This window comes from Gadus chalcogrammus, chromosome 4 (assembly GCF_026213295.1).
Source record: "Gadus chalcogrammus isolate NIFS_2021 chromosome 4, NIFS_Gcha_1.0, whole genome shotgun sequence".
NCBI classification, from domain to species: domain Eukaryota; kingdom Metazoa; phylum Chordata; class Actinopteri; order Gadiformes; family Gadidae; genus Gadus; species Gadus chalcogrammus.
The window spans coordinates 27,043,282-27,114,764 of NC_079415.1; the positions used below are offsets into that span (position 1 = coordinate 27,043,282).

Consider the following 71,483-nt stretch of genomic DNA (forward strand, 5'->3'; position numbering starts at 1 on the left):
GCATGCCATCAGGGCCGACGCCGGGCCTCGGAGGACCACGGTGCCCCAGGGCGGACGCGTGCATCTGGGTCATCATCTCCTGACCGGGTTGATGCTGAGGATGAGGGTGAGGCCGAGGGCCCAGCTGGCCCCCAGGAGCCCCGTCCTTTTTCTGGCTGTGCAGCAGCGTGGGCGCCCCGGGGCCACGCAGTCCCTGCTGAACCTGGAGGTGCTGCGGAGGTCCGCGGGAGACCCCCATGTTGGGGCCGTCGCCGCAGTGCAGCAGGTTGGCTCCCGGGGGCCCCTCGGCGTGAAGGCCGGGCCCCGGCCCAGCACCAGCCATGAGGTGAGAACCCTGGTGGCTCATGGACTGGAGGAGCTGAGCCATGGAGGTGCTGGGCGGCAGGCCGACTGCACGATCCCCCTGCCGAAGTGGATCCACGGGGCCACAGGGAGCTGGGACCCGAGGACCCCCCGGGCCGGGTTTGCTAAGCATGCTGTAGGCCATGCCGTTGCCGCCTTCGTGGTTGGCGGCTGACGGCTGCTTGCGTTTCCTCAGGGGGTCCCGCTGCTGGGCCATCAGCTTGTCCCGGAGCGCCGCCCGGCCGCTCTGGGCCTCGGGCGCGCTAAGGGGCGTGGCGGCGTGCGGCGGGAGCATGTGGTTTAAAGTGCCGTGTCCCTCCATGCCTCGAGGGCTGCTCCGGAAGCCGAGTGGCCGGCTGCCGGCTTCGGTCACTTCCCCGCCGCCTCCGCCACCGCCCGGAACCGTGTTCCCCGAGCCGGCGCCGCCGCAGAAGGCCGCGGGCCCGTGGTCCGCGGCGGCGTGCTGGTTTTGATATGCTAGCTGTGCTTTGGCTGCGGCGGACAGGAGGCTGCTGGCTGGGAAGGAGGCAGCTTTCTGTTGGTTGAGGATCTGGTTCAAGGGCATGCCCAGGAGACCTGGGGGGCCCTTCTGGGAAGCACTTTGGGTGGACAGTGATGAAGGGGAGGACGACGGGGGGGAGAACATGGGGTGACCGCGCTGAGGTGCTCCCACGGAGCCGGCCATGCCAGACGGCATCTGGGAGTCGATGTACTGGTGGAGCCGGTCGGCTTTGTTGGAGGAGGGGCTAGAAGGCATGGCCGGCAGAGGGGAGCACATGGCCGACCGGGGGGAGCTCGGTACCTTCACACTCCCGGGGTGGGCCTGGTGCCCCGAGGGGATGGCAAAGTTCCCGTGGTCCAGGGAGGTGGACGGGGGCCGAGAACGGTGGGGGGAGGCCTCCACTCGGCCGGACATGTGGACCGGGGAGGTGACGGGGGCCGGGGACATGGAGGGGGCGGGGCCGGCCTGGTGGGACCTCTGGACATGGCCCGTGTGGCCTGCGGGTCCAGTCTTGCCCATGGGTACGGGCAAGTTACTCGCCAAGGGGACGATGGCGGGCGGGGGGGCGTTTACATTCATCATCGGTACCTGAGAGTGGAGGCCGGGCGGGAAGCCAGAGGGGTTCGGGGAACCGGGGGAGGGGCAGAGGCCGACGGGTTTGCTGGGGATGGGGTCCAGGATGCCCAGTGGGTCTTTCTCAGAGGAGGTCATGAGCCTCGGCTGGAGGGCACAGGCGGGAGGTGGTGGTGCTTGCAGAGGGGCGCCCGGGGGAGGGGCGGGCTGCGGTCTGTGGTGGAACACCGCGCGGGGGACGTCCGTCCCGTGGCGGACGTTACCCGTCCGCGGCATGCTCACGACGGGGCTTTTGGCGGCGGCCGTGGGGGAGAGCGTCGCCCTAGTCCTCCCCGTCATCGCACAAGCCGACTGGCCGAGCGGGGAGCCGTGGCGCCGCATGCTGGCCGGGGACGGCGGCGTCCTGCCGTTCCCGTGGACGGAGACGGCCCCGGGGAAACCACACTGGGTGGTGCGGTAGCCCCCCGGTACGCCGTCAGGGCTCCCTAGGGTCTCTGTGGTGGGGGAGTGCGGCCCGTCCCCGTACAGCTTGGAGCTGGAGGGAGGTGGGCTCAGCATACCCCCGTATCCGACCATGTAGGGGGACTTTGGTCCCGCGTCCGCGCTCCCCAGTCTGTGTGGCCTCGGGTAGCCGGGATACAGCTCTCCTGGGTGGGCTGCGGCCACCTCGTGGGCCTGGTACTGCCTCAGTGGCTGGTGCTGGTGGCCAGCTGCGAGCAGCATCTTGAAAGGGCTCTCGCAGTCGGGTAGGGCGTGGTGGGGCAGGCCAACGTGGGGTATAGTTCTTATTGCTCGTTGGGTGGTGGAATGTGGGGGGATGGTGGCCGGTGCCCCTTTAGGTAAAACATAACGTACATGTGAGTTTATGACAAAAAATGCAATCTTACACAAAACGTGTAACTCATTATTCGTTGGCACAAACTAATCGACAATTAGACACAAAAGGTTTTATCCTTTCTAATGTATAGTGACTAAGAAAGGAAGGTATTGGAGAAAGAGGGGAAGAACCACGGGAAGGAATCTAACCCTGGTCGCTGCGGTAGGGACTGGGCCTTAATGGTAAGGCTGCACGATTATGGCTAAAATTATTATCAAGATAATTTTGATCAATATTGATATCACGATTATTCATTTGATTGACAAATATTTGTATTGAACGGTCAGGTAAACATAACACTGCTATAACATCCGTGATCCATTCTGCTACATACATGCTAATGTATAAATCTTTGCATACATAACACCAGCTTAAATCAACAGGGAACAGATAAGACAATGTTCAAATTGTAAAAGATTTGTTAAACTTGTAAATAAGGTGTTTGTGATGTGACCTCCTCGAAGCAAAATAAAAATTATTTCACTTTATTCATTGTACCCATATGATGAGATGAGTTTAAGTAAAACTCTAGATTTTGACCTAAATGGAATTGTGCCTAGAATTGTCACTAAAATAAATATGCCATCACAGAATGCAACAGAATCAGAACAATGCATCGCAGGACTATGCTTCACATTACTAACGGTGTTTATTGGAAACATATCTTAGGCTAAATGGAATGTGATTGCATTGGTGATTCTGGTGTGTCTTTGTGAGCTAGATGGATACGGTATCAAGCTGTACAGGCTCACTTTTATGGACGTCTGAATTGACGTGGGACTTCTTACTTGTGTTAGAAGCCGATGCAATACTTCTAGCCTTCATGTATTCGTCATACTCTGCTCTCCTGGACCGATTTGGCACATGAGTACCAATGCTTAGACCTTGGCTGGGGGGGGGGGTAAGGGGGTGGTTGCGTAACGATACGGCGGCCGTGACGGTGCTAACGTACCCGTGACGAGCGCCGGGTGGGTCTCGATGCTCCGATGCAGAGCGGCCACCGCCAGCAGCTTCCTCTTGTGGATGCACAGCTTGGTGACGTCCTCGTCTGACCGCACGTCCTCCGCGGTCCGCTGCTTGACCAGTGCCCCAGGGTCAAAGCTGAACACCTGGGGGGTGGGGGGAGGGGAGACATTCAGGTTGTTACCTCGATGTAGGAGGATGAGGTCTCTGACCATGGAAGCAAAGGGTGTGTTCTTTTCTCATTACAATATGTAATTGGCGGTATAGCAATAAATAGGGTGTCACCTGGCTCTTACTCAAAACAGAATAGATACTGCCATGTTTCAGAGAAAAAAATGTTTTTAATGTTTTTTACCCTCCATAATGATGTCTCTCCAATAAACAGCAAACAGAGCATTAACAGCGTGAGGTTTGAGGTCCTCGTGATGTTTACTTCTAAACTAAACCTATAGCAACCAAATACAACCATGGCCAGAGGGCTCCACCTTTGAAGCCCGAAGGGTCCATTTGGCCACCAGAAGGACCCACCTTGTGGAGGACGAGTGGGCATTCCAGGCCACACTTGCAGGTGCCATCCGTCAGCAGGTAGGCTTTTACGTGGTCGTAGCTGGCAAGCACGGAGCCGCTAGGACTGGAAGGGAGAAGCAAACAGGAAGGGATGGAGAAAAGCTTTGGGACTGGGGGGGGTACAGTGAACATTGACCTTTGTTGTTGTATAATGCGAGATATATATATATATCCCTGATCAGGTAACAAATTAGCTCTAAATAGTTGACTCTTGCCAACCTATTAACTACTTTAGACCTACATCATTATGCATTCAGAAGTAAAAAGGGATTGGCCAACCAGAAAGAACTAATTCACAGAAATGTTGGTTGAAACTCCAGAAAGAGGGGTTTCTCAACAACAAACCCCTAGCTTTATGACAGAACTTATGTTTAATATCTTTCTTCCCTTTAAAAATGTGAGCTAATGTTTGGGTTCTTAACATACACTACAAGTTAAATTATTAACACTATTAAATCCACATTTATTAAATCCCAAGATGAACTTGGCCTCCTCAAAGGGCTCTCCAACGACCGAACCACTGTCCCTTCCAATCCACAGAAGAAGATTGGTGCCCTTACCTTATGTAGATCACTCCTTTGCTGGGCTCCGCCCTGCGCTGCCAGCCAATAGGGACCTGGACCGGGACCGCGTGGCGCTGGGGTCCCGCCTCAAAGTCCTTTCCGCCATTCATTTCTCCGCCGCTTTGACGCACCGACGCCTCACGGGTACATATATACACATATACATATATATGTATATATACATATATATTATATCCATATATACACATATATACATATATATGTATATATATCACACGCCGACCGCAGCCATGGCAACACGAGTCATGTTCGATCTTCAATGCCGTGGTGATGGAGTTTGTGGTGGGAGCAGCCCTTCAGCGTGAAGATGTGTATGTGCCTGCGCAGCTGAGGCTATGATTCAGGGATGACAGTCGACCAGGGGGGGGGAGCGGGGAGGTGGGGGTTGAGGGAGGGAAGGGGGAGGGCGTTCAGGGTGAGACTGGGCTCACGACGAGACCCTACCCCTTGAGCTGCAACGCGGCATGTCCTCTCAATGACACGGGCCGTGCTTTTAGAGCGGCTGCAAAGGAAGTGACGCGGACGATGCCATCCGTTTGGTCAGGATGACTGAGGCCTGCGGGGTTAACACCCCTATTTTAACGTTTGCTCCAAATGTCCATCAAGAGGGTCTTTTTATAACCCAGAGGGTGTTAAACAACCGCAATTCGGCCTCAGATTGGTAGAATGGTGCTGTTGGATAAGGGTCCTCTTCTCCTCAACATGTTGGTTCCCAAAGACGGCCCGGTTGTGGTTTCCCCATGGTTCCTAAGGGGGGAAATGAAGTAACGCACAACGGAGAGTCAAAGGTCACACTTTCCACCTCCTGCAAGTGTGCGCGTCGGATGATCTGTGATAGCCCGCGATGCATCGCGTGCCTATTAGTATGCATCAACGCGAGTGCTACACAGGAGCACACACATAAACACATAGAAACCGAGCCGGCTGCCTTGAACTGCGTGTGAACTTGTGAACCAATGGCCGCCACCACACATCATCACAGTGGATGTCTGTGCGCATGCATGCGTGTCATCCGCAACGTGATGCAGACAGATTGCCCGCTACTATAAATGTTGCATGAGAAATATATATTTCTTTTTATGCTGTGCCGTGCGCACAGTGATTAGGCAGTCAATCCCCTCAGCGCCTGACAGTAGGGGAGATGCAGGGCGGTCGTCCTCTTCTCCTCAGCTGCTCCGGTGATGCTGACTCATTACCCACCCGAGAGGAGCTGGGGAGATGGGCAGGGTCAGTCACAGTACACCCACCGCAGGAGAGAACCGACGCAGCCCCACCGCTCACAAATTACATGGGACGACTGTGGGCAGTGTTCATCCTAATGCCACAGATTCTTCTTAGCATAACAACAGAGACTGTAAAATAAGGCCCAGCACTTTGAACTATGAGAAAAGGTTGAAAGTCATCAGCACTGCCACTGTTGACAGACTTGTTTACACTTACACTTTTCCTTACTAAAAATCCCCTTTGGAAAGCTTCACCAACAAATTTGTTAAGGAAACAGTAGGTCTAAATACGACCCTCGCAGTTTCTGGTTTCCAGGCCAGGCCCTTTCCCATCTTCACCCAGAAGATCTGCTATAACAATGTAGGACTGTTGGATCCCAGATTAGACCACCACTGTTTTGCCCCTTCGCCACCAAACAGTTCAACATTTACATTTAAAACAGCTATCAACATACACACAGTATATTTGTCGGACAATTTTTTACCCTTTTATATTGTAACGTGCAAAATCTTGACCAATTTCAGGACCTTGGACATTTGTTAGATATTATAGTTTTTAGTCTTTCAATTGTTCCAGAAATGTTAACCACTGTTAATAACATAACAACTAGTAGTTAGCTGCACAAAACAGAGAATGCTGCCCAGTTTATGAACTGAGAATCACCACTGCTTCTTGAAATTACAACATTAAATAATTATTACGCTGACATCGAAAAAATATCAACTTTGACAGGTCCGATTTTAATGTCAACTTCTGCAAATGGAAAGGAACCAACGTAATAGCCTATTCAGCGCCAATAGTCAAATAACTTCCATGCTTGGTTTAACAAGCCTATGGCAATTGCTTCAATCAATCAATCCGATTAGCCTTAGGTAATGTAGAGCTAATTAAAACACTTTAACATGAATCTACATTGGGTGATTGCCATATTTAGAAAACCAAGTTTCTTTCTTGCATAAAACTGGCCTACATCTATTTTAAAACTACAAAACACATGCATTAAGCGGCCAACTTGCAAAAGATCTTAAAATGCGAAGCAGTAAGCCAGCAAAAGGAGTCGGACATTGCATTGATTGCAAGACTTTTGGGCCCTCACTTATGGTGTTTACCCGACTGAAAATGACATCTGTCACACAGATTTTAAAGTTCACATCCATCTATGACAGCATGTCAGCAAGCCAATTATGTTGACACAACAAAGTACTGACTGATCAGAATGACCAACGATACACCACTGGTTACTATGTTGCACATGACATGTGCCCCAACACCAAGTGTTGCTTTATAAACGTGGGTTTTGGATCAATGAATGATAAGAAAAAAAACATGTTTGACTCAAGTACAAGGTGCATGAAACAGGACATGTTATGTGCGTGGGTCATGATAAAACAGGTACGGTGTCAACGTGCACAATCCGTGCACTTGTATTCAGTAGTGATTCATCTGAGAGCGCCTTCAAGGAGCATCCAAACTAGCTGCAGGGCAAGCGCGTCCAGAGTTAGCCTGTTAGCCGCGGAGCTAACAAGCTAACCACCGAGAAGGGGAAGGTCTTGGCGTCGCTAATCTTTCGTATTTTTTTAGTCCGTAAACCGACGTCAACGAACGGGGGACCTGCCGTCTCAACACACAAGATAGCCGCGTGCTACCAGAGGCCAATAAATAACTAATTGGACTCCTCAGCATCAGATGGGTCTGAAGCCGAGGGGCAGGCCAGGGCCAGGCTGAGTAAGCAACGTTAGCCTAGCTGACTGTGGTAGCCTAGCTAGAGGTTAGCCTAGCGGGCTAACAGCAAACAACTCCTAGCAACGCAAACCGTTGCGTTCCGGAGCGCGAGCAGAGACGCTCACTCAGCTACTGTTAGTCGCTATGGTCGAACGGTGACAAAATGATCGTTTTCTTAGCACTCACCTCCCCGATAATGAACGGTTATTTCGTTATTTTAAAAAATAAAACATCCATAAGTGTATTTTTGACCTTTGAGAAATAAGAATAGGAACCTTACCCATTAGTTCACAGCCTCTGCTGGCTCTCATAGACTGGGATATTGAAGATGATGGAGTTGCACCGCGCATGCGTGGCAAGGGCACAGATGGGTCACGGTTAGATGGGATCTGACCATGATTCCCACTGAATTCTACTGGTGAAGTATACTTCACCAGTATACCCCCCCCCCCCCCCCCCCCCCCCCCCCCAGCCACTCCACCAGACACACACACACACACACACACACACACACACACACACACACACACACACACACACACACACACACACACACACACACACACACACACACACACACACACACGATGAAGTTACCTGTTTGGTATTTTCATTATGTTCATGTATCTTATGAGTTGAGTGTAGTAATATGATCTAGCCACAATAATTTAAGGAATCAATCACATTCAACATGAGATACTTATAATACTTATACTAAATAATAATACGAATACCACGTGATAGGTCAGCTGTATAGAAAGTTGATAAATTACTGCAGTCGTGGAATTGTTAAAGGTTGCATAGGTGATTTGCTTTTTTGGCCATTTTTGCAAAATTACTTGAAATCCTTATCATAACCCGCTTACAGCCACTGAGTTAGAAGTACTGACATGAAAATTAAACTTGTCAATCATCTGTGGAACGTGCAGGGCTCGAAAAACTCCAGCCAATCATATCCATTGCCACCGAGTTTCATTGGACAGTAAGTACGTCAATCAAACGGTCGTACTGCACTCCCCCTCCCCCCCGCGCCCCGCGCGCGACCCCTTCGTGCAGTACTCGTGACCCAGAGCTCGTGACCCAGAGCAAGCTCCTGTTTGTTGTTATCCTGCGGTATCTACTGGAACTAGTTAATCCACATTTGGACCTAGCAGTAGAAGACAATTTCCATGGCAGACAAGACGCCACAATCCCCACCACCACCACCACCACCAGCAAAGAGAAGGAAAACTCTTTTTCAGAGAGTAATTGATAATAAAAACGCTGAAAGAGAAAAACTGAAATCAAGAATAATCCTAGGCGCTGCTTTTGAACGTTGGCGGCAACTGAAGGACGAGAAGGGTCTAAAAACCGATGCTTGTGTGGCGGTTGACCTAGTTTCAAAGTTTATACCGTTTATACTCGGTAATACCGGTGTTGAGACGAGTGTAGCCTATTACTCGGTGTGAAAATGTCCACACCGCGGCAACCCTAGTGAAAACCAGGACTTCCAATACAATTATATGAAACAAACATACATTTTCTAAAAATAGTATTGATTTATGTGACCGTTTAATGTTTATAACATCTGGTGCAACCATAGCCGCGAGAACGTATTCTCAGCAGGGGGTGCTGTGAAAAAAAAACCCGGCCTGCACTAGACTCGCAACTCGCCACATTGATAAAAAAGATATATAGCAGCGCAGCTCAATTACACCAGTGCATGCGCGCACAGTTGAAAATCGATCGTTGTGTTCACTTCCTTCACACCATGGTTCACATCCAGCTGCTCACAGAACAAGTTTAGCGCACCACCGCTACCCTCACACTTTTTCATATAACCTTTTTTCAGCACTAGGACATATGAGCATTAAATAAATGCTGCGTCTCAACATGCCTTGGACAGCAGCGAGGATGACTCGCTTTGCCACGGGCCGAAACAGTTCGTAGCGACCACAGCCAGAGCGAACACAGCGGGGCAGAGGAGTGTCAGGAAGTCTTTGGTGTACACATCAGTACGGCCTATTTGCACTACTGTTTAGTGGCAATGCAGTGTTTTATTCTATGCCTTTTTATTTTCGTATATTATTTCAATTAATACAATTTATTTATTCATGAAATCAAGATCTGGGCTTCAAATCTTTTTTCCAAATATAGGTCGTATTACAATGGGGTTTGTGTTTATATTCGGACCAATACGGTACAGCGGATGCTCACATGACGTTAAGCATTTCCTGGTGCATAATGTGACGCTTCAGAACCTAAAATCCCGTTTCTCCCCGTTGATACGACAACACATAACCGGCGTTTTCAGAAATCTCCACTTTGGTTTTTAGAAATGATCGTTTTCTGTGATAAGACAGGGCCTCGGACAGGGGGTGTTGCAGCACCCCCAAAACCCCTACTTCCCGCGGTACTGGGTGCAATTTACAGCTGAATGTAGTGCCATGTTGTTAAACGAAAACCTACGCTAGCCTGGCTCGCTCTCGCGCATCTCTGTTCGCGCTCGTGCATGATTGCGCGTCCAAGTACTTGGAATGGGTGGAGTCAGAGTCAGCGTTGAAGGGGAGGGGGTAGGACCATTTGAGTTGTGTATTTTCAAAATCTGCTGGCGTTTCGCAAATCGCGTACCCAACCTTTAAGAAAGCATAACAAACAGCTGGTCCATGAAGGAAGAGGTATCCGTCCACTTATTTCTTCCTACAAACTATGTTTTAAAGATAACCAGGATGCTTTGTGTTAGAAGCATGTCTGTCACAGTCGATTTTCTATTTTTTGATCTCAAATAGAAAAATAATTCTTGAAATAGGCAACAAAGTAAGTCTACAACCAAATATTTCGGACATCAAAATCAGGATAATCTCCACACACACACACCCACACACACGTACACACGCGCACACACACACACACACACACACACACACACACACACACACACACACACACACGTCTCACACACACACACACACACACACACACTGTTTTATCATCAAGATGACGGACCGGCATCAAGTGACATTCTTGACCTTGTGCTCAAGCTCTACTATATGGGACATTGAATAAAATGGTTTGTAATCGTTAGCCTTCCTACTGTCTTGGTCATGTTTTCTCTTTCAAGGTGTGCTGCAGTTAAATCCCCACCTTACTGGAACTGTTGATTTACAGAACTGAAGTGACAGTAATTACTGTAATGGAGGTTTGTAGTCAGAGTATACATGAATATATGCATATATTTCTGATTCAATTTATAATATATAGTCTCACAATTATACGTTCTTACAATTATTACTATGCTATAATATGAGGTGGCTGAGGAGAGAGGTCAATAGATCCTCCGGCCAGAGGGGGGCATGAGAGAGATCAGAGGAGGAACGTCCGAGGTCCGACCACTGGGGGCTCGGAACCATCTCGGAACCATGGCTCGTACCCGCATCACGTGAAGCCTGCCCAGAGGGCTCGCGAGCAGTCCGCGATCTCAACAAAACTCCTCTGCTTGCTCGGGACCCAGCCCGGAAGTCGTCACTTTGGCAACAGGAAGTAGCTGTGTTATTCCCGCGAAGATTGAGAGCGCTCGTCAAAGTTTACAGCGTTGTGCAGGTCGGTACTCATCAGTTCGATTTGTGTTTGATTGGACACTGGTCTAATTTGATAGCCTTATACTTTAGATACAATTCGTTTGAAGTAGTGGCTCATCTATTCCATCCAGCTTGCTTCAAATGCTATATGTTTGAGACTGAAGTCTGCTGGTGACGTTAACATGGCCTGTCAGGACCCTTCTCACAAGCACATGAGTGACAGCTGAGTTTATCCTCCGCCGATGACCCCGTGAGAAGGGTCTATTGGTGTTACATTAGGTTTATTGGTGGTAAAATAGTTATATTGGTGGTGCACTACTTGAGGTATGTTGGTGGTACAATAGATCTATTGGTATTACATAAGGGCTATTGGTGGTACATTAGGTATATTGGTGTCACATTAGGCCTATTGCTGGACTGGTACATTAGGTCTATTGGTGTCACATTAGGCCTATTGCTGGACTGGTACATTAGGTCTATTGGTGTCACATTAGGGCTATTGCTGGACTGGTACATTAGGTCTATTGGTGGTACAATATATCTATTGGTACTACATAAATGCAATTGGTGGTGCAATAGATCTATTGGTGGTACATTAGGTCTATTGGTGTTAGATTAGGTTTATTGGTGGTACATTGATCGATTGGTTTTACATTAGGCCTATTGCTGGTCTATTGGTGGTACAATCGATCTATTCGTACTACATTAGGTCTATTGGTGGTACAGTAGATCTATTGGTACTACAGTAGGTATATTGCAGGTGGTACATTAGGTCTATTGGTGGAACATTAGGTATATTGGTACTACATTTTGTATGTTGCTGGTGCATTAGTTATCTTATTTGCTTCACTAATCATTCTATGTGACACATGCCCTGTATAGGTTACTGTCAACATGAGTAAACGGAAACTCAAAGATTCTCCAATGCCAATAGGAGAATGCATTTCTCAGGTTTGTTTTTCTAATTTTATAACATTTTGTTATGTTTGTTTACTGCTCCCTCTATGCATCGATGTGGTTGTTTTACGTGTGCTTCATATAGGATTTGATAAACTAAAAGCATGATGTGCATAGTCTTATTGATTATTCATGAAATTCTTGCACCCACATTTTGGTGATTTCTTAGAGAGGTAGGCTACTACTTTTCATGTTATATTTAATTGATTCAAATGTTACCTCAGACTTTTCAACACAATCAACTGCAATTGCTGCACATGCTGTGAAGGACGAATGAACACATGTAACATTAGTGCATCATTCTACAATTTAAGAGTTTATGAGGTTTAAGTGTTGGGTAATATGACTGTATTAATGCTGTTCTACTGTTCATTCATCTACAGGTGCAGACTCTGCTAAGAGAACGACTCTGCCACCAGCAGCTGCCACAGAGGCCAGAGGGAGTCGATTCCCAACACAAGTAGGCAGGATTTATATGGGTAACGAATACTAGCTTCTTAAAGGTAGCATATTATACCACCAGGTGTGAGTGTGTTTAGCCGTTACAAGCCGTTTTGAAAATCTGCCTCTTTTGACATCAAAAGTGGACGTGTCCACCTAGATTTACCCTGGATAGATGATTCTACCTGCCTACCCAGTGGACTGTAGCAAACGTTGCCCACCTATCAGTCACACATCTAAGTGCCCATGCCCACCTATGATTTCAGAAGAGGCCGATTTTCACAATAGGCTTGTAACTGCTAACCACTTTCACACCTACTGGTATAATAATTCCCCTTTAAGGGAGAGGGTAAATGGTGAAACATACCATACAGACCAAAACAAGAACAAATCTTACGCCCCAGATCGGATGTGTCAAAGGTGAACAAACTGGCTGTAGCGTTGTTGTCGGAGAAGCCAGTATTTCGACTTTGCATGTTTCCTTAGTCTCTTAAGGTTTAGTAAATGTGTTGCATATAGCTCATTTTAACCAAGGTAAAGTGCTTATTGATAGAATTGCATGGTGTGTAATGTAGTCTTAACCATCTGTTTCATTGCAGGCACCTAATGGAGCTGCTGAAGCGAACAGCTGTGCATGGAGAGAGCAACTCTGTGCTCATCATTGGCCCAAGGGGAACAGGGAAGACCCAGGTAATGAAACGACAGTAAACCTATGTTACATTACAGCTTCACATCCGGTGGCCCAAAGCAATGGCTTGGCCAATAGATCATACCAAACTGCCAGGGAATAAGACCACATTTAAAATAAGCTAATTGTGGTCCATGTCTCCAAACGCACTAGTCAATCAGTTAGATCCTTGCCAGCAGCCAAGATGGCGGTGTTGACACATTGTCTTCAAGCTCTGATGTATCCCTGTCCTGTGTAGCTGCTCCGATGTGTGCTGGCCGAGCTTCTGGCTGAGGAGGACGTCGATAAGACCCTCCTGCAGGTTCACCTCAACGGTAGGCAGTCCTCCACACTTCTGATGAGCAGGGCCCTAGCCAAGGCATAGGGGCAAGGGGGCCCTGAACCCTCCCCCCGAGTGTCCTCTGATTGGCATCCTCTTTATGATCTCACTGACCCTCGTTGGATTCCTTATTGTTGATGATATACAATCAGTATTGTGTATAATGTGATGATCATGATCCTGATGACCATGTTGAGAAAACAATCCTCATCAGGGGTCCCAATCCAAACTCTGTCAACACAAACATGCCCCCTTTTTTTTTTTAAATGTATTAATATTATTGACATTTTCAGAAAATTTATTTATTGTACTTTATCATACTTTATTTTATATAAAATAAAATAATGCTTCTAAAAAACTAGAGGCTTGTCTAATTTAAACTATACACCACTGTATTATTTTGCCTTCTTTATGTAACTTTATATTGGGACCCATGCTGTTATTTGGAACCTCTTCTGTTGTGTTTTGATTTATTTCTTTGAATCCTGAGCGTTAAAAGCCTGCTTTCCTTGCAGGTCTCTTGCAGACAGACGACAGAATAGCACTGAAGGAAATCACGAGACAGTTGAGCCTGGAGAACGTAGTTGGGGACCAAGTGTTTGTAGGTACCACAGTGCTTGTTAAGCACTCTCAAAGCAGCAGTAGGCAACGTTCAAGTCAAGTAAAAATTATTCAAATACTCGTCCAATTCCAGAAGCTATCTGTGCCGCCAATTTTTCTACAAAAAATACTAAGTCAATGAGTGTTTTATAACTGTGTAGTAGCCTGTCAAAAATATTCAAACCAACCGGCCGAATAATAACCAATCAGGACTAGTTTTTTAGCTACCAATCAGGAGAATTCTCTACAAAGTCAGTCCTGATTGTCTTTCTCTGCTCAGCAATGCTGATGTGCGTTGTGCGCGGCACAATTAGACATAATTTGGCGGTACCTTTTTTACTTTTCTGTCTTTAAAATACATCTAAGTTAGTGGTACTTCTGACTGCTTCTCTACGGTACTGTAGATTAGATATAAGTGTCTTCTCTTCACAAAAGAGATGCCCTGATTGGTCAGAAGTCAGTATTTCTCTAACAAAAAACTTTGTTGCTCTCTATCCTGTTTGATTTCAGGGCAGTTTTGCAGAAAATTTGGCGTTTCTACTAGAGGCCCTTAAAAAAGGTATGTTTCTTTGTGACATAATTGTGACAACTTTTTTAGCACCTGGCCCCTATTCACCAGTACAGACATTTTTGCCACACAGGAACACAAGGGCATATTGAGTGAGAAAGTTGTTTCCAATGAGTTGGTATATCCTGTGAATCAACCTGCATATTTTATTGGAGGGGGCTTTGTGGATCTGCTTTTGACCTCTTATAGTTGTATTATGTTCGATAGGTCGGTCGGCCAATCGGGGGAGCAGCTTTAAATGGCCAAAATGAACAAAATAACAGCAATATTTAAATAGCTGATAAGTAAGAGCTACAATATTGGTGTTAGCAATAAAACCTGTAGGCCAAAACTAACTTATTTTCCTTCAATACACTTCAAACCTACAACAGCTAATCCCCTCGTTTAAGACTGGGACAGAGGGCAATTGGCTGAAGGAGATTCTCTTTCTGTTGCTGGTTTCCTGCTGTAACCATACCACCGTTAATCCCCCCCCTCTCCACCTCCTCACATCAGGGGACCGCAGCAGCAGCCGTCCGGTGCTGTTCATCCTGGATGAGTTCGACTTGTTCGCCCATCACAAGAACCAGACACTGCTCTACAACCTGCTGGACGTGTCCCAGTCCGCCCAGACCCCCGTGGCTGTGGTGGGGCTCACCTGCAGACTGGTATGCTCTTATTGTGGAGGAGGAGGATGCATGGTGTGAGTGTGTGTGTGTGTGTGTGTGTGTGGATTTGACAGGTAGGACGACAGCGAAATATACTGTCATGATTTAGTTTAACAGTTGTCTGTCGCAGGCGATGAGATGTAAGGGAACATTCTAATGAAATATCAATCAGTGACTGAAACATTAGTTAAAAATGCATGAAAACATGTTTGGCTTGGCAATTGTTACCAAATGTCAGAGGAATACCTAAGCGCTAGGAGACAGTCAGCAGAAAAGTTGTAGCAGACGCTACAACTTGGAAGATATCGATAGGGGAAACATGTTTGTTTGAACAAGTAATATTTGTGATAATCATAAAATGCAACCGTCTAATACAGCTGTGATTGACAGGCAAGATGGATTACCCTAACAATCGGGGAAGAGTTGCCCTGATTAATCATAAATAGGCCGGGAGCGGTCTAAAATGTGATAGTCTCATACAGAGGCAGGGGGCAACTGGAAGAGACGTCCTCACAGCATTTCACTCAGTAATAGATGACTGATGGCCAACGGCCAAATGTAACAAATTTCACTCAATCAAAAGCTCTTAAAAGTTCTACCTACATCACAATTTGAATAATCTTCCAAGTCATTACAACTCTTATGTATTGTTTCTGTTTCTTCTGACAAATGTACTTACTGTAAGCCCCTTTCGATAAAAGCGTCTGCTAAATGGCCTAAACGTAAAGGCTTGGTTATGGTTGTACGTCAACGCAATGCAAAGGGGTTTATGGACCCATTACATCCTTGCAGACCCTACTTGCGTCCATCGCAAGGGCCTGAGTCCGCCTCCCAAAAGTTTTAACCTTGAGTCGAGGCGATACAGCAGCAAGGGCTGTGATTGGTCCGCTGACCAGACATAGAACCAGACACAGAACCAAAACAGGTTCATGACTGCGTCAATGCAACTGCGTGGTCATTGGTGCGTCGATGTCCAACCATAAGTAAGCCTTAAGTCTTTGACAGAAAAACAATCTTCCATTCATTCAGTAATTTATCAGTCTCCTTTCCCTCCGTGGCCTCAAGGATGTGCTGGAGCTGCTGGAGAAGAGGGTGAAGTCTCGCTTCTCCCACCGGCAGATCCACCTGCTCCCCAGCCTGAGCTTCAGCCAGTACCTGCAGGCAGTGCAGGCCCAGCTCCACCTGCCTGACTCCACCTTCCCCGACACCACCTTCTGCTACGACTGGAACGCCAGCCTAAAGGTCGCCTGCCCGCTTCTTCATACAGCGCTCCGCGACAGTTTCCGTCGCGGAGCCAAGACGATTTGAGCCAAAGGATAGATTGTAGAGTTGTAAGGGTTTTGTGAGAAGGTTTAGAACAGGAGGGAAGGTTTATAACAGGAGGGAAGAGAAGTTGAAGGAACTCAAAGAATTCCGAAATATATTGATGACTTGCACGCAGAAAATATAAAAAAATTAAAAAACAAGTTTTAAAGTCACTTAGCGAGAGATTCTTGCACCTGTTGGAGCTGTAGAAACAGACAACTGGGCACGGTTTAGTTTTTTGTAACGACATAAAAGTCCTGCCATTTGGAGTTGGGACGCCAATGCATGTATAGTTGTTCTTCAGTATAAGCAGGATTGTTAAGTGAGTGCATCTTTACTCACCCAAAGGTCTTCTTTGGTTTGTAGGCTTTGTGTGAGGACAAGTCCGTGGAGGCGGTTCTACTGAGACACTTCAACTCTACCAAGGACTTCCGCTCCCTGCATCGGCTCCTGGTACGAACACAGCGCTTTCATCTGAAATCCAGAAAGTGGTGTTCACTTAAAGGATGCAAATGGTCTTAAAAGGGAAGTTCAGGGATTTAACACATTCAGGCTCCCGCTGGGTTATTGGGAAAGAGCTTTTAAACGAATTACAACTTTACGATATAATACGTTATTACCTTATTGTAATTATCCCCTTATTATAATAGGTGCATTATTAGTAGTATGTTGACTACAAAATTAACTTCCTACTGTGTTAATAGGTGAACTGGCGCTTTAAGCTGTGCTTGTCTGTCTGTCTATTTCTTTGTCTATTTCTCTTTTGCTATCTAGCTGTCTACCTCTTTCCTCTCTTCGTCTCTAAATTCTCGGCATGGAAGAAAAAAAAAACTTTTTTGTGTTTCCTAATCATTACATAACAGTTAACAAAAATAATATCAATAACACAGAATAATGAACAAACAAATGTCTACATTACACACACACACACACACACACACACACACACACACACACACACACACACACACACACACACACACACACACACACACTGTAACTGGACTTTCCAATAGTTCAAAGCAATGATTGACCATATGGATGAATCGTTCAAATGTTTCAATTTAATGCAATAGAATATGAGATGTCTAAAACAACTCCAAAACACTCAACGGTTGCTTACAGGTGCAGAGAAAGGGATGCAACTCATGACAAACAACTAAATATTCATTGTATTCTATTTTTGCTCACTACTCCGCTCTGCCTCTAGATGGCGAGCCTATGTCGTGTGAGTGTGAACAACCCCACCATCAAGCCGGCTGACCTCCTGGACGCTAGTAGGCTTCTCTCTGCCGACGCCATGACCAACATTCTCCACGGTAACCAATAACACCCAGCGACAGGATCGTAACACACACATGGATAGAAAGGTGTCAAGAAATGCATGCTCCCAAGACGGCTTTGATCGAATATTAGATAGTCTTCTCATTTTTTTACCAGTTAGTGTGGGCGCAAGGCAAATGCATTGTTTGCCTTGATATCGTTTTTCTGTGTCTGTATGGGTTATAAAAGTGTTCAATATAAAGCATACTGCCTGGGCGGGGTAGATATGAAAAAAGTATTTTGAATCTTTTGAGTCCAAAAAAATGTTGATGAATTTGTTCTTATTTGAGGGATTAATTACTAACTATTTCTAAAAAAAAGGCGTTGCCAAAAGTATATGCCACTTAGTTGGTTTAATTCCATCAACAAGTCTACTTCTGAGAAGGCCCAGGGCCTCAGAACCTGGTAGCAACATCGAGGACCTCCCTTAGGGAGTCAATCATCAAAGCACGGCACATTTAAATGAATGCTTAGCTAATGGCTGAACATGTAGAAAATGATATGTTTCAGATATATCTTTCATTTTTTTTAACGACTGATGAACGGCCTTCTGGGTCGTCTGTCTCCAGGCCTCTCCATCTTGGAGCTGTGTTTGGTCATCGCCATGAAGCACCTGAATGACATCTATGACGGGGAACCCTTCAACCTCCAGATGGTCTACAACGGTACGCAGCACCACATCAACAGGACCACATCCTGGAGCCTTGCTAATTATTACACTATAATTGATTCATAGGTGTTCTTATTCATGTAGGTTAATTAAGTTGACCAGTGAATGAATAAATCAAATAAATAAATAACGGTCGACTGCCTCGCGGAAGTTGACGAAACAGCAGATTGAAGTCGTTCTGTACACACCAGAAGACAAACGTGTGTGTGTGTGTGTGTGTGTGTGTGTGTGTGTGTGTGTGTGTGTGTGTGTGTGTGTGTGTGTGTGTGTGTGTGTGTGTGTGTGTGTGTGTGTGTGTGTGTGTGTGTGTGTGTGTGTGTGTGTGTGCGTGTGCCTCTGCATTGAGTCGTGTCCGATACGAACGGCTGACTCACACGTGCGTTTGACGTTTGTTTTCTCTCCTCAGAGTTTAAGAGGTTTCTGCAGAGGAAGTCTAATTCCCTGTACAACTTTGAGCTGCCTGTAGTCATGAAGGTCAGTGCTTGAGAAAACCTTTAAAATATTTTGCTCATAATACTTATATTTTCCCAATATATTTCTGATTGATGGTAATCACTTATTTGTAGGACATTGTGGCATATTTTGAGAATCGAAAGAATGCTATTGGAAATAAATATTAGAAATAATATTATAGTTTGACACCATCGATTCACTATTACTGCATTTCCTCTTGCAGATGAAAGCTTAAAAAATTGTCAATTCGTTGAACAAATGCGTTGGTTAAACGCATCTTTATGAAACATACGTTCTAAAAAGGGTCCTGGTTCAATCCCCAAACCAGTAACATTCTCTGACCCCTGCCCCAGGCCTTCGAGCACCTGCAGCAGCTGGAGGTGGTGCGTCCCGTGGACGCGGCGGCGGCGGCGGCCGCGCGGGCCCAGCGAGAGTACCAACTGGTGAGGCTCATGCTGGACCACAGCCAGATCATGGAGGCGCTGCAGAAGTACCCCCAGTGCCCCACCGATGTCAAGCAGTGGGCCGCCTCCGCCTTCGGCTAGGACCGGGGGAGAGAGGGGAGGAGAGTACTGCACCTGGGCCTTCCTAGGAGAGTTTGTTCTGGAGGCGGTTTGGCTCTTTGTGTGACGGTGCGTCACCTCAGCCAAACACTGAGACAATTGTACCAGCACGTAGAACGTTTCTACCAAGGAAAACCACGGGTAAAGCTGGTGAGATGAGTTACTGATCAGGCTGTTGGTTGGTAAAACCTTCAGAGTAGGTCTTTTGTGGGGTTATTGTGACACCGGTCCATGGAATACATTGTGGGTTGTAACTATTTTTTTTTTTACTACTTTTCCAAATAAATGCATAAAAGAGCTTGTGTCTATTGTACACTGTGAGGGTCCCAGAATATCACCATCTAGTGGGTGACTTGATAGGAGTTAGATTGTAATGATACTGTTATTAGTTGATACCAGCTATCTTCATTTTTTCTTTCATTCCTCCTCCCTCCCCCCCTCCTCCTCCTCCTCTTCCTCCAAGGGGGAGAATAGGATCAATGTATGTCAACCTAGATTTGCTCAAAAGCAGCAACACTACGTTTGAGCAACTCATTTGTGTACTCATTTCTTACACAGTGACGCCATTTGCTTATCTTATAGGCCTACGTGTCATTTCTGTGCAGAGTGCATCTGACATTAAGGGTTTTATTAAGTTGAATAAAGACCAAAACCTGTCCAAACAAGGAATGTTGAATGTGTGTCCAAACAAATGTCCTCTCATTTAAATAAAGCTGATTCTAGTGCTTTAGTTACTGGACTGGTGGGTTCCATCATATCGGGGGGCTTTATTTCTCTGAGCTTGTGCGTGTGTTTCTAAGACCAACTCTGACAACCAGGGGGAGCACTAAAACTGGAAACGACGCAAACTTGAATATGATCCATAGGCTTAGCGGCCATATACAATGTTCAGATATGCCCAAAATGTCCCCCCCAATAAATCGCTGGGAAAAGGGATATAGCAATTCAATATTTCTATGGGTAGAACACTTAGGTTTTCCCTGAAGTACACTCCGTTCCCTGAACGCATCTCTGCACACAGTGCGCGCCGCACACCCTAAATAACTCAATCCGATTCTATCTACAGCTCTTACAGCCAATGAGAATATGGCTGTTCGGGCTAGCTAGCCAATGGGATGGATCCATGATTTGATTCGTCCCCGCACGTGCGGCTCGGTGACGGTGACTTGTGTCACTCGATTGCATTGGTCATCAACTGTCTTTTTTACATGACCATGGAATCAAAAACATCAACAACAGCAAATTAGTGGCATGTTACGATCGAAAACACAGGTAAGTTATGAAGCTTTTGATAGTGTCTATCAAATTTCGTGGGTTTTTGTCGCTTCTCTAGCGAGCAGCATCATTAGCTATGTGTTACCTATGTAATAAGCCAACTAGATGAGGGTGGTAAAGTTGGTTATATATTGGACGTTGGATATTCGACACATTCGAAAAATCTATTTAGCACTGGCTTTGATGTACGAATTTGTGTCTATCCAACTTAGATGTGTTATTACAAGGCCTGTCTATGTAGAGCAAAAAATGTTATACAAAAAAAACATATTTAGTTTTGAGCAAACTAAATATAACGCTTTGTGTTATGTGCCCTACACATAACACAAAGCGTATACTCTAAAAAAAAAACACCCTTTGATCTTATACAATTTTAAAATGTTAAATGCTATAAATCTATTATGCGGCTTGACCTTTTGACCTACACATGTCAAAACACTTGTGATGAACTCAGCTTACTGTCCTACACATAACACAAAGCTTAATTTCTCACAAATAAAAAAACTGTTTGATTTTATATATTTTTTTAATGTAAAGAAAATGCTTTCAAATCTATTATGCGGCTTTTCCTTTTCACCTACCCATGTCAAAAGACATCTGATGAAATCAGCTAACTGCCCTACACATAAAACAAAGCTTATTTTTTCCAAAAAAACACCTTTTGATTTTATACTATTTTTTTAATGTTAAAAAAAGGCTATACATTTATTATGCGGCTTGACCTTTTGACCTACCCATATCACAACACATCTGATGTAATCAACTAAGTGCCCCACACATAACACAAAGCTTATTTTTTCCAAAAACCCACCTTTTGATTTTATACTATTTATTTTATGTTAAAAACAACTATAAATCTATTATGTGGCTTGACCTTTTGACCTACCCATATCAAAACACATCTGGTGAACTCAGCTAACTGCTCCACACGTAAAACAAAGCTTATTTTCTCAAATAACCCACCATTTGATTTTCTAAATATTTTTTACTCTCATAAACTGCTATAAATCTATTATGCGGCTTGACCTTTTGACCTACCTTGTCTGTTCCTTTTGGGAACATGTTTGATAAACATGTGCTTGTTTCACATAATCTTACTACTATAATAGCAGGCCTGTCGCACCAGTTACTCAAGTTGGTCAGTGATTACACCTTAGTTGATTACACCAGATGTGTTTTGATATGGGTAGATCAAAAGGTCAAGCTGCATCATAGATTTATAGCCTTTTTTAACATTAAAAAAATAGTATAAAAACAAAAGATGGGTTTTTGGAAAAAATAAGCTTTGTGTTATGTGTGGGGCAGTTAGCTGGGTTCACCAGATGTGTTTTGATATGGTTAGGTCAAAAGCTCAAGCCGAATAATAGATTTATAGCATTTTCTGAGTAAAAAATATTTATAAAATCAAAGGGTAGGTGTTCTGAGAAAATAAGCTTTGTGTTATGTGTAGGGCAGTTAGCTGAGTTCACCCTCTGTGTTTTGAAAAGGGTAAGTAAAAAATGTGAGGCCACATAATAGTTTTAAAGCATTTATCAACATTAAAAGTTGATAAATGCATAAAATCGAACTCATCAAAACAAAGTTGGTGAACTCAGCTAACTGCCCTACACATAACACAAAGCTTATTCAAAAAAAAAAAAAACGTTCCTCTTATACAATTTTTAAATGTTAAATGCTATAAATCTATTATGCGGCTTGACCTTTTGACCTACAAATGTCAAAACAATTGTGATGAACTCAGCTTTCTGTCCTACGCATAAAACAAAGTTTAATTTCTCAAAAAAAACACCTTTTGATTTTATACTATTTTTTTAATGTAAAGAAAATGCTTTAAATGCTTCAAATCTATTATGCGGCTTGACCTTTTGACCTACCCATATCAAAACACATCTGGTGAACTCAGCTAACTGCCCCACACATAACACAAAGCTTATTTTTTCCAAAAACCCACCTTTTGATTTTATACTATTTTTTTAATGTTAAAAAAGGCTATAACTGTATTATGCGGCTTTACCTTTTGACCTACCCATATCAAAACACATCTGGTGTAATCAACTAACTGCCCCACACATAACACAAAGCTTATTTTCTCAGAACACCTACCCTTTGATTTTATAAAAAAAAAATACTCTCAGAAAATGCTATAAATCTATTATGCGGCTTGACCTTTTGACCTACCCATATCAAACACATCTGGTGAACTCAGCTAACTGCCCCACACATAACACAAAGCTTATTTTTAAAAAAAAAACACCTTTTGACTTTATACAATTTTTTTAATGTTAAAAAAGGCCATAAATCTATTATGCGGCTTGACCTTTTGACCTACCCATATCAAAACACATCTGGTGTAATCAACTAACTGCCCCACACATAACACAAAGTCTCAGAAAACCTACCCTTTGATTTTATAAATATTCTTTACTCTCAGAAAATGCTATAAATCTATTATGCGGCTTGACCTTTTGACCTACCCATATCAAAACATATCTGGTGAACCCATCTAACTGCCCCACACATAACACAAAGCTTATTTTTTCCAAAAACCCACCTTTTGATTTTATACAATTTTTTTAATGTTAAAAAAGGCTATAAATGTATTATGCGGCTTGACCTTTTGACCTACCCATATCAAAACACATCTGTTGAACTCAGCTAACTGCCCCACACATAACACAAAGCTTATTTTCTCAGAACACCTACCCTTTGATTTTATAAAAAAAAAATACTCTCAGAAAATGCTATAAATCTATTATGCGGCTTGACCTTTTGACCTACCCATATCAAACACATCTGGTGAACTCAGCTAACTGCCCCACACATAACACAAAGCTTATTTTTTAAAAAAAAACACCTTTTGACTTTATACAATTTTTTTAATGTTAAAAAAGGCCATAAATCTATTATGCGGCTTGACCTTTTGACCTACCCATATCAAAACACATCTGGTGTAATCAACTAACTGCCCCACACATAACACAAAGTCTCAGAAAACCTACCCTTTGATTTTATAAATATTCTTTACTCTCAGAAAATGCTATAAATCTATTATGCGGCTTGACCTTTTGACCTACCCATATCAAAACATATCTGGTGAACCCATCTAACTGCCCCACACATAACACAAAGCTTATTTTTTCCAAAAACCCACCTTTTGATTTTATACAATTTTTTTAATGTTAAAAAAGGCTATAAATGTATTATGCGGCTTGACCTTTTGACCTACCCATATCAAAACACATCTGTTGAACTCAGCTAACTGCCCCACACATAACACAAAGCTTATTTTTTCCAAAAACCCACCTTTTGATTTTATACTATTTTTTTAATGTTAAAAAAGGCTATAAATCTATTATGCGGCTTGACCTTTTGACCTGACAGACAATTGACTTCTCTATGGGACCAACGTGAACCAGCAGTTGAACCGCTTGACGCCATGTTTACCGTTTAATTGGAAAGATGGCTCGTCGCCTTTATTATGTCCATGGTCGTCGCATCTATTATACGTCATCCAGCTCAGGGTGCGTAGCCGTGCGTGTGCGCGTGTCGGCTCATTAGCATCTGTACCGTAGCGGCCCGTACCGTAGCAGCACACATCTCCCAAGTGGCCAAGTTGGCCTGGCCTGGCCAGACTGGCCACACTCACACTGGCAGATTTGAGCATGGTTAGGTGTGAAAACGACCACGGCCACGGCCAGATGGCCTAGTGTGAGTGCACCCTAACTTGCCTAACCACCCTAACTTGGCAGCGTAGATCTGGCCATGTGCGAACACACTTTGGGGCAGGAACACTCAAATGATAATTTTCTTAACGTCTTACCTGGGCATGTCACTGCGGTGTGTGCAATGCCTGTGTGTTCTTACCTGTGCGTGCATCGATGGCGATGGCCTTAACAATCGATCGCGATTGCGCGCAATTGCACCTGACCTGACTGCATTACGAAGATCGGGGAGTTGGCTAAATGTGGGCGGAGTTAAACGTTTGACTCCGCCTACTGACAGTGGTGTAAAACCAACGCTGTAGAATAACGTTATCTATATTATACATAGATTATAATATATATACATAGCTTATAATAACTAAATAATATATATCGATTATAATATAATTTCATTAAAATACACAGGGAGAGCTGATAATTAAGTTAAATGTATTACGTTTGATTAACTCTGCATGATATGTGCCAAAATGTAGTTATTTGGGGAGAACATGTTTCTTTTCGTATCTTAAATGTCAATACCAGTGACAAACAGCATAAAGACAAATGTCATTTTGTACACTCAATTATATTATCTTAGTCAAATAAACCAACGACAGAAGACTTTGCATCATTGATTTTTATTGATTTTTACCCCATGCCTTAACATGTTTGAGCTGTAAAGAGAAAAAAAATAGATGTTATAGCCTGGTCAAGTACATTCCTTAAGCTTCCATGAATGTTATAGAATGGCAAGTATCAAGGTATTTTGCTCTCCTGGTGGTATGATCAAACAATTATAGGCACAATAACAATGCAAGATGTCAAAAAGATCAGTAGCTGATTTTAAGTATACTCGTTACTACTAATACTAGTTAGTAGTAACTAGTCTGCAAGCAATAGTTGATCACAAGACTTATTAGTCACATGACCTCACCTGATGCCCTCCTTCCTCTCGTCGCCTTTTCTTGTCCTTCAATCTGTCTTCAGACCTTGGTGATTTAAGGACAACATACATTCACTATGAAAACATTCATGTTGGTCTGTTGACAGTGAGTCAAACTTGTGATGTGATTCAAAAGTCTGATATTGAAGGCACTTACCGCATGGGGAAGTTCTGCAGGAGAAAAATACACCACCATCTCCTTATTTGCAGCATCTTTTCCTTTGAATAAGGAAATTAACGTGCTGTGTGTGTGTGTGTGTGTGTGTGTGTGTGTGTGTGTGTGTGTGTGTGTGTGTGTGTGTGCGTCTCCGAGTATGTTTGTGCGCATCTCCGTGTATGTTTGTGCGCATCTCCGTGTATGTTCGTGCGCATGTGTGTGGTGTGTGTATGCGGTGTGTATGTGCGTGCTTGCGGTGTATGCATGCGTTCGCGAATGCTGTGTGTGTGTGTGTGTGTGAGCTGCAGGCTGCTTGGATACATGCGCACTGACCAACTTGAGTAACTGGTGCGACAGGCCTGCTGTAATAGTAGTAAGATTATGTGAAACAAGCAACATGTTTATCAAACACGTTCCCAAAAGGAACAGACAAGGTAGGTCAAATGGTCATGCCGCATAATAGATTTATAGCATTTTCTGAGAGTAAAAAATATTTATAAAATCAAAGGGTAGGTTTTCTGAGAAAATAAGCTTTGTGTTATGTGTGGGGCAGTTAGTTGATTACACCAGATGTGTTTTGATATGGGTAGGTCAAAAGGTCAAGCCGCATAATAGATCTATAGCCTTTTTTAACTTAAAAAAATAAAAAGGTGGGTTTTTGGAAAAAATAAGCTTTGTGTTATGTGTGGGGCAGTTAGTTGAGTTCTCCAGATGTGTTTTGATATGGGTAGGTCAAAAGGGCAAGCCGCATAATAGATTTATAGCCTTTTTTAACATTACATTTTTTTTATAAAATCAAATGGTGTTTTTTTTTAGAATAAATAAGCTTTGTTTTACATAGGTAGGCCTTGTATTAACACATCTAAGTTGGTTTGACCCAAATTCGTCGATCGAAGCCAGTGCTAAATAGATTTTTCGAATGTGTCGAATATCCAACGTCCAATATAAAACTAACTTTACCACGGTCACGACAGCCGCCGTGGCTCCTCCCCCGCAATAAACATCCCGCTTTGAATGGTGAACTCTTTACGCCTAGCAGCTATAAAAACTATAAAAACTACAAAATGACTCTATTAATGCAGGCTATGTGGAAAATGCGCCGACTTTGGCTCAGCCTGGCTCCGCCTCTTCAGCTACGTAGCTAAGATGGCTGCCGTTGAGTACGGGGAGTGTCCTTCGATCCACACTTCAGGATTAGCCCGTTTTGAGTACGGCATCCGGGCCCTTGAAGTATACTTATTTTCGCCAGATCTGAATTGGAACGTACTGCGTACTCAAATTTTGGCTAGTAAGTACGGACAGTACGGGTATTGGAACACGGCACAGGTTCGAGCTAGCCTGGTTCTACCAGACTCTCGTACTTCACTTCATTTCATTTCATTTGTACAGAGAGTCTGGACCTAATCAATTGACAAACGTTAACTCACTTGAAGGCGGGTGTCTGTTGAAGTTTAAAATGATTGGATCTGCCCAGTGCCTCTCTGGATCTGCCATAACCAATCGCTAACGTTTGGTTGTGACGTATGTCATGCGCCGGGAATCACGCGCAGGTTGTACACAAACCAAACACCTTGCGCGTCTGCATGAAAATGTCCGTCAACGACAGCTGCAGGTTTTGTTCGTCGAATTTAATTTATCAGGGAAAAATTGCACATTGTAAATCAACTACCGACCTACAACAACAACTCAAACTGGCGTACGACTTTATCGTCATTGTTCTCAGACACGCCCTCTGTTCGCTGATTGGGGGCCGCTGTGGCGGCACCAGAAAACCAAATTACATACAGCAGGTCCAGACCTAGTACTGAAGGGAAATTCAAATTGAGCGGAAGTACTTAGGCGGGCGGAGCCAGGCTAGGTTCGAGCGTGTGCATGGGTTGAATTGCGTGTGTCTCACGCCGAATGCATGAGACATGAGAGCCCTGTACTTACGTGACACAAACCAGCACCGCAAACGTTCTCTCCCGCTTGAGATGACGTCTTTCTTTATAGGTTCATGGGTCTGATTCGCCGATTTCCCATGCTGATATCCCCGGAGGTTCTCGGGCATCTTCGACAATTTGGCTATAGATTGTCTCATTACACGCTAAATAATATAATTATAGCCTAATTATATATATAGCCTATACATATATATATATAGGCAATATATGTAATTAGGCAATATATATATAGCATTTGTGGTTTTGGCATAAACATAACTAGGGTGCACTGTACTATCTGCGCACACCCTTTCTGAAGCCTCTCTCTCGCTCTCTCTCTCCCTCTGATCCTCCCTCTCTCTCTTTCTCTCTCTCTCGTACCGTTTTGTGGAGCACGTTAATTGTCTTAGAACACTCCCATTCAGAATGCATTGGTTTACATTTCGTTCTGTGTAACACGCAAAAAGTCGGACCATCGTGCTCTGGAACACGCTTCAATAGATTAACGTTCGTGCGCAGGAGCACGCAATCGCGTGATACCGGGTTGGGGAACCATACCTTTGACCTGAGAAGTGTCTTTGTTTTAACAATGCCCTGATGTCCTTCATGGGCTAACTGTAACACTCTGTGTTCAAGGGATGCTGGGATGATGATCCTCGTGCCTCTGAGGACGATGTCGTTGCTGGGCAGCATGCTAAGCTCTTCGCTGACTCGGATGAATTTCTTTAGAGTAGCAGCATGCTGTGTGTTGTCGGTAATCCTGTGCCACGTGTTGTGTCTGATGTAGGAAGTGACCTCCTGTAATATCGGGTCCTTGAGTGTTTCTTCTCTGATCTCGGCGAGGGTCATTGCTTTCGGTGTAGCATAGTGGGCGATGAAGTTGACATATTCTTCTGCTACCTTCGCTGCTCTTGTAGATTCTCCTGTTGGTGTCTTGATGGGGTGACGTGACATGTAGTCGGCGGGGTTCTCTGCGCCTTTCCGGTACTCGCGAAAGTTGTAGGGCTGGAGTCTCAGTCCCCATCTCTCGATTCTCGCCGGTGGTTTTGATTTGGGGTTATTCCAGATCACAACTCCACACGATGGCCAGTGCTTCCCGTTCGGTCTGTGAGTAGCGTCTTTCCACATCACTCAGAGCACGGCTGGCATATGCTATGGTGTGCCTCTCCCCTTTTCTGTCAGATTGATAAAGAATGGCGCCTAGGCCGACTGGGCTGGCGTCCACGATCAGCTCAGTGTCCTTAATGGATCGAAGTACGCCATGACTGTTTCACTGGTTTGACTGTTTCACTGGTGAGGCTGTCTTTGATTGACTGTAGCGCAGCAGCGTGCTCCGGACCCCAGCTCCATTGTGTGTTTTTTTTGGTGAGCTTGCGTAGTGGAGCGGAGATGGTGGCAAAGTCTGGTATGAACCGTGCACAGTAGTTTGCCATGCCGATTAGGCTTCTGACCTCTGTCGGGTCCTCTGGGTCGCTGGCTTGCTTGATGGCGGCGACCTTTTTGGGGTCAGCTTAGATTCCGTCTGCTGAAAAGATGAACCCGAAAAATTCGAGGCTGGATTTATCAAACTCACACTTTTTGCGATTGAGTGTGAGACCTCTCTCTTTCAGTCTCTGGAACACCGCTCTGAGGGTGTCGTCGTGCTCAGCCTGTGTCTTGCCGTGGATGATGATGTCGTCACTCAGGTTCTTGACACCGCTGATCCCTTGCAATGTCTGGCATATTGCATTCTGGAACACCTCCGCTGCAGACGATATTCCAAAGTTTAGGCGTTTGTATCGCCTCAGACCTTGGTGTGTGGTGAAGGTCGTGATGTATCTGCTGGCCGGGTGGAGCTCTAACTGATGCTATCCGGCAGTCAGGTCCAGCTTGGAGAAGACCGTTGCTCCGTTGAGCTCATGGATGACGTCGTCCATGGTGGGTGTGATGTGGTGTTCGCGCTGTATGGCGGTGTTGGCATGTCTCATGTCGACGCAGATCCTCACTTTATCCGGGTCTTTTGGTTTGGGAGGCGTCACAATTTGGGAGACCCATGGCGTAGGGCCTGTGACTGTCTCTATGATGTCATCATTCTCGAGTTTCAGCAGTTCGTCTTCGACTTTTTTTCGGATGTGAAACGGCACCCGCCTGTGTGGCTGACAGGTAGGCTGCACGTCTTTGTTGATGTGTAGCTTGACTTGAAAATCTTTTAGTTTGCCTATTCCCTGGAAGAGCTCTGGATAACTGTCCACCAGCTCGTCTGCCACTGTTTGGCCGCTTGTGGATGAGACGCTGTTGACTATTTTGATCAGGCCAAGCTCATCGGCTGTTTGGTAGCTTAACAGGGAGCAGCCATCACCCTCCAGCATGTAGAACACGCCCTTAGTCTTTTTGTTCCCTGCCTCTATATCACAGTTGAATGCTCCAGCTAGGGGCAGTGGGTTGGTGCAGCCATACGGATATATCTTTACACTGACTGTGGTGAGCTGCGAGTGTGGAGTCATTGTGTTGAAAACTGACTCACTGATAATATTCACTGCAGCTCCAGAGTCTATGAGTGCTGATATCTTGGTACCGTCGAGCTTGATGCATGTCTGTGGCTGCATATTGCCACTGTTGCTGTTTATTATTAACACATATTTCTCATCGCTGCTAGACGAGTTGTAGCCACCATTTTGCTCGGTGCTGGTCACATTGTACACTTAGCGTCTGTGTTGTTTACCTTTCTTTCTCTCTTCGTCTTTTGGTTCACGCCCTCTGGTTGGTTCTTGTTGCCTAGATCTGCATTGTCGAGCAAAGTGATTCATCCTACCGCATGCTTTGCAGTCCTTGCCCCGTGCTGGGCAGTCTCCTTCATGTGGATATTGTCCTCCACAGTTCCTGCAGTTATTGATGGGCTTGCCTCTCCCAGTGTATTGGCTGGGCCGCCAATTCTGCTGGATCACATTCACTGATGCAGTGGATCTGTTCCATGCCCGCTGCTTGCTTCTCAGACAGTTCTAGTGACCTACCATGGTCGAGAAGGTCATCTAAGCCCTTGTCAGGCTCTCTCAGCGCGCGTCGACGCAGCCTGGTTGAAGTGCAGCTTTGAATCAGCTGTGCTGTGATCTCTTTGTCAGTGTCTGCAAACTCACAGTTCTTTGCAAGCATGCGTAGTCTAGTGCAGTATGTGTCTAGATTTTCGCCTGGCAGTTGCACTGCCTTTCTGAACATATAAACTTGATACTGAGTGTTCTTCTTGGGGGTGAAGTACGTTTCGAGCCTTGCCTTTACGTCCGCATATTTGTCTCCCTCATCTGCGAGCGTGTCATAGATATCATGCACGCGCTCTCCTGCTAGGTGCAGCAGCAGTGCCTTTAGCCTAGCATCGCCGGTGATGTTATCCGCAGTAGTGTAGTTTTCAAACCTCTGCACCCATTTGGTCCAACGCGGTCCCACCGATCTTGGATCCGTTTCTGAGTCAAATGCATGGAGTGCAGGAGTGTGCGCGAGCGACATGACGAGTGTAGCATGTAGCGTTGGCCACTCAGTCCTCGGAATGCTGGCTATGCTAACTGTGAAGCTAGCTAAACTCCCGCGGTTAGGAATCGCTTTATATTCCTCTTCTTTTCCGGACTTTATTGTTCCATATTTATCCTCGTCACCGGACAACGGACAACTGTTTGTATGAACTCAGGTTTATCTCCGGGATATCCGATGCACGTCTGACTCGTTCCAGTACTACGTCATGACCAACCAATATACGGCAGTGTCGCAAACACTACAGCCACGGAATTGAACTGTACTTTCACTACTGAGGTATGGTTGGCGTGCTCACACTAGCTAAACGAAGTAGACTTGAACACGGTACAGGTGTGGAATGGACTTGGGCACGGTACAGATGGCCTAGTGTGAGTGCGCCCTCAGCTTCTCTCCACACTGGTATCAAACATATGGGTAAGATGTTTCTCATAGTTGGTTGTTTATATGCGTCGTATCCACCTCTCCTTTACAAACAACCCGGGTAGATCAACGCTATTGAATTCCAGTTACAGTCGCAAACCAACACTTAATCACCACAATCATTGTTTATATGTGGAGCATCCAGCTCTCATTTTCACACACACACACAGACAAACGCATACTAACGGACCCCCACAGCAGGTTAATCCCAGGGACAGTCGCAAACCAACACTAAATCACCACAATGTCTCTCGGTTTGCTCCGGCTCTCCATAAAGAAGAGGAGAACACACATGAAGGCATTTGAGGTAGCCTACACAGTGCATGGATGTGCCCAAAGTCAGAGTGTGAAAGCTGAGACGTCAGGGAACTGCGTGCTTGTGGGGGCGGAGCCAGGGATTAGGGGAGCAGCCAGGTGTTAGGAGAGGAGAGGACGTCATGTTGAGGAAACGAAACCTAAGATTCAGAGAAACCAAAGTCACACGACGGGAAAGCAGTGCTTTTTCCGGAGGAAAATAAAACGTATTTTGGAACAAATAGTCTGACAGTCAGTAAACACAACAAGGTGAGTAAAACAGCAGAACTTTTAGAAAGGGTAAGATCTCTCCTCTTGTTATGGAATTTCAAAAATATAGGAAGTACAATCATCAATACATAAACCGTGTCGTCTGTTTCTAGGAATGGCCTCTGCTACTTCCTGGTCTGAAGAGAACTTTTCATGTCCCATCTGTCTGGATGTGTTCAGTAGTCCAGTTACCACACCATGTGGACACAACTTCTGCAGAACCTGTATAACAAATTTCTTGGATGAACAATTCCGGTACAAATGTCCTGTTTGCAAGGAGCTCTTCCACACAAGACCTGATTTCCGGGTCAATACCCTCTTATCAGAGATGGTTGGTCAGTTTAGAACGTCCGTACGAGTAAAAGAAAAGCCTTGTTTTGAATCAGCAGAAGTTCCCTGTGACGTCTGTACTGGGTCACAGCTGAAGGCCGTGAAGTCCTGCCTAGAGTGTTTTACCTCTTACTGCCACACCCACCTGGAGCCACATCAGAGAGTCACAGGCCTGAAGAAACACCAGCTGGTCGATCCTACGGACCGTCTGGCGGAACGGATGTGTAAGAAACATGAACGACTTCTTGAGCTCTTCTGCAGGACTGAACAGGTGTGTGTGTGTCAGTTCTGCACAGAGGGTGACCACAGGTCCCATCCTGTTGTACCTCTAAAGGAGGAATATGAAGTTAAGATGGCCCAGCTGGGAAACATAGAGTCTAAAGTTCTACAGATGATCCAGGAGAGAAAACTAAAGATTAAGGAGATCAGAGATACAGTAAAATTGAGCAAAAATGACGCAGACAGAGAGATAGCTGATGGTTTGCAGGCCCTCACAGCTCTGATGCGCTGCTTCGAAAAGTGGAAGGAGGATTTCAACCAAATGGTTAAAGAGAAACTGAAATCCACAGAGAAACAAGCTGAAAACCTTGTCAAAGAGCTGGAGCAGGAAATCGAGGATCTGACCAATAGAAGCTCAGCGGTGAAGCAGTTCTCACACACTAAAGACCACCTCAACTTCCTCCAGGCCTTCAGATCCCTGAAGGATCCTCCACCCACCAGGGACTGGACGACGGTGGATGTCCGTCCTCCGTCATACGTAGGGACCTTGAGGAGATCCCTGGATCAGCTGGAGGAGAAACTGACCATGGAGATGAAAAGGCTGCGTGATGCTGCTGAACTAAAGAGGGTCCAGCAGTATGAAGTAGATGTGACTCTGGATCCTGATACAGCTCATCCCCTGCTCACCCTGTCCGAGGATTGGAAGCAAGTACATGATGGAGGTGTAGTGAAGACACTCACAGACAACCCTAAAAGATTTACCAATTATCAACTTGTTCTCTCGAGGCAGAGCTTCTCCTCAGGGAGATTTTACTTTGAGGTCCATGTTAAAGATAAGACTGCATGGCGTTTAGGAGTGGCCAGAGAGTCCATCAACAGAAAAGGAAAATTGCCATTCACCCCTAAGAATGGGTACTGGGTGATATTATTCAACAAGGATAAGTTAGTATTTAATGATGACCCTGCTATCCCACTCCCTCCTAGAGCTGAGCTCCAGAAGGTGGGGGTGTTTGTTGATTATGATGAGGGTCTGGTCTCCTTCTTTGATGTGGAAGCCAGGGTTCATATCCACTCTGCTACTGGCTGCACCTTTAGTGAGCCTCTCTATCCAGTCCTCTGTCTACATTCAAATTTATTTTTTGGTAGAAGCTCTGCTCCCCTGATTATCTCACCGGTCAATCAAACAGACTAAGACACTGTTTGATATTAAAACAAAAATCATAACAACAAATGATATTTCCTGCATAACAATCTGTGCTATGTTAGATCTGAGAGAACTGCATTAACTTGCATTCGCTTTTTTCATTTTTTACCAAAATAACCCTGATTATTATAAATATAGTCCATGTAAATTATTATATTCCACTATATTCTTCAATGTGTGTTTTCTCCCTTTTTTTTCTATAATATTGTAAATGGTCATTTAGAACAACATTGGAGGATAACGTTTTAAACATAATAATATTTACATCAGGCCTACCATTAGTTTATATTTCGGAATTATGAATAAATAGCCAATTAAATCAGTTGCAGCGCTTACGCCTGCTTTTTACTACTTTTAAGTACTATTTATTACTACTAAGGCATTATTTGTAACTTTCATTACAATGGGAGGCCAGGGTGGTGAGCGGCCTAAAAATAAAGTGTGTGGGGGGGAATCACAGACAGGGTCAGCCGAGCTCCGGCGTGGGTGCAATGCACATGGACTGCATATGATACATTATGAAAAAATATATAACTATACAGTTTATCTGATTATTTTCAAGATCCCGACAAAGGGTCAAGCTTCTTGCCATATTTCTGTGGATCAATGTTTAATTCTTCTCCCAGCAAGGAGGGCCATTCTGCGCTCAGGGGGCCCTCGGATTGTGCCCATCTTGTAGATCCAGGTTCATTTAGTTTGAGCGGAGAAAATCATATTGTTATTATGAGATCTCAGAGAACTGTATTTATATCATACTATTCACGGACCTTTGACGGGGACATTTTCCTTAAGCAACTAACCCAAGCAAACATGAAATGTAACCCATAATAAATTATTAAAATACACTATGTTGTTCAATGTCTGTCATCTCCTGGATGTTTTGATATGTATTTAATGATGTAATATGGTGGAAGGTTGCAGTCAAATAAAAAGCTGATAAAAATAAAGATGTAATTTACTTTATATTAAAAAAAATCAATTAGTTTATTTATCCAAATCATGTACGACAATTGAAAACTTATTGTACAAATAATGTACCTACATTATCAGTACAATATTTTTTCATTTCATTTTTTCACCTGTACATTTACAGTTCAATATATAGTACTGAGAATGTACCTGTAACAATGTAAACTTTGATGGCCCAGCCGGTGAGCAGGGTGGCCACAAAGGCAGCCAAGGGGTGTGGTGTTGGATGGGAGGTACTACCCTAAAAGCTGTGTTATAGAGACCCCGCCCCACTCACGTGTCTCATCCTACCTATCACAGGTGTGCTGAGTTAGCCCTGCTATCAGGAGACCTTTTAACCCCACCAGGACAAGCTGAAGACAGACTGGCTGGAGGAGCGTGTGTAGACCAGACACACTCTATGCCAGTCTCGTGGTAAGAGGCCTGTGGCCAACCTGCTTGACCCAACTGAACCTTTATACTGGAATTACGTCCAAGTGGACTGAAGAGCTGTTTCCTTGACGTGTGTAATTTGTGTCTCGTGCTGAAGAAGAGTGAAGGCCTGCAGCTGAAGAGGAACCCCAAAACTCCACGGGGAAACCAAAGCCGAGCTAGGGCGAAGAGGTCAGTGGCAGGGACCACAGACCCCACTAAGCCTGGCCTATCTCTCTCTCTCTCCGCCCCCGCCATCACAGAAAGAGCCAGACAGAGCACCCTGATGTCAACCATCGACCCGCTCAATATTTGAGTTTCCTTTTGCCCCCCTCCCTTTTTCCACTCACCTTTTATAAATAAATGTCATAAGTTGATTTCACCGCAAACCCTGTTTCTGCCTGTTTCTGTTCCAATTGGTTATCCAACTGTTGTGCTTCACAGAACAAGAGCCCACAATACATATTATACTGAGAATACCTACATTCTCTCCTGGAACCGTCACCTTATCGTGGTGGAGAGGTTTGCGTATCCCTGTGAACCTGAGGGCTGTGTTTTCTGGAGCCTCGTGCTCCTGGTAGGGTCTCTCAGGCAGAGTGGTCTCAGGTGAGGGGCCAGACTAAGAATGGTTCAAAAACCCCAATGAATAATGGAAGAAGAGGAGATGTGACCCGGCCCGGATGAAGCCCGGGGCCCCCGTCTGGAGCCAGGCCCAGTGGAGGGAAAAAAAGTTAAGTAAATGTCAGCCAACATACAGTTGGAATACACAATTGAAATTCATAATGTTAATCACCATGCAAATGAGAGCATAGCTAATTCATGGTCACGTTTAAGGTGCAGTAATTTCCGGTTTTACACAATTCAATTACTGTATGGTATGTTAGATAACAACAGTAAGAGCTCAAATTAGAGCAATTGAAAGAGTGAAGCATTAGTCTCCTGTCATCTCCTTCTCATGCACTGGTTAGCTGTAAACAGTTCATTAAATTGTATTGAGTCAATTTTGTCCTAGTTTAGCATGTGCTATTGCTACTATAGATATACAAAGGACAACTTGTCATTTTTGTGTTCTATTTGTAAATACTGTTATTACTGATAAACCTACTCAGCTTTCCATCATTGTTGATAATCGTTATACTCTTAAATCAGCGGGTTGTAGACCCCTGCGTTGGGGAGTGTGGTGCGACACCCAATAAGCGCCACACACGTACCGGTGGGACGGGTTTGTACGAGGCTGGGAGGGAATCACCACAGTATACCCACTACAATAAAATAGACTACACCACTGCTGTTATTAAAACTGATAAACCTACTGAGCTTTCCATGATTGTTGATAATCGTTATACTCTTAAATCAGCGGGTTGTAGACACCCCTGCGTTGGTGAGTGTGGTGCGACACCCCATAAGCGCCGCACGAGTACACGTACCGGTGGGACGGGTTTGTACAAGGCTGGGAGGGAATCATCACAGTATACCCACTACAATAAAATAGACTACACCACTGCTTACCTCCACGCACAGTCTGATCTGGTACCGTACTCCTGGATAGGGGTTGGACTCTATTCTTCTCCGGAGTTGCCGAGGGCGTGAGGCGCCGGGCGGGAACGCGACGCTTCATCGCATGTAACGCGTCTACGCGCCTATACCAATGGTTCCCTATGCAAAAATGCCGAATTTTGACGCCCCTAACGCGAGTAACGCGTTTGGTGTGGCCGTACCATAAATCCCCGGCTGAGCGCCGTGGTGTTGGAGTTTACCCCGGTAGACTCCTCGCGTACGCGTACGTGAGGAGTTCAAAAAATTTAACTTTTTACGCTCATACGCGTGATACTTAGCCGCAATAGCCAATCAGCGTGGAGCTTGACCCGACGTCACTGGCAGAGAGTAGTGACGCTTGCACAGAAGCATACGGCCGACATCTTTCTTTATTCTGGGTGGTAATAGTAACATGGTTACGCCATTAAATGCGTTTATGGAAACATTTTTAGCGAGAAATGTGCATTTTACTTTCATAATGTTCACTCGGTGAATGTGAAGGATGTTTGGTTTGATAGTTATGACGAAGAGTGAACGCTCCGTTCACTTGCATGGACAGAGTCTCTGGTTGCTAAGCAACCTCAACGTCTTGGCGGACTATTTCTCTGCTGATCAACACTACGAATGCTGGAAACACACCAGAGACACCATGTGAAGTTATTTAACCCGATTATTGTTATTTATATCCGAGATTATTTAATCTAACCCGATCCAAGCTCTATCATGCACCCAAACACGGCGGCGTTTGGGTTTCCTTCCTCTGACTCCTAAATCCAGCGCAGCCACAGGCGCGTAGCTGCGTACGTAGGACAATTTTTGACACAAAATGGTCAAGCAACATTTTAGCTGCGTTACGCGCGTACATCTATACGCGGGTACGCGTTTGGTGTGTTCGTACCTTGTTGTAGGGGGGAAAACTCGGACTGTTTTTTGTGCGTATGCACCAAACAGCAGTTCAGAGTACTCTGCCTTCTTGGAGACCCTGAATGGAGTCCTGGATGGGACTCCAGTAGGGGACTCCGTAGTTCTGCTGGGAGACTTCAACGCCCACGTGGGCAACGACGGAGACACCTGGAGAGGCGTGGTGGGGAGGAACGGCCTCCCTGATCTAAACCCGAGTGGTCGTTTGTTATTGGACTTCTGTGCTAGTCATGGATTATCCATAACGAACACCATGTTCGAACATAAGGGTGCTCATAAGTGTACCTGGTACCAGAGTACCCTAGGCCGAAGATCGATGATCGATTTCGTGATCGTGTCATCTGATCTGAGGCCGCATGTTTTGGACACTCGGGTTAAGAGAGGGGCGGAACTGTCAACCGACCACCATCTGGTGGTGAGTTGGATCAGGGAATGGGGGAAATTTCCGGATAGACCTGGTAAGCCCAAATGAGTAGTGCGGGTGAATTGGGAACGTCTGGAGGAGGCCCCCGTCCTAGGTATCTTCAACTCACACCTCCGGCAGAGTTTTTCTGGCATTCCTGTGGAGGTTGGGGGCATTGAGCCGGAGTGGGCGGTGCTCAAAGCCTCCATTGCTGAAGCTGCGGCGGCTAGCTGTGGCCTCAGGGTCTTAGGCACCTCAAGGGGCGGTAACCCTCGGACACCGTGGTGGACACCGGTGGTCAGGGAAGCCGTCCGATTGAAGAAGGAGGCCTTCCGGGATTTGATATCCTGGAGGACTCCTGACTTGGTTGCAGGGTACCGACAGGCTCGAAGGGCTGCAGCTGCGAGCGATCTCGTTGCGGCTACATCGTGAAATCATAGCAACGCGACACAGTGTAGCCTGCTCAATAAAATCAAATGGAAAAGTTGAACGCAACATATTAAACCAAGAGCTGCCATGGAAGTCGTAAAAGCCGCCTATTGACCAGACAAAGGTGACGACGCATACGGGTAAGAAAAAAGTTATTCACGCGTGTAACAATGTACTTCATCAAACGTGCTGTTGCTAACAAACTTATCGTCTTGTTGGTCAGTCATAGATTCTCTACAACAGCGTAACCTTCATTGAATTGCAAAACGTTTCTCTTAAACCAGGAGCGATACCATATTTTATAAACTCCATATTGTCGTGTTGATAAATCGCATTTGTCCAAGTAACTTTAGCAATCAGATGAATGAGCGAGTAAAGAGTCGAATATTTCCAACTGAATTGTTGATGAGTAGGCCTACAGGTATAAAGTTACATGGATAGAAAAGTTAACTTCGCTAACCCCACCTCCTTATAAGTAATTTCATTAGTTATTACTTATAGTTTCAATACACCTCTGCAACACAAGCAATACATTTGTTTATTAAATTATGTTTGCTATTTGTGTCTTTCAGATGCTTCAGCTGTTGCACATTCACAGCCGCAGGCCAACAGTTTGGTCTTTCAGCCGAGCAAGTAGCTGGTGGGAATCGATTGTTCCAGAATTCACCAACAGACAGTGGGTGGATAACTTCAGGATGTCAGAAGAAACATTCATGTACCTCTGCATCAAGATGCGTCCAGCGCTGCAGAGGCAGGACACAAACTTTTGCCTGTGTGTCCCCCTAAAGAAAATAGTTGCCATTGCACTGTGGAAGCTTGCAACCAACGGTGAATACAGGAGCATTGGCCATCTTTTCGGTGTGAGCAGAACGACTGTTTGTCGATGTGTGCAACAGTTCTGCAATGCTGCCTGCAAGCTGTTGGCTCCAGAAATTATGTTTTCCTGACCAGGAGAAACTCAAAGAAATGGCAGCCTACATTGAGCAGAAGTGGGGCCTTCCGCAGTGTGTTGGTTCCATTGATGGGTCACACATACCCATTATAGGCCCACAGGAGTGCCGTGTTGACTACTTCAATGGAAAAGGCTGGCATTCCATCATCCTTCAAGGTGTTGTGGATGGAAAAGGACTGTTTTGGAGCATGTGTGCAGGAATGCCTGGGAGTATGCATGACGCTCGAGTTTTGAGAACGTCCACAATGTGGGAATTAGTGGAGCGTGGAAGACTTTTCCCAGCCTCTACCAGGAACATTGCCGGGGTAAATGTGGGCCATTACATTCTAGGGGACTCTGCCTATCCGTTGCAGAACTGGCTCCTCAAAGCATTCCCTGACACCGGCCGGTTGAGTGCAGAACAACTGCTGTACAATAAAGAGTCTGCAGGGCACGTGTTGTGGTGGAGAATGCATTTGGAAGACTTAAGGGGAGGTGGCGTTGCCTTCTGAAAAGGAATGATAGCAGCATCGAACTGGCCAAAACAATGATTGTGGCTTGCTGTGCCCTCCACAACCATTGTGAGAGGACTACCAGACGGAACTGGACATGCCTGCAGCTGTGGCAGGAGAGCCTATGGTGCCACCTGCACAGGGGGCAGAAGAGGAGGGTAGGGAAGTCAGAGAGGGTGTGATGCGCCATTTGAACATTGAAACATAAATGCAGATTCAACTTGACCAGTTTGCAGTTTTGTACATGTATATATTTTACAAATAAAAACCTTTTGCTTAAATCTGCCTCTTCATATTGTGAAAGAGGATGCTGTGTGTTTCCGTGTAGATTACTAGCCTGGTTCTACCAGACTCTCGTACTTCACTTCATTTCATTTCATTTGTACAGAGAGTCTGGACCTAATCAATTGACAAACGTTAACTCACTTGAAGGCGGGTGTCTGTTGAAGTTTAAAATGATTGGATCTGCCCAGTGCCACTCTGGATCTGCCATAACCAATCGCTAACGTTTGGTTGTGACGAATGTCATGCGCCGGGAATCACGCGCAGGTTGTACACAAACCAAACACCTTGCGCGTCTGCACGAAAATGTCCGTCAACGACAGCTGCAGGTTTTGTTCGTCGAATTTAATTTATCAGGGAAAAATTGCACATTGTAAATCAACTACCGACCTACAACAACAACTCAAACTGGCGTACGACTTTATCGTCATTGTTCTCAGACACGCCCTCTGTTCGCTGATTGGCGGCCGCTGTGGCGGCACCAGAAAACCAAATTACATACAGCAGGTCCAGACCTAGTACTGAAGGGAAATTCAAATTGAGCGGAAGTACTTAGGCGGGCGGAGCCAGGCTAGTAGATTACATTTTATGGTATTTAAAGTGAGTTGAGGGGTTAAGTCGCCGAACCAGTCAAGTCGCCTGGTTCGGCGACTTGACTAAAATCAAAAGTAAAAAATAACACTGCAATATGGCGTTTTGATGTTCAAACTGAATATGAACCTTAACTTCAAATTAAGTATTGATTTTACAGCGCAGAACCAATTATTGTCCTATATAATACGCCAGGCATCTTACTGGTTTCCCCTATTTTAATTGAAAAGTTAAGCAATGCTGTCCACTTTCCCCATGTGTGAAATGTGAGCCATCCCGAACTGTGGGTGTGTAAACTCAACTTCAAGGTGACCATAAAATGTGTACATGGAAAATGTGTAGAAAAGCAACTCCTGCTTTAGTTTATAAACTCCTGCTTTTTTTATTAACAGTAAAAATACAGGAATATTTATTTACATATTAAAACATAAAAAAAAATAGTATTCACACAAAAAAAAAAGGTTCAGAGGGTCATGCCCTGAATGGCTGGATCACGGCACAGGGTTGCGGTGTCCAAACACCTGCACCATCTGGCTGAACGTTTGGAGGAAGGCGGTGTTGAACGCTGCAACTTGCGCCATCTGCTGCATTGCTCATTGATCCTCATGCAGTCGAGGATTCATGGCATCCTGTAGGGCCTCCTCTCGAGCGACCCGGTGTCTACGATCCAGTCGCTGCTCTTCCCGCTCCTGCCGCCTCTCATCAGATGCCTGCATATCCCGGATGCTCGCTGCAACATCACTGGCCCTACTTCTTTTGGCTGTAACAGAAAGGAATAGTGGACATCATACAAATTGTTTGAGCAACTTCTCATTGTACCGATGTGCAGGTACACAGAATGTATAATTACTAGGGCTGTAATGATACACCAACTGACGATTCGGTTTGTATCACAATTTTTGCCCCACGGTTCGATACATCCCACGATTTTTTTTAATTTAAAAAGCATTTTATTTAAACACTTGTATAACAATTAACTTAATGTAACATTTAATAACAAATAATTTGGAACACTGAACAGATTTGAACGGAAAGAATACTATTAAAGTAGGCCTATAGCTAAATTAATAAATAAATAACCAAAGATTGCAGTTGGAGGATGCTTGCAGGTAGGCAAAAACCCTCAACTAGTTTGGTTGGTTTAGTCAAATATCCTATTAGAGCTTCTTATTAGGCTATGTAGCTTAAATAATGACATAATCAGGCCGTATAGAATGCAACATGTTTAATAGCCTAACTTTCAATAGATGGAAAAAAACATGAACGTCGCAATAACGAGGCATGCCATGCGTTACGAGTAGCGTATGTGTGTGCGCGAGAATGGCAGTGTGCGTGTGTGTGAGTGACGTCAGCGAGTGAGTGGACGAGCGAGGAGAGCGAGCGGTAGCGTGTGTGTCTAGTGAAGAAGAGAACTAGTACACCAACGGAGGAGTCCTGAAAACGAGGCCAAAACAGGTACAGCTAAGTCCGGGTCACGCCCACTTTTGGCGGTGGAAACGCAACCCGTACCGCACCTTTGCGAACCGATCCGTTCCGCACCCTGCAGTGGTAACGCGGCAATATGGCTCTGGGCTAACCCTAACCATAATCTGTTTCTTTATGGCAGCTCGTTCCAGAGGTGCTGCATTACCGCCATCTGCTGGACTGGCCCTTGGCCCATGTGTGAACTAGCGCGGAATTCTTCCTGAACGCGGCTGCATGTGTGAATAGTGTAGCCTACATCACTAGCGGTGTCTGCAATGTTATAATGGTAGATTACTAATGTTATCAGTTAAAATCTGTACTGATAGGTTCTCAATTTACACTATAGCATAGCAACGATTTTGAAATTGTGTATTCTAGTGTGGACTATAGGTCACTGCGAGTTATGGAGGCTCAATGTCATAATTTACTTGAATTGTTTCAATATGTTTCAGCTGTTTATTACTGGAGATATGCTTACACCCTGTTGAAAATTAACTGTTGACAAAAAATAGATAATGGACAAATAGTCCATGACTACCACCGTCACCTGTGTCAAAAATGTTTACCGAACAGTGTAACTACTCAGTGTAACTACAGCGTACCTGCTTGAGAAGGTGTCTCTCCTGTTTCATTGCAAACTTAACAAAGACAACCCAAGTCTGTTCTCTTTATTCAAGAATATACACAAAAATAGATAAAAGCACTTTTTGGTCTTTCGATACCTTCTTGAATTCATAATCAAAACATTTCGAATGAAAGAAGCAATGTCACAACTACCTTGCTTAAAATGAAGTGAATTGATCATATACTAAAGTCAATGTATACCACGTGCTAGCACAAAATGTGGTCTGTCCTTTTTTTGTTTTACAATATCAAACTATTGCCGCACTTATAACAAGGATAGGCATCGTAAGAATTGTTAACAATGCTCATTATGACAAAATGCAGAAATAGCTAGCTACCACAGACCAAGCTCTGTGCTTTAGCATTCAGAAATGTTGCTACTTAGGACTACTTGGGAATCAGGAGCAGTATTCCCCAGGGAGGCCAAACTATACACATTGAGTTTGTTTCTGTCTGGTTGAACTGTAGAAGTGCACCTTGTTGTCTCCCTCTGTCGGACCTGCGCAAAGAGATACAACAAGGTTAATGAAAGTCCCGGAAAATATATAATTTCACTCACTATTCACATTCCTTGGGTGAAACTAGTCAAAATGTTTAGGTGATTTTAAGCTACAAGCTACTTGAAATGTTACACAGTGCGACTGAAGTCCAGTAGTTCAACCTTGTGTCTGAATCCACGGGAATAAACAGGGCCAGTTATAGTTTTTTTAAAGGAAGAAAAGTGAGGGAAGCCAGAGGGTTTGGAAACTGGATTTAAAATGCTTGAGACTCAAGACAGTTAAAGTATTTCATCGCCTCAAATTATTTGATTTTGCGAAAACGCAATAGCACTATGAAACAGCATATTAAGTATTTCATTGGTTAGGTTTATGATATGAGGAGGCAATGGTAAGTCAGTTGTTCTTTAAAACATTTCTGCTACCTGTGTTTTAGTGTTCAAATTGGTCAGTTTTAGGCCTACCTTACCATACAAATGTGTACCAATATGCCGATAGTCTTTCTGTTCACAAAATGTTAAACATTGTTCAAGTGTAGTTTGATTTATGATTACACAAACTGTAATATTATTGCCGCAATACAGTTATTTACCAATATTTGCCATGCACTGAAACCACTATTTCGGGCCTTTAACTTAGCCATTACATGGATGACGTTCTTTTTTAACCCGACAGTGTAGTTCCTGAGTTCCACAGCCATACATAAAATAGTACATAAAACAAGGATATTGTGTTGGTGTGTGTGCATTTGTTTACATGCATAGCTACTGGGCTCGGCTTTCAGGGAGGGGGAGACTTAAAGAGGCAGGAGCTTAAACTATGTAAACTAGCTCTAATGAAATGACAAACCGTAAAAATAACATCATTAGATCCCTTTAAGGATGTTTCACTTGATAAGGACCTGGTACTAGTTCTACAGGCTGGACACCAACCTGTTACGCAGATGAAATCAAGATGTTCTTCACAAGAGCTTTGCCTCCATGTGGAACGTTCCACACTGGACACACCCCCACAGGGGCTGGAATGATGTGAGGCTGCATCCCATTGGGTGAAGTCCATTGGGTCACGGGACATCCAGACCCAGGAGCTTCCTGTAATTGACCTACCAACATTGAAAGAGTTGAAAGAGATAGCTGGATGGAAGGAGTATATTGTGGCCAAGGAATATTTTAAAAAAATTTGACAAGATAAAAGTGAGTGAATGGATGGACAGATGATCATAAGGACAGTCTTGTTTTTCTGATAGACACCAAGACCTTGCCAGTACCTGCGCAGGCCCACCCAGAGTTGTCTGGTTAGTGGGAAGGGGGCGCTAGCCACCAGCTCATCAACCATCTCCTGGTCCTCGGGGCCCCTGATGCTCAGCAGGTCCCAGTGATAGTCTCTGCAGTAGAACAGGGCGTCGGACCAGCACAGCCGCTTCCCCACCAGTGTGACTCTCCTCTCCATCGCCTGAATGGTGATGGACGGTGGGGGAGGCACCAATCCTGGGGAAACAAAACACAGCCTGGTGGTGAGGGAGTTCTGCTCTCCATTTACACTGCATAGCACCGCAACATCTCTCCTTAGAGTAACTAATGACATTCAGATGCATGTGGATGTAGGTGACCACTCCACAGTGCATCCTTTGACATAGTTGTCTACCTCACCATACCAACCGTCAGGGCCCTCTAGGCCCTCTCTAGTCCCAAGGGCCCAAGATATTCAAATTTTATTGTATCATTTCATAATGATATTATGAAATGATTCCTGCTTGATCTGCTCCCCCCGCGACCCGACCCCGGATAAGCGGATGACGATGAGGATGAGGATTTCATAATTTCACAATCAACATCCAAACAAAAATGTTTCTGAGGAAATATACCCCTCAAAATGGCCTATTCAATTTATCGTTGAATGTGAAGGGTTGAATATAAAAAGCCCCTTTTTATTAGCTAGAATTATTTAGAAAGGCCGGACCGGGGAGGATTCTCCCGTTGGCTATTAGTGCCCCACTCCGCCCCTGCTCCCATGCATCCAGGTGACATCATCCATTGATTGTCTGCGCTAATTCCCACTGAAAAGTGTGTCTTAAAACGCAGTCTACTGGCGCCCTGAATACCTAGCCCAAAGAAGCTAACTCTTCTGAGAAGTGCTGGCCTTGGGGCGACTGGTTAACACTGAACTCGCTACAATGTTTTACCACTGTACGAAGCATGCCCCTGACAGAAGTTAAAACTTCGGACCAGGATTTTCTCAAAAATGACAAACTGAAACAATAAAGGCAAAACAATAAACAGTGCTCCGAAGGAAAGGCAAGCCCAGCTGGCGAACTCTTCCTTGCCAGAGACTGCACAAAACTATAGCCAAAACAAATAATAGACGTTCTCACCTGAACTCACAAAAGTCTATTGATTACGGATTTTTCACAGACAGGCTTTGCGGACGAGCAACCCAAAAATATGTTACGGTGAAACACTTCACCAGGCATCACATAATTAAAGGGACAACAACAGAATAGAGTTTTAAAGCAAAAATGTAATTTATTTAGGAAGACAAACAAACAAGGAGTAACGAATGCCTAAGGGTATATGTTTGAATGCAAAATAGAGGTTCTGGGTGAGAGGATGAAGTGAATGCGTCTGTATGTTAGAAATGAGACTATAGCTAATAAGAGTGAGGATGAGGGGAAAGAATTAAAGACAAAGAACAAAGCAAAGTGCCCAAGTGAAAGAGTACCGTAATGGTACCTGCAACAACCGAAGAGAGTGCCTCCTGAGCGAGAGACCTAACCTGCTTATATACCCCGCCCATTAACCCAGGTGCAATCAATAATATAATTATGATCACTTTACCTAAGCAGTAGCCCTGTATTGGCATCAAAGAGCCTAAAGGGGGTGCAGGGGGTCGTCACACCGGGTTTCAATTAAATAACAAATATAGGAAAGTTGTAGTTACTAAAGTAACAAATAACTTGTTCTTTGCTACTTTCCACCACTGATGACATGTAATGATATACTAGGTTCCTACCTCCGTACACTTTGACTTCACACAAAGTCAGTACACTTGCAGTTGCACAGGACAAGTAGAAGTTGATAAACCTTCCTTCCATTCCCCTGCACTGGACAGTCTGAGTCACCGTGCCTGGGACATCATAGATGATAGAACACCTGACAAAAAGTACAGATAGAGAGGAGACAGTAGCCTGATAAAAGTAGGTATCAGACACTAGATGTAGTAGCTCACACACCAGCTACACACCAGTAGCTGGTGTGTGGCCAGGTGTAGTTTAGAAGAGCAGGGGTTGCAAAAATGTGTTCTCTTTTCTCACAGTATAATATCGTATTCTATCATTTGTAATTTATAATTTGCAGGAGTGTAATAGGGATCATACCCAGCCGTTTTGGCTCGGAGTGAAACACCTTAACCCTTACACTATCCTGCCCCAGTTTTTCAGGGGTGAAGTTGGGCAGGGGGTACGGGTAGCAGTGATTCACCTTGGGTTGTCGTTGCCGTTGTTCACCGGTGAATTCCCGATGAGGATTTCCACGCCGTTGAGCCTCTCTCTAGCGTCACTCCTATTAGTGACCTCAATGTCAGACACCCTGTATACACCGGGCAGCTGGAGCCGCCACCACGGTTTTTCATGGGTCGTATGGGTGCAGCTCCGGTGAGTCCACATGGGGTCGCTGTTCCCATCAATGGCGCGTTCAGCCTCCCCGTCACTGCTGGTTGAAGACTGAAAGGCCGTGCCGCTCAATGCCACGTTAATGCGGGATTCAGCTTAATTAAGAGGGACACCATAGAAAAGTTTGTCAGGTTTTAATTTACTATTTTTTTCTAATTATTTATTTTAGTTGTTTCAATGTGTTAAAAACACATTGAAATACTTGCATGTTTGAGCAACTTATCGTCAGCCTCTTAATAGAGCTCATACCTGAAAAGTCCCACAGGTGGACGACCACACCTGGTGAATGCAAATGCAAATGAAAATAAAGTAGTACAAATCATTAGCAACATACATCGTGAAACTATTTTACATAACACATTCTAAATTATATTTAAATATTTATTCAAATTCTGATGTGTGGTGTAGAAATATTACAAACGGCAACAATTAATGTGATTATATATGGTCGTTATGGACGATTAATTCCTTATAATGAACTCAGATACAGATACAGTGGTGCTGTGTGGAATACCTACCAATGATACTATAGAAGAGCCTACTGTACCCCATCGTTCTGTAGAAACAACAAATTCCATTACTGACAATAACTAATACACTTGCTCCTACGTATACAGTCCTCCATTTTAACAATGTTGGTACAAAGGCGTCGCTGAGAACAAGCCCAGACCTGCTCTCAAATTCCAGCAACAATCGGTAGCAAGAGCTAGCAGTAAGCTGCAGAGCTTTTAAAGCCAGCTAGAGAGCGTGGCTGTCATACTTTGTCAGCGCGAACAAGCCACACTCGGCTCCGAAGCACTGAATGCAGCTTTTGTACATTATGTATATCTTTATGCATACAAATGATAGATACATGATTTGTGCATTTGTTACAATTCTGATAAACGTTAAAATCATTGTCATTATTTGAAACAACTAAAAACGTGTTATTTATATCCCAATAGGCAATGTCCTTGAATATACAAATACAACGGACTCCGCTAGAGGTGACAGACAGACAGACAGACAGACAGACAGACAGACAGACAGACAGACAGACAGACAGACAGACAGACAGACAGACAGACAGACAGACAGACAGACAGACAGACAGACAGACAGACAGACAGACAATGGTGTTTATTAAGCATAAAGAGCGAGAGTATGAAAGAGTTATAGGCAACTACATCCGGTGTCGCTCTTGCAAATGGTCTGCGATCTAAACGCTGTGTCGTTCGGAAAACATAGCATAAGGTATAGGTTTCCGAGGAGCGTTACCCTCTGGGAAGGGGCCATCATCAACCGCATCAAAGTCCTTCCGAAAAGGCACTTTGACGTTCCGAAATGAACTCAACTTTTCAAGATTTCTGAGCAGTGACCCTTTCCTATTTCATTATTTGACAATTAACATCTAAACAAAAATGTTTCTGAGGAAATTTACGCTTCAAAATGTCCTATTCAATTTATCTTTGAATGTGAAGGGTTAAATATAAAAAGCCCCTTTGTCAGCTTCAGACTCAGAATGCTGCTGACTCTGTGGTTATCGGGAAGAGAAATGCTATGCAGCTCTGTGGGGCCGCTATAATTTCACAGAGGTAATAGTAATTCAATGAGATTTATTTCAAATGAAATGATATCACAGATAACCTGCCCTCGTAACGCAGGTTTCAATCCATGTAATGTCTAAAAATGTCCCGGTGACCCTTTTCTGTTCATCATGCCTTTAATACGGTTTTCAACCCCTGACATTTTTCCTTTATGATAGTTGCTTTGGGCAGATGTGTGCATCTGCACTAATCAATAATCATCTCATGATTGAATTGTTTAAAGTCAAAACGCGTACCTGTGTATTGTGAAGTTATCATATAGTTTCTTTGATTATTTTCTTTAACATTGAAGTCCTTAATAGACAAGTTTCACAGCAGATATGCATGCATAACCAGGGAGCAAAAAGCATAGAAAAACAGATAGACAATTGTGAAGATGACAAGGATTTGTTATGTGTTTAACTGCTCTAATCTCTCTTACCAACTACCCTGCGCAACGATCTGCCAGAAACAAATCCAATAAAATTAAAAATTAAAAGAACATTTAAGAAAGAGAAATAATTATCATATTACATTCATTTGTGGAGTCCAACAATAAGTTGGCTACCATTACAGAGCAATCTAACATCCCAACATAGTTTTGTCTCTGACTTGAAGATGGTACTCACCTGCAGAGTCAGGAGGTCCTTCTGTGATGAATGAAGCATCTGCATCCAAGAGCAGAGCTTTATGAACCTGATTTGCATTAATAAATGAGCTAGTCTTGTTGGCACGTGCTCAGAAAGGCATTTAAAACCGCCAAGGGTGACTGTGGAGTAACATCAGAGTCCCTTTATCATAGTTCAGACTCATGTGGAGTTGATTAAAAACCATCACTAGAGCTATCAGCTGTGCTGTGGAGGCCCCTGCTTCTCCTCTTGAGGAGCAGAACATATATAAAGCAGAGGAAGTTCTGATGTTCTCCACAAGAGTGTGAGCACCATGTGGAAGGGTCCACAGTGGAAACGCTCCCACAAGACCTGGCCTGGTGTTAGGTTTCTTACCATTGGGTGAATTCCTTAAGGTCACCGGACATCCAAAACCAGGAGCTTTCTAAAGTGGAACTACCAACATTGATAGGTTTACCAGGGTGGAACAGACGACGGTCAGACAGATATCAGAATGACAGACTTGTTTGTCTGATAAACAATAAGGCCTGGCCAGTAGCTGCACAGGTCCTGTCGAATACTCTGCAAAATAAGAGCGGTCGAGAACGACTAGGTTTGAAAGTTTAAGGCTTTATTGATCATATTTGGTTAATACATTTGCATCATATATTTGCATAATACATTTGCATAAGATAACAACAAAACCTGAGATGGTTTGCAAAGAATTCCTGAACATTCGTCAGGCCTTGAGTTATATCCCCTAATTGTGTGGCTTCCCCCAACCTGCACTTACCCAATCCTACCGCTCTATGCTACGGGCCTTTAAACTGGACACCTCTCATGTCTCCCACTCCTGTTGCCCATTTACTAAACATACACTTTCAGCCATGTATTCCAAGAACATCTCAATGTAAGACATATCAACATTACATTGTGAAGAAGTTGCATATTAAACATTAGAGTTATTTCATGTGAGGTAGATCAATTCTCTGGGATTAAAATCCACTTGTCACCTTGTTCATTAACCTGATTTTAAAGTGGTCCGCAAAATAAAGAATATGTTGGCGTTTTTGCACTTGTAAATACTTCATCGCGTTTGTAGCCTATACTCAGACGTGAGCTTATTCTTGCATGCAGATTTCTTCATTCATAAAGAAATAAAAACATTTGGGAGCATGCAAATTATTCTAAAGAGGTCTAGACTGTGAACGCACCAATGTGAACTCACTCGTGAACCGCTTGCCACCATGTTTTTTGTTTGAAGGGAAAGAAGGGTCTCATGGAGTATGCGTCATCCAGCTCAGGTTGTGTAGCCGTTAGGGATGAGTCGGTCGCGACCGATTCGTTACAACGAACAAATCCCAAACGTGAACAACAAGAACTGGTTCCCCAAAACAAGAAGAACTGGTTCTTTGATTCTTTTTTTTTTACATAAACCAAAAATATGGTCACGTAAATAAAATATACAAACGAACAGAGCTTCGTCTCCCCGCGACTTATATTGATTGAGTCTACAACGTTCTCAAAGATTCATCCAGTGAGAGGTAGCAATGGTGCGCGCTTTCTCTGTCTGACGTATCTTGGGTCATACCATTCGACGTTTTGACCTCCATCTGTTTATTGGATAAACGCATTTCCCAATCCCAGGAGTCTTTGCTCCATTCTATTCAATTTATGAACAAACAAAGAAATTAAACTGCAGTTCGTATTTTTTATTTATGACCATGAAAGTTCTGTAATGCCTGAACAATGAAGAATTAAATGTAAAGTAAAATAAAATTATAAATGTAAAACCATGAATGAAATCTAGAGAGTAAGCAAGTGGTATAAATATTGGTGGGACGTTTGGTTTTACTCTTTTAGATATCTTCTCGATTTTCACGGGGGTTAGAGCCTAGAAGTGGTTTAAATTATGCTCACGGCCGTCTCGCGTAGGGGGGGGGGGCAGACACCAAATTACGTTATCTGACGTGACGAACGAATCAAATAAACGAATCGTTACAGTGAACTGAACTGAAAGAACTAGTTCCCGGAAAATAATAATTTTGCCCATCCCTAGTAGCCGTGCTTGTGCGCGTGTCGGCTCATAAGCATCTGTACCGTGGCCTGGGCACAGCTCTCCCAAGTGTGCTCAGGCCACTGAATTGAACTGTACTTGAGGTATGGTTGGCGTGCTCACACTAGCTAAACGAAGTACACTTGAACACGGTACAGGTGTGGAATGGACTTGGGCACGGTACAGATGGCCTAGTGTGAGTGCGGCATCAGCTTCTCTCCACACTGGTATCAAACATATACTGTAGGTAAGATGTTTCTCATAGTTGGTTGTTTATATGCGTCGTATCCACCTCTCCTGATGAATCCCAGTTAAAGTCGCAAACCAACACTAAATCACCACAATCATTGTTTATATGCGGAGCAACCAGCTCTCATTTTCACACACACACACACACACACACACACAGACAAACGCATAACGGTCCCCCACAGCAGGTTAATCCCAGGGACAGTCGCAAACCAACACTAAATCACCACAATGTCTCTCGGTTTGCTCTCCATAAAGAAGAGGAGGACTCACATGAAGGCATTTGAGGTAGCCTACACAGTGCATGGATGTGCCCAAAGTCAGAGCGTGAAAGCTGAGACGTCAGGACAGACGTCGTAGGCAGAAAAAACTGCCTACTTCCTGGGGGATATGCAGACACATAGCAGGCGCCCCCCCCCCCCTTTGATCTGGGAACAAATTTGACCTAAAACACACTCTGATATCGAATCAAAAAAATAATTTTGAGTGCACCAGGACAGATATCCGGTGTTTTTTTAGAGGCAGCCTTTCTAAAATGCTCTGCCAGTGTAACACCATTGCATAGAGATTGAAGTAAAACAAAATAACCACAAACAAGTTCCTTTATTTTTCTTGTTATGATCCGTTATATTGTAGGCTCCCTTCTGATCAGTTGCAAGACAACAGTAACCTGTGTCGTGTTCCAATACCCGTACTGTCCGTACTTACCAGCCAAAATTTGAGTACGTAGTACGTTCCAATTCAGATCCGGTGAAAGGAGGATACTTCAAGGACCCGGATGCCGTACTCAAAACGGGCTAATCGTGAAGTGTGGATCGAAGGACACTCCCCGTACTCAACGGCAGCCATCTTAGCTACGTAGCGGAAGAGGCGGAGCCAGGCTGAGCCGAAGTCAGCGCATTTTCCACATAGCCTGCATTAATAGAGTCATTTTGTAGTTTTTATAGTTTTTATAGCTTTTCATAGGCGTAAAGAGTTCACCGTTCAAAGCGGAATGTTTATTGCGGGGGAGGAGCCACGGCGGCAGTCGTGATCGTAATTTCCGGGTAGTGCACCACGGAGTACTCGATTTGGAACAGCACTCACATCTGAAAAATTTACGTAGTATACTTCCTTTAAGTATACTCATGGAAGTACGGGTATTGGAACACAGCAATGGTTTCCGTCGGTGGGCGATCCTCTTATTGGCTAGTGTGCTTCGTAGCCCTGTGCTCTTCAAAATAAAAGTTCTTCCGTTTGATAATGTCGACAAAAATATTTCTGTATTATAGACACTAGCAGACACAGAGGACCACACCACCCACAGTCAAGACTGACACGGCTTCAAATAACAATAATAGCATTCATAATCATTTGAAAATGAGAACGTATGAAGGGATGATGACTTCAGTGCAGTTCATGTTTAGCCACAGTTAATAGCCTACATGCAGAGTGGACCTGAGGGCTTTACTACGACATCATTGTCCGGCTCTGGGGTCTCATTTATAACCGTTGCGTATGCACAAAATGGGGCTGAAAGTGGCATGCGTGACTTTCCACGCCAAGGTTGTGATCTGTGCATAGCCTAGCAAACTCTGACCCATGCGTACGCATGGTTTGGAGGAAAAGGAGAATTGGCGACACAGGGGTGTGCTGATGAACTGAAGTCAGACTGAAGAAATGTAGAGTGAGAAGAACAAAGTTTTATCATCGCCCTTCATAAATTGAATTTCAACCCGTATCATGCGTTAAATCTATGTAATCAGAATAATTTAAGTCAACTGCGTTATTTCTCAGTTATAAGAAACATCTCCTTAGAATCTCTATATTTAATCCCGTCACTCCATACTGTCCACTGACGGCGCGACTGCATGGAATAAAGCATCTGTCCAACATGTGTCAATAACATAATATTTGGCAGGCATTAAAAAGGGTTTATGTTCAAGAACTTTTTACGTGGGTGATTACAAACTGTCTATCCAAGGTGTTCTCGGTTGGTCTTATTACCGTAACCCTTTAAATACAGCGGTGAGCCCCCTGCGTAATGCTGCACCATGGCACTGCTGGCACTGCTGGAGGACCATGCAAATGGCAGGATTCTGAGGGAGAGGGCCTTCAGGGACCATAACGATTTATTGGTACATAAAAATATGTACCTCTATGTCAGACCACTTCTTTTTTAATTCTGGGACTGTGAGCTCCGTGCCACTGACAGAGTTCACTGCTGCAGCAACATGTTGCTACTCACGATGCTTTTTGTTGTTGGTGATCCCAATCCCGTTACGGCCGAACAAAACTACTTTTCGGGCCTCCACCACACCCACAAGTGTCTCCACTTCAACCTTCGTGAAATTTTGCTATTTTGCTTTTCTCAGTCCTTCTGCCATTCTTTCCGACACGACATAATACTTCCATCTGAGTCTGTTTTATATGCAGATCGCAATCATGAGGTCGTTTGCATTGACCATTTATGGTTAAAAAAGGGCGTGTACAGGGTGGAACGTGAAACAGATTCTGCTGCGCACACTTGTAGGCACTGTGATTTATAAAGCAAAGATTGCTTAGAGCAGGGGCGGATGGTGTATAGGGGCGGTTTGGGCGACGCACTACCAACTGGGAGAAAGAGGATTTTTTTTTTTTTTATTATTCTATCACGGCAAAAGTTTTCAGTGTTCTAGACCTAATATCTGTCATTGTCCAATCAGAATCGTCAGATTCAAGTCGCGTTTCAAATGATCCCGCCTCAATGGGCGAATTCATCGACGTGGAAAATCGCCCAAGCCTTCTCCGTTGACTCTAATGTTAAAACTTCTTTTTTTTCGGAAATTGAGCCTTCAATGCATTTTCAATGGGGATTTGGGACTCGCCCTAACGTGCTTGCGTCATATGTAACTGAGCAAAGAGCGCGAAGGGATATCTTCGATCAAGTCACTTGCTGATTTCAACATGGCTGCAAACGTGCGCTATTCCGTTTCGTCTCTCAAAGAAGTTCCTTTTAGTCGACGATCCAATTCAGAAAAATTGGCAATGAAATATATTGTATATAGTTCTCTGTAAACCAATGGTGGCATCATGCCTTCAGTGTGTATATTGTATGTAATTCTCTGCAAACCTATGGCGGCATCATGCCTTCAGTGTGCATATTGTATATAGTTCTCTGCGAACCTATGGTGGCATCATGCCTTCAGTGTGTCTTGAACAACCACACATAAAAGGTTGCACATATTATATTGATTTTTTATCGTATTTGTCTAAATGCATACTTAACTGTAGATAGATTTATGAGTGAAGTTACCAACACAATAGATTGTCCGTAACACACTCACCCCTTTTAGAATCACATTCTCTCACTCTCACTCTCTCACAAACGCACAGATAGAGACAGAGAGAGAATGTTAACTTGTGTATACCAGTAATTCCCAATTATTATTGATGTATTTGCACTTTTAATCTTGCTGAATTCTATAAGGCAAATAAATTAAGTAAAAACTTAGTTCCCGGCTCCATTCGTCTTTGTAAGGAAGAGTTATATTTTGTCTTTAGGGGCAAATGTTCTATTTTGTCTTTAATGCTTCGTTTTTGTATGAAAAACACAAAAAAATCTTCGGGGGGAGGAGGGCCCCAGACCCCCCTACAGGAGTTTGGTTTACAAACTTTCTGCCCCCCCTATAATAAAATTCACCAGCCGCCACTGGCTTAGAGGTGTGCGTACGCAGGGTTTTATAAGTCTGAATATCTTTTGGCGCACGCAAAACTTGGCTTTTGGGCGTACGTACACTTTTAGTAATGATCCCACGCACTGTTTTATAAATGAGACCCCAGAGCTTTGCGCTCTGTTCGTGTTCACATCACAGGAGCTGCGATCGCGGGCTGCTGATTTCCTCACAGCCTGAGAGCTATGAGGAATAGGCTACTGTAGCCTACACTATAAACAAATGGTTTTGCTCTTTGCTCATGGTAATTGTGACAGTCATTTTAACATGTCAGCAGGCAAGCTTCACTCATTCCAGGATGTATAATGCTTTGGCCTATAGCCTACTTTGAACATGTTTTGAAATGGATCTATAGTAGCCTATAGAAAAAAAAATTGTGATATTTTTATGATGTTTTAATGTTGCGTTATTAATGTGTTAGACAGCTTAGATGTTCTTAGATGTTTTGTAAACCTGATTCCTCTCCCACTCTGTTTAAGTAAAAGTGTGCTACTGCTGCAAAATCGCCCCTTGCTTTTGTTTTTTTCTTTTCTTTAATGTGTTTGGAAATTACTTTTAATGATATTAACTCGATCTTATAAATGGCCTAAACACATCAAATTTGTATATACCCTATACTGTTTGACTATAAAACTTCTAGAAGAATCTCCTCTGTGCAACTATTCATGTAGTCAGTCAATGATCAAACTGCATGGTCCTCCAGCAGTTCCAGCAGTGCCATGGTGCAGCATTACGCACGGGGCTCACCGCATAGGCGTCGATTACGCCGGGGACGCGTCCCCACCAGATTTTGTCATGATTAATTTTGTACCCACCACCACGGATTATTACACGGGCTTCCTCAATGCCGTGGAACGCTCTGTTCCCTTGCGTGGGCTCTTCACAACTTCCGGCACCGTTGCTAAGTATAAATGGCCGATGTCATGGAAAACAAAGGACTTTTTGCCTACGATGTCTTTGGTATCACTCCTCAAGTAGTCCGGTAACTTTTCAACCCCAGCGTCTTTGCTTGCTATTAAGCAACGTCAACGTCTTTGGCAGACTATTTTCTCTGCTGATCAACACTACGAATGCTGGTAAAATATAAATTGTAAAAAGACACACCATGTGAAGTATTTTTTTCGTTTTGACACGTAGCCGTGTAATAAGCGGGATAATGTATAGAACGTCGCCGGTCATTATCGAAATTAAGCCCCTTCAGTGGGAAGCAAGACACCTTCGCTGCGCGTCGGTGTCCTGTTCACCCTGTCAGGGCTTATTTTCCCGATAATGACCGGCATTCTATACATTATCCCTTACTTATTACACGGCTCTTCTTAATGCTGTAGACTGCTCCATTCACTTCCATGGGCCTTCCTAACTTTCAGCTGTCAATTATTTTTGTTGATTACACGGCTCTTCTCAATGCAGTGGAGTGCTCACGTCCACCATATTGACCGCTGTCAAGGAAGTGTTTTTTTTTGCCTCTGATTCACGTAATCTGTATAACTGCAGTCCTTTAATTCATCAACCCCAGCGTATTCGGTTGCTAAGCGACGTCAAAGACTTTGGCTAACTATTTCTCTGCTGATCAGCACTACGAATGATAACAAATACATTGGAAAAAGACACACTTTGTGAAGTTGTTTTTTCGATTTGGCAAGTAGCCATCACTAATAATACCAATACTCTTTGGCTGGGATGATGAGGCATCAGACAATCAAGTCATTTTAGCCTGAATACATAGGTAAAAAGCACCAGAGCAGGTTGGTAGGGCCATGGACAGTATCAGAACGATAACCTGGTGAACTAAATGGATGTGGTAGGCTACACCACGGGAGGCATCTGCAGACCACTGGTAAATAAAGGTAAGACGCAATATTTATTGCTTAAGATTTGCTGGTGCTGTGGCGAGGTCTTTTGTGTTTTGGTGGTCGGCTGTGGTCGGCTGTTTTAACTTGCAATTGATAGTCGGTGGAGTCAGTCTCTTGTTGACACAAAGTGACTTTTGGTCATTCTTGCTTTTCTTGAATTCTGGAATAATTGTGTGTGTGTGTGGGGGGGGGGGGGGGGGGGGGGGTGCATGAGTTTTGGTCAGAATGCCTGATGTAGGCTAGTTTTGATGGAATGCGTGTTGTGAATTGAGAACAGCCAGCTCATGATGTGACATACAGCGTTCAGCTGTGCAACAATTATATATATATATATATATATATATATATATATATATATATATATATATATATATATATATTCAATCTTGACAACTTTGGTAGTGCTGTGTGCTACACGTTTGGCCCTTCTGAACTTAAACAAGCAGTTAATTTCCTTTCCTAGCTCCTCTTGTTTATGTTGTTAGCTTAACCATGTCATGTCACGTTGTCAACATTGGATACGTGGAGCAGAACATAGTGGGTCATATTTCCGATGTTTTTTGGAAACGTTTTCTTCATAAAACGTGGCATACAGATTTTGTATACATTTTATTCCTTAGTAATTAGCTACATGGGTATGCCGTCTTTCAGAATCTTGCATTACCGGCACTAAAGAGAGAAAAAAGAGTGCATCCTCATTGTACACAGCACTTCTGAAAATGCACTTCCGAATGCGTCTCTGTCCCCAGCACATTTCAAACCAAACTGACGCCCATGGCTCACCGCTGTATTTATAGGGTTATGGTAATAAGACTGACCCAGAACACCTTGGATAATCAGTTTGTAATCAACCACGTAAAATGTTCTTGAACATTAAAAACCCCTTTTTAATGCCTGATTTGTCATGAAAAGCATCAAGAGGAACGGATAATAATATTAACGATTGTGATGGGGAGTATGTGGCTTGGTTTTCCACACTTGGGATTTAATTGACATTTGATTATGTGTTTACAGTGTCACATAAAAATATTATGTTATTGACACATGTTGGACAGATGCTTTATTCCATGCAGTCGCGCCGTCAGTGGACAGTATGGAGTGACGGGATTAAATATAGAGATTCTAAGGAGATGTTGCAGGAGTTATAACTTAGAAATAACGCAGTTGATTTAAATTATTCTGATTACATAAATTTAACGCATGATACAGGTTGAAATAAAAAAAAAAAAATGATTAGGGCTGCGCACATTCTCCCGTCAAGTTAGTTTTTTTATAGATCACAACCTTGGCGTGGAAAGTTACATACGCCACTTTCAGCCCCGTTTTCTGCGTACGCAACGGTTATAAATGAGACCCCAGAGCCAGACAATGATGTCGTAGTAAAGCCCTCAGGTCTACTCTGCATGTATTAACTGTGGCTAAACATCGACTGCACTGAATTCATCTTAACTTCATAAGTTCTCATTTTCAAATGATTACTATTGTTGTTATTTGAAGCCGTGTCAGTCTTGACTGTGGGTGGTGTGGTCCTCTGTGTCTGCTAGTGTGTATAATACAGTAATATTTTTGTCGACATTATCAAACGGAAGAACTTTTATTTTGAAGAGCACAGGGCAGCGAAGCACACTAGCCAATAAGAGGACCCGCCCACCGACGGAAACCAGATATTGAGTCGTAAATTCGTAGTAAGAACGAAAAATCGAATAAACAAACTGAAATTTAGATTTTCGTTTTTTTGACAAAACGAAAAAACTGCTTGTTTTCTGGTTTCTGCTTGTGTCAATTATTCCCAGAAAACAGAGTAATAAAACGTACCTTGCTCGGTAAAGCAGTTCTCTTTCCGGAGGAAAATAAAACGGATTTTGGAACAAATAGTCTGACAGTCAGTAAACACAGCAAGGTGAGTAAAACAGCAGAACTTTTAGAAAGGGTAAGACCTCTCCTCTCGTTATGGAATTTAAAAAATATAGGAATCCAGTACAATCATCAATACATAAACCATGTCGTTGTCATGGTCTGTCGGTTTCCTTGTCTTGTTTTGGTGTGTTACCTGTTTTACTTTGGTATCAGTCTTCTTTCTCCCCATGTCAGGTTTCCCTCCTGTGTGATTAGTGCTGCCTCCCCTAATGTGTTTCAGCTGTTACTCGTTGCGTGCCCTGTGTGTTTGGTATACAAGCCCTTGTCTTTCCTTTGTTCCTTGTCGGATCATTTTAGTTCGTGGTGAGTTGTGTCCTGTGTGTTACCTGTGTTCCCTGTGTTCCCCGCATCACCCGTGTTCCTTGCCTTTTGAGTTAATAAATTAGGCCTAAAAAAAATAAAAGTTTGGTTCCTGTTGGTTGTCCGTTGAGGTCATGGGTAGGTAGGGAATTTATTTTATTTTTTTATTTTATTTTTTCCAGCAGCAGCGAATGATAGGTAGGTTGTTTTCATTTAAAAACGAGAAAATTCGCTCACCCTTGTACAGAATGAAGAGGTGCTTTACAAAAGGGTAATTATAGTTTGCATCAAATGTATTATCTCATCTCATCTCATCGTCATCCGCTTATCCGGGGTCGGGTCGCGGGGGGAGCAGCTCAAGCAGGGGGCCCCAGACTTCCCTTTCCCGGGCCACATTGACCAGCTCTGACTGGGGGATCCCGAGGCGTTCCCAGGCCAGTGTTGAGATATAATCTCTCCACCTAGTCCTGGGTCTTCCCCGAGGTCTCCTCCCCACTGGACGTGCCTGAAACACCTCCCAAGGGAGGCGCCCAGTGGGCATCCTTACCAGATGCCCGAACCACCTCAGCTGACTCCTTTCTAAGTAAAGGAGAAGCAGCTCTAATCCGAGTTCCTCACGGATGGCTGAGCTTCTCACCCTATCCCTAAGGGAGACGCCAGCCACCTTTCTGAGAAAACTCATCTCAGCCGCCTGTACCCGCGATCTCGTCCTTTCGGTAATCACCCAACCCTCATGACCATAGGTGAGGATAGGAACGAAGATCGACCGGTGGATTGAGAGGTTTGCCTTGCGGCTCAGCTCTCTTTTCGTAACAACGGTGTGGTTATGCGAACGCAATACCGCCCCCGCTGCTCCGATTCTCTGGCCAATCTCACGCTCCATCGTACCCTCACTCGCGAACAAGACCCCGAGGTACTTGAACTCCTTCACTTGGGCTATGGACTCATTTCCTACCCGGAGTAAGCAATCCACCGGTTTCCTGCTCAGAGTCATGGCCTCAGATTTAGCGGTGCTGATCCTCATCCCAGCCGCTTCACACTCGGCCGCCAGCCGATCCAGTGAGTGCTGAAGGTCACAGGCCGATGATTCAATGAGGACCACATCATCTGCAAAAAGCAGTGACGAGATCCTCAGACCACCGAACTGCAACCCCTCCCCACCACGACTACGCCTCGATATCCTGTCCATGTATATCAGAAACAAGATTGGTGACAAGGTGCAGCCCTGGCGGAGACCAACACCCACTGAGAACGAAACTGACTGGCTGCCGAGGACGCAAACACAGATCTCGCTTTGGGAGTACAGAGATTGGATGGCCCTGAGGAGAGACCCCCTTACCCCATACTCCCGCAGCACCTCCCCAGTTTCTCCCGGGGGACCCGGTCATACACCTTCTCCAGATCCACAAAACACATATAGACCGGATGGGCATACTCCCAGGTCCCCTCCAGGATCCTTGCGAGAGTGAAGAGCTGGTCCGTAGTTCCACGTCCGGGGCGAAAACCGCATTGTTCCTCTTCAATCTGAGGTTTGACGATCGGCCGAACCCTCCTTTCCAGCACCTTGAAGTAGACTTTACCAAGGAGGCTGAGAAGTGTGATACCCCGGTAATTGGCACACACTCTCTGGACCCCCATTTTGAACAGGGGAACCACCACCCCGGTTTGCCACTCCTTTGGCACTGTACCCGACTCCCACGCAATGTTGAATAGGCGTGTCAACCATGACAGCCCCTCAACACCCAGAGCCTATAGCCTTTCTGGCTGGATCTCATCAATCCTTGGGGCTTTGCCACTGCGGATATGTTTGACTACCTCAGTGACCTCCACCAGGGAAATTGACGACGAAACATCATCAACCTCGAGCTCTGCTTCCAACATAGAGGGCGTGTTATTCGGATTCAGGAGTTCCTCAAAGTGTTCCTTCCAACGTCCGACGACCTCCTCAGTTAAGGTCAACAGAGTCCCATCCTTACTGTACACAGCTTGGATGGTTCCCTGTTTCCCCCTCCTGAGGTGCCGGATAGTCTTCCAGAAACACTTTGGTGCCAACCGAAAGTCCTTCTCCATGGCCTCTCCGAACTTCTCCAACACCCGCTGCTTAGCCTCCGACACGGCAGCAGCTGCAGCCCTTCGAGCCTGTCGGTACCCTGCAACCGAGTCAGGAGTCCTCCAGGATATCATATCCCGGAAGGCCTCCTTCTTCAATCGGACGGCTTCCCTGACCACCGGTGCAAACCACGGTGTCCGAGGGTTACCGAGGACGGGGGTCTCCTCCAGACGTTCCAAATACACCCGCACTACTCGTTTGGGCTTACCAGGTCCATCCGGAAATTTCCCCCATTCCCTGATCCAACTCACCACCAGATGGTGGTCGGTTGACAGTTCCGCCCCTCTCTTAACCCGAGTGTCCAAAACATCTCACCTCAGATCAGATGACACGATCACGAAATCGTTCATCGACATTCGGCCTAGGGTACTCTGGTACCAGGTACACTTATGAGCACCCTTATGTTCGAACATGGTGTTCGTTATGGATAATCCATGACTAGCACAGAAGTCCAATAACAAACGACCGTTCGGGTTTAGATCAGGGAGGCCGTTCCTCCCCACCACGCCTCTCCAGGTGTCTCCATCGTTGCCCACGTGGGCGTTGAAGTCTCCCAGCAGAACTACGGAGTCCCCTACTGGAGCCCCATACAGGACTCCATTCAGGGTCTCCAAGAAGGCAGAGTACTCTGAACTGCGGTTTGGTGCATACGCACAAACAACAGTCAGAGTTTTCCCCCCTTCCACCCTTAGGCGCAGGGAGGCGACCCTCTCGTCTACCGGGGTAAACTCCAACACCGCGGCGCTCAGCCGGGGATTTATGAGTATCCCCACACCCGCCCGGCGCCTCACGCCCTCGGCAACTCCGGAGAAGAATAGAGTCCAACCCCTATCCAGGAGTACGGTAGCAGAGCTGAGACTGTGCGTGGAGGTAAGCCCCACCAGATCTAGCTGATAGCGCTTCACCTCCCTCACAAGCTCCGGTTCCTTTCCCCACAGCGAGGTGACGTTCCAAGTCCCCAGAGCCAGCTTCTGCCGTCCGGGTCTGGTCTGTCGAGACCCCTGACCTTCGCTGCCACCCATGTGGCTGCGCACCCGACCCCAACGGGTCTTCCCACAGGTGGTGGGCCCATGGGATGAAGAGAGGGGGGGTGCCACGTAGTTTGTTCGGGCTGTGCCCGACCGGGCTCCGTGGCAAACCCGGCCACCAGGCGCTCGCCATCGAGCCCTCCGTCTGGGCCTGGCTCCAGACGGAGCTTCCTCCGGGCTGGGTCACATCTCCTCTTCTTTCGTTGTTCATTGGAGTTTTTGAACCATTCTTAGTCTGGACCCTCACCAGAGACTCTACCAGGAGCTCAAGGCTCCAGACAACACAGCCCTCAGGTTCACAGGGACATGCAAACCTCTCCACCACGATAAGGTGACGGTTCCAGGAGAGGTAATAATACATATTATCACGGCCAAAAGCTGTGTGCACCTCCAGACAATATTATGAATCACAAACGACTTTGTCGGATTCTCCGACGTCTCTTCCACTTCCACTTCCACATCAATCTGAAGTAGACTGAACCGCACGCTGCCTGCTGCCGGCTACCTGCTGCCGGGCGGTGGTGCCCAACAGCAACCGGCGGCAGGCAGCATGTCGCAGTTCATGTAGGGGAGAGCCGGGTCGATTGAAACACGGGACGATTGAAACACAGCGATTTTCTCGAAAACCACGCAAGGCTTTCACGTCAAATTTCGTCACTACATTCAGCACGCAAGACTGACCAACCCCGGGAAATTTCGTGTATTGACGTCCCACCATTCAAATGTTATCCAGCGAACCTGTTTTCGAGAGCGCTAAGTAAAATCCTACCTGCGGTTGTTTTTTTGTAATAAATAGTTGTATTTTTTGTTTCATGCCATAATAGTATGACTATACAACAGATGAATTAGTACTTAAACCTGTGCTAAAGTGTGCAATGTCAGAGTTTTGAAGTTTAGAGGTAAAAAAGGATTAAGTGTCAGTAGTCACTGTCGGGACGATTGAAACACTTGTTTCAAACTTAACAGGTGTCATGTTATCCGGTTGAAACATGACGTAGGACAGGGAAATAAGTAAATTTAATGCAAATTTGGTCCTCAAAAAGAAGAAAGGTGAGTTTTAGTCTAAATGTGCATCTTGACAATTAAGCACAATTACGCAAATAAATATATTTTGACCTATTTATATTATGCAGAATTATCTGCAATTTTAGCAATGACGAGTACAGTAGTATGTTGCCCGGTATGTTGCATAAAAACAAGAGTAAGGTCAATAGTTTATTTTTAAAATAGGCTGTTTCATTCGTCCCGCATGTGTGTTTCAAACGTCCCGACTAGGCAGGGCGTTTGAAACAAATGTCAACTTATGCTCAAAGTTAAAAACAGCGCGATCATCCAACACATGATATTCAATAACACTTGTAACTGAACACACATGGAGTTGTAGATCACATGTTAAAATTATTTGTATACGTAACGTCATCTTTGAAAAAGACGTTTAACATCGACCCGGCCCTCCCCTACTTCAGGGAGTCAAAGCCAAAGTTCCTTTCCCCCAATTCCTTCTCAACCATGGCTGAGATAGCCCCAATTACAGTCTTGTTGTGGAAATACAAGAGACGTCAAGGAACCGACATGTTATGCGCCATAACACCAACAGCAAACACTTGCTTTACAGTTTGTGTAATCACACACACGCACACGCACGGCGCCCGCACGGTTGTGTCTCATTGGCGGGCCAAATTATCTGGGCGGGCAAGGCAGAGAAAGGGGAGGAGCTTAGATCCTTTATGACGACATATGGGACCACATTCCAAATCAGCACGATTGAGCCCCCGTTTTTTCAAAGCGAGCAGAACACCTAGTGCTCATTTTACACCGAACGCAAGTTTTAGCCACTAGGGGACCATAGGCAGGCTAGGGGAAGTCATATTTATGTTAGAAAACCTCATAAAGTGAGATTTTCATGCCGTGGGACCTTTAAGAGCAATTGCGTGTAATCCTAATACTAGCCAGCAGGTGGGAGCATAGGCCCAGTGAAGATAGCTGACACATTGAGGCGGACGTTGTGAGACGCAGTCATCGGTTACGTGTCTAAATGCTCCTAGGAGGAAAAACAATATCAAGGAAATTATTCGCTATATTATCATAAGTACACATTTAATAGAAAAATTTGCTTGCCCAAACTGACTTTGGAGTCTTTTTCAGGCAGTTAGGCCTATCTTAAAGGCATGATGGAGAAGTTGAGGCCGATGTCACACACGCACACGCACACGAACACACAAGGACCCCGTGATTCTTGTGGAGCGAAGAAACATGAGCAGATTGTTAACATTTTGTTTGTTTAACCAAATTTGACCAGACTAAAGACCTAAATGGAATGTTTGTGAGAAATTGACTCATGCAATTCAAATATTTCATTATTTGTACATATTTTACTGAATTAGAGTATTTAAAGGCTGATAAGCTCAGAAATGGAAAAGAGACAATATTAGTGAAAGAATAAATGTGGCCCAAAATCTAAGGACAGGAAATGGAAATGGCAGAAACAGAATGGGTCAAAGTTCACATCATATCCTCGTAAAATAGATAAGGCAACGACACCCAGCCGTAACCCTTCACACCATTGTTTTATATGTTTTATGTGTTTTATACAATGTATGCCTAACACATAGGCCACCTGTATTCTACCTGTAGGCTTGGTAGGCTAAATGTTAAGTATGATCAAAATGCAGTTCTGCATTTGGATTAGGGTTAGGTTACACACTAGTGAAGCAAGAAAGCATCAAACATCACACAAACTGATTTAAGACTTAAGGGAGATAAACATTCTGTCCCGCAAATAATGAAATACCAAGTCCAGCTAAATAGTATTTTTCCGTTCGCGTTGTGCTCCCACATGTTTTGTGATTCCTGTCCTAATGAATCATATATAACCTTCTGTGAAGGCATGCTATTCAACATTTCAAACCACAAGATCATAATAGCCACATTTATTCCTTTGTCTTTACGCCACTATACCTTAACATAACCTCGCTAAATAACCATACATTTTTATTGTCCAAACGTATTATTCGGTTCTATTTCAGATATCAACATCATATTGGGCTCTATAGGATGTTATTTGTGTGAGAAATAAAAGTTGTAAAACAATGCAATGTGCATTGTTTGTTCTTATTTTTAACTAATAATCAACCAACATCACATTTGTTTATCTTATAGCCAACTCGTGTTATATAATAAAGGCCTGGTCTGGGCCTCCTCCATCCTTAACTCCTAATACCGGGTCTGTCACCCGAAATAAAGGAGACGAAGTGTGTGTGTGTGTGTGTGTGTGTGTGTGTGTGTGTGTGTGTGTGTGTGTGTGTGTGTGTGTGTGTGTGTGTGTGTGTGTGTGTGTGTGTGTGTGTGTGTGTGTCTCTCTGTCTGTCTGTCTGTCTGTCTGTCTGTCTGTCTGTCTGTCTGTCTGTCTGTCTGTCTGTCTGTCTGTCTGTCTGTCTGTCTGTCTGTCTGTCTGTCTGTCTGTCTGTCAAGAATCAAAAGGGAAGATAAGATGCAAAATAATCCTAGTTAAATATTTTTTTTATAAAAACATCTAACCAGCTAAGCCCACGAGGTAGAGCGGGCTGAACATAAAACAAAACTCAAAATCCGAGTAAAGAAGGCACCGCATCAATAATCAGTATAAATATCAAGTTTAATGTGCGTATCACAAACCGGCCCTTCTGGCGTGGCCCCAAAACCTGACGGCCAATCCGTCCCTTCCCACAGTCTACCTTGCTTGTAACTCCCCCCCACTCCCCCTCCCCCCTCCCTCTCTCCCTCTCCTTCTCCGACTGTTGCTCCCTTTCCCGCCATGCCCTCACTTCAAGCACTCGTCCTCGCAGCAGCGGGGTCATCACGCGCGCGGCTCTGTCTCTCTTGTCTTTCTCGTTTAATCCCGCCTGGGATCTATTCTCTCTCTCGCGGGAGCACCGGGTCAACGAGGCTCCGGTGTTCAGAGCCCCGGGACAGGACATACGACTCCTGACACATGGACGGTGGCTGCTCGGTAGAGACGCGAGTACCGGGACTCATCAACAAAGTAAGTCCAGCGACGAGGCGATAGAAACAAATGATGATCAGTTGGTAAACCTTATATAACCTGAAGCATGGATACAGGTTGTGTCAGTAAGGCTATAGTTTTGTTGTTAATTAAGAAACCCGAAGGGTCACAGACAGTCTGGATGAAGGCTGTTGAATGAGAGCCAAAGCAACGACCCATGAACCATGAAACTACAGATTTAGTCAATAGGCAAGGAATGTTGATCTCTGTCGCTCCTTGACCTAAAAAAATAAGTAGCCTTTATCCTTTGATTATCCTTTGGGAATTGGATTGTCACTGGTTACTTAACACAGTAAACCTTAAGTATAGTTTAGATAGTATTAATATTCAGCTTGTCATTCTGCTTGCAAACATCAGCGGAATTATTATCATTATTAGGCAGCCTATTTGGCTTTTGATTATTAAGATTGATATTATGTTCATTATGAGACTATTATTATTCAGCTAGGCCTATTAGGCTGATAGCAGGATGCTGCTGTCTTGTCCTTCAGGCCAATTGTCTGTTCAGGCTGTTCTAATTCTCATGTAGTTCGATTGTAAATTATGATTTTAATGATCCTTACTTCCTATAGGCCAACATATTTGATTGTGTTGTGCCATTAGAGTTAATAAACACATGACACCAAACGTCACTATATTATATACAACATTTAAAACCCTCATAATAAGAATGATTTCAAAAATGAATTTATTAACCATTTTTGGTGTATACTATATTCGGTCCTCGTTGGAGTTAAATAGTTGACCTGAACATCGATATTGATATCTGTAAATTAATTGTTAATTGCAGAAACCTTATTAGACTAGTTTATTTCCAAGCGTGTTGCCACTATTTAATATATTGATCTATGCTTAATTAAGCCTATACATGTATTGATATAATGTAATAATAGGCTAATTTTTCTAATTGAATATTGTATTGATCTTATTTAATAGTATATTGATGATAATATATTGATGTAATGCAAACAATTCTAGAGTTTAAACCAATAAATAGATAAATAAAGGCCCTGCCTGGGCCTTTATTTATCTATTTATCTTTAGGGAATTTGAATTGTACAATCACATCTTCCTGATGCAACTTCTTCAAGTTTGCTTTCAGTTGTAATGATCTCATCAGTTGGGTGGAATTGTTGTTGGAACATGTGTTGAGAGAGACACTTCACCTATTGGCTGTTTCAACGTGAGTGAGATAACTAGTTATCCTATGGAGAATGGCACTTGGTACGCATGTGTTTTAGTCAGACTGTGTGGTCTGCCTGATTGCGTCTCAGTCACTTAAGTCAGTTGCGCTTGAAGTGGTCTGTGGATATGGGTTTTTGTATAGACTATGGGTTTGTGTAGGCATACATGGTCTTTGGTTTGTGTGTGTGTGTGTGTGTGTGTGTGTGTGTTTGTGTGTGTGTGTGTGTGTGTGTGTGTGTGTGTGTGTGTGTGTGTGTGTGTGTGTGTGTGTGTGTGTGTGTGTGTGTGTGTGTGTGTAAAAACTAAATGCTGCCTAACAATAAAAGTGAATAATGTTGCTTTTCGGATTCAAGGCTATGCCTTTGATGGAGCTTATCTAATTTACAGTAGAATCACAAGCCCAACCTTCCTCAACTGGAAGACGAAAACAAAAAAGAAATGCAAACATTACAGGAAACCGAAAGAGTCACATTTACAACAAAAGCAGACATTAATGTATTGAAACGTCTTCCAGTGCATTGTAGCGTTAAGTTCATTTATCTCCGTTTACATTTCTGCAGCTAATAAACATGTCTGTCAACAAAAGGCTAGCCGCACCACTCGTCTGTCTGTCCATCTGCATGACTGTCTGTATTTCTGTCCATCCTAAGGATGTGGTTTTGTCAATAGTAATTGTAGAGTATTTTGGTATAAAGGCTGATTCTTAATCCTTTGTGATATATGTTAAACATGGATGTGTAGGTCTACATTCTATGTGTGTGTGTGTGTGTGTGTGTGTGTGTGTGTGTGTGTGTGTGTGTGTGTGTGTGTGTGGGTGTGGGGATGTGTGCGGGAAAAGAGGAAGAAATCAAGGCAGTGTTGAGAGTGTGTTGCATGATGAGATTCTCGTTTCATACATATGTAACTAAAGCGTAACGAAATCAAAAACCCAAACAAAAGTAGGTCAAACAGCATTTAATCCTCCACTTCCACCTGAAACACGGATGGCCACTTTATTCACACCACATACAATATTTATAAGGGATGGAATTTGACCATTGTTGAGTTTGGTTGATGTTGGTTATTACAGGTCATTTTAGGGGGCAGTATACAGTATAGCATTGTTGCCATGGGGATAGTACCAACCGACCATGTTGACCATGTGAATACCCCTATAACAATATGCAAGACACCATGCAACAGTGTTGACGAACTCAAGTGAGGACGTAAAAAAAGCCATAATTTAGTTTCAACTATGAATCTTGACATTCTTTTAACTTCGTCAATGGCAGATACTAAGCCAAAGAGTGGCGATGTGTGTGTTCCAGCGCGGCTTGCTGATGTCAACCAGTCGCCGTGTCTGTCTCCAAAGGCTTCAGTATCTCAGTCTGGCAATACTGCCCTCATTTATGTCTTCAATATTGTTCTGGTTAGGAGGGCGAGGGAGCATAGCGACAGAGCGAGTTTGGGAGGGGCAGAGAGAGAGAGCATGGTGAGAGAGGGAGAGAGAGCATGGTGTGTGTGTGAGAGAAAGAGAGAGAGAGCATGGTGAGAGAGGGAGAGAGTGCATGGTGTGTGTGTGAGAGAAAGAGAGAGAGAGCATGGTGAGAGAGGGAGAGAGTGCATGGTTTGTGTGAGAGAAAGAGAGAGAGAGAGCATGGTGAGAGGGGGAGAGAGCATGGTGTGTGTGTGAGAGAAAGAGAGAGAGAGAGAGAGGGAGAGAGAGAGAGAGAGAGAGAGAGAGAGAGAGAGCATGGTGAGAGGGGGAGAGAGCATGGTGTGTGTGAGAGAAAGAGAGAGAGAGAGAGAGAGAGAGAGAGAGAGAGCGAGAGAGAGAGAGAGAGAGAGAGAGAGAGAGAGAGAGAGAGAGAGAGACGGTAGGGGTGTGTGTGTGCGTGTGCTGGGGGGGGGGGTTGCAGTCTACATAATCCATGGCTTGCTTTTCACCTAGGTATTCTGATATGTGTTTATTAAAGCCAGACCGTGCGTGTGTTTAGAAAGAGGGGAGACAAGATGGGAAGGGGAGGGCGTATCGTTGGATAGCGAGCGGGGGACGTAGAGGGAGGGAGAGGGGGGGAGGGAGGGAGAGAGGGAGGGAGGGGGAGAGGGCGGGAAGGAGCAATTTAGTGTGAAATAAAACACATGCACGCACACACACAAACGCACACACACAGTCAGATAAACATGCTCTCAGTTTAGGTAGAAACAAGAGGGAGCCGCCTGGCAGTAATGCATGCGTACATTTCCTGAGCTCAGCTGATGAGACACTATAAATGTGTGCACATCAACTGTTTTTATAAAACGTGGTCCTAAAGCCATGTCATGCCACGTTCAAACACATAAAATATGTAAATATGAGTTTAAGGATTTCGATACAGTTGTAAAGTGTGGATTAAGTAGGACTAGGTAATACTGAAAACATTTTTATCACTATAAGCATGGGGAAAAGAAAAACAATCTAGATAAATATCACGATAAGCATATGCGTTAACAGTCTAACTGAGGGCCATTACAATGAAGTATAAGGGAATTTAAAGAATGGAATCAAACATAAACTGCTTTACTTTACTCTTCAAATTTCATATTAGGAAAAAGGTTAAGGGTATATTTTCTCATCGCAATCAATGAAGGTGATAAAATACCAATAAAACATGATAAACGATAATGATTGATCGATCCTTCAGCCCCAAATTTAAAGTTGCAATGTGTAACGCGTAGTTTAAAATAACCAGGACATATATATAGTCAAGGCTGATTGATAATGATTTTAATAATATTATCAATAACATAACACCCTACAACTGATATATTCTACAGATAAAAACTGCTGGTCCATACCTCTCTTATTTGTTTAAGACTCGTTGTTAACTACACTCCCTAAACCCCTCCCACTCACTCCACCAAGCTAGCCGAGCTACGCTAGCTCACGTCTCAGACAGTCAGTTTGAGTGGGCATAACACCGTTATTGAGTTTTTATTCTGTAATGTCTACTGACTCAAGCCTCTTTTAGAGGCTCAATCTCAATCCTCTAACTTTAAGTATTTATTAAGGCTATGTCGGGTGGTTGAGTTGAGGTATTTGGTAAGTTTAGATGTGTGTCTTGTGTTTATAACACCAGCGCTCTCTCCCTCAGTAGGAGAGCCACAGACCAGGGGCTAGCAGGCAAAGGCAATCGCAAAAATGAACCTTCATCCATTCAAAGCGTGTTTGGGGGGATTTTGACATTTGAATGCCCTGATGGGATTGAGATACAGTAGAGATAGTCAGTGCCCTGATGATCTCCTGTTCCTCCTCCCAGTTCCTCCCAGTGCAGTGGCAGCGCCCCCTGGAGGCTGAGGGCTGATGGAGCAGCAGGCGAGAGGAGACAGCGTCAGCCCTGAGGGCCGAGGGGAGGGGGCGGGGGACAGCCCCGACTGCCCCGGCCGCCCTGGGGTCACCACCCCTCCGGCGGAGTCCCGGGCCCAAGGGCACAACGGCACCACGCTGAGACCGCTCAGGGGCTGGGCAACGGACGCCAGCGTACCACGTAGGGAAACACGCACTGCTCTTAGGGTGGTACGCACACAACGACGCAACACACACTGGGACATAGAGGGGGAAGGGAGAGAGAGAAAGATAGAGAGAGAGGGAGAGAGAGAGAAAGAGAGAGAGAGGGGAGAGAGAGAGAGAGAGAGAGAGAGAGAGAGAGAGAGAGAGAGAGAGAGAGAGAGAGAGAGAGAGAGAGAGAGAGAGAGAGAGAGAGTTGCTAATGTTAATTTGGAGGTCACTCTGTGTGACTCAAACCACAGCAACACACAAACAAACACAAATGCACACACACACACACACACACACACACACACACACACACACACACACACACACACACACACACACACACACACACACACACACACACACACACACACACACGCACACACACACACACACACACACACACACACACACATGACTCTACGCTAAGGTGATTGACAGCTGGT

At 44.5% G+C, this 71,483-nt stretch overlaps 5 protein-coding genes across 7 annotated transcripts in view; 3 read left to right on the top strand and 2 right to left on the bottom strand.

The window, feature by feature from the left end:
• Window positions 1-4,740, bottom strand: part of LOC130380697 (methyl-CpG-binding domain protein 5-like) — a 21,008-nt gene extending 16,268 nt beyond the window's left edge. Inside the window, exons 1-4 of the mRNA XM_056587985.1 lie at window positions 4,385-4,740; window positions 3,786-3,888; window positions 3,247-3,403; window positions 1-2,250 (exon numbers count right to left, since the gene is read on the bottom strand). The exon at window positions 1-2,250 is cut by the window's left edge and continues 153 nt beyond it. Coding sequence (XP_056443960.1) covers window positions 1-2,250; window positions 3,247-3,403; window positions 3,786-3,888; window positions 4,385-4,596 — 2,722 coding nt within the window. The 5' untranslated portion in view covers window positions 4,597-4,740. The remainder of the gene's footprint in view (window positions 2,251-3,246; window positions 3,404-3,785; window positions 3,889-4,384) is intronic.
• A 6,000-nt stretch (window positions 4,741-10,740) lies between these two features.
• Window positions 10,741-20,203, top strand: orc4 (origin recognition complex, subunit 4). Of its 2 annotated transcripts, none has more exons than XM_056589503.1 (14): window positions 10,741-10,933; window positions 11,794-11,862; window positions 12,252-12,328; window positions 12,909-12,999; window positions 13,236-13,311; window positions 13,832-13,917; window positions 14,427-14,475; window positions 14,980-15,131; window positions 16,197-16,373; window positions 16,803-16,889; window positions 17,647-17,755; window positions 18,329-18,424; window positions 18,836-18,903; window positions 19,236-20,203. In XM_056589503.1, the coding sequence occupies exons 2-14, from the start codon at window positions 11,806-11,808 to the stop codon at window positions 19,425-19,427; spliced, it is 1,317 nt and encodes a 438-aa protein (XP_056445478.1). In that variant the 5' UTR covers window positions 10,741-10,933; window positions 11,794-11,805; the 3' UTR covers window positions 19,428-20,203. The 2 variants fall into 2 exon arrangements, with proteins under 2 accessions (XP_056445478.1, XP_056445479.1); XM_056589504.1 differs by lacking the exon at window positions 10,741-10,933 and adding an exon at window positions 10,948-11,235.
• An 11,576-nt stretch (window positions 20,204-31,779) lies between these two features.
• Window positions 31,780-34,683, top strand: LOC130381498 (E3 ubiquitin-protein ligase TRIM39-like). 2 transcript variants are annotated; one of them, XM_056589140.1, is made up of 2 exons: window positions 31,780-31,928; window positions 32,042-34,683. In XM_056589140.1, exon 2 carries the CDS (start codon window positions 32,044-32,046, stop codon window positions 33,667-33,669), a length of 1,626 nt encoding a protein of 541 aa, XP_056445115.1. In that variant the 5' UTR covers window positions 31,780-31,928; window positions 32,042-32,043; the 3' UTR covers window positions 33,670-34,683. The 2 variants fall into 2 exon arrangements, with proteins under 2 accessions (XP_056445115.1, XP_056445116.1); XM_056589141.1 differs by lacking the exon at window positions 31,780-31,928 and having other exon boundaries at window positions 31,939-34,683.
• An 8,080-nt stretch (window positions 34,684-42,763) lies between these two features.
• Window positions 42,764-46,912, bottom strand: LOC130380953 (C-type mannose receptor 2-like). Its single transcript, XM_056588379.1, has 5 exons — window positions 46,728-46,912; window positions 46,261-46,400; window positions 44,519-44,738; window positions 44,184-44,353; window positions 42,764-43,253 (listed from the first exon to the last, which is right to left on the bottom strand). The coding sequence occupies exons 1-5, from the start codon at window positions 46,910-46,912 to the stop codon at window positions 43,183-43,185; spliced, it is 786 nt and encodes a 261-aa protein (XP_056444354.1). The 3' UTR covers window positions 42,764-43,182.
• A 19,266-nt stretch (window positions 46,913-66,178) lies between these two features.
• Window positions 66,179-71,483, top strand: part of LOC130380954 (DNA-binding protein SATB2-like) — a 29,315-nt gene continuing 24,010 nt past the window's right edge. The window contains 2 exon segments of the mRNA XM_056588380.1: window positions 66,179-66,317; window positions 70,802-71,029. Of these exon segments, the coding sequence (XP_056444355.1) occupies window positions 70,846-71,029 (184 nt within the window). The 5' untranslated portion in view covers window positions 66,179-66,317; window positions 70,802-70,845.

Coding starts and splice junctions, on each gene's coding strand:
- orc4 (XM_056589503.1), top strand. CDS start 11,806: ATGAGTAAACGGAAACTCAAAGATTCTCCAATGCCAATAGGAGAATGC. Junction 13,918..14,426: donor TAGTTGGGGACCAAGTGTTT/GTAGGTACCACA, acceptor GTTTGATTTCAG/GGCAGTTTTGCAGAAAATTT. Junction 16,374..16,802: donor ACTGGAACGCCAGCCTAAAG/GTCGCCTGCCCG, acceptor TTTGGTTTGTAG/GCTTTGTGTGAGGACAAGTC.
- LOC130381498 (XM_056589140.1), top strand. CDS start 32,044: ATGGCCTCTGCTACTTCCTGGTCTGAAGAGAACTTTTCATGTCCCATC.
- LOC130380953 (XM_056588379.1), bottom strand. CDS start 46,912: ATGTGGACTCACCGGAGCTGCACCCATACGACCCATGAAAAACCGTGG. Junction 46,401..46,727: donor AACGGCAACGACAACCCAAG/GTGAATCACTGC, acceptor ACTTTTTGTCAG/GTGTTCTATCATCTATGATG. Junction 44,739..46,260: donor TGAAGTCAAAGTGTACGGAG/GTAGGAACCTAG, acceptor TTGTTTCCCCAG/GATTGGTGCCTCCCCCACCG.